Consider the following 54,753-nt stretch of genomic DNA (forward strand, 5'->3'; position numbering starts at 1 on the left):
AAGTTTCTTCCAGCTCAAGGGCTGCCTCCCTCCTGCTCGTGCGGATTTATTTTAATAAGGAACTCTTCCAGGTCATCGGAAGCCTTTCTTACAAACAGTAACCTAAACAAACACTCCCCCAGCTGCTGTCCAACTCTGGCGATTTTCACACCACAAATTCATCTCACCTTCTCCATGCTTCATAATTCTTCATTGGTGGTTTGGGGTTCCCCTTGGTTCTTTTCGGGGTCCTGGCCTCCTCGTCCTCTGGCCAGGAGGTCGGCCCTCAGCCAAGCAGGTTACGCCACAATTGTGCTCCATAATCCTTTCGTGACGCTTTAATCTTGGGTGTTGTCATTCCTAGTGGAATGGAGTTTGTAATGAAACTTCAGGAGGGATGACGACATCCAAGTTCAATCAGACTCAGCTGTCAGTAATTAGCAATTGCTCCTGACATCCATTCCTCTCTCAAAATGCTATGAATCCCTATGAGATCCCATCTCTCCATCTTGCATGTCTCTTGCATCCCACCTCCACCTCATCTCCCTCTGTGCTGCTGCCCCTTGGTCACCCCTCACTCTTCAGGGGGGACCCAGCCTCCTCGTCCTCTGGCCAGGAGGTCAGCCCTCAGCCACGCAGGTTAAGCCACAATTATGCTCCATAATCCTTTCATGACACTTTCATCTTGGGTGTCGTCATTCCTAGTGAATTTCCATTTGGTTACCCGAAGGCGTGAGTGTCCTCAGCTTCCAAGTGCTTCAAGAGAGGTCTTTATCCTAACCATTCAAGGATAGGTAGGAGTTGAAGCATTTTTTATTTTCTATATGTAAATTTCAACTGTTTATGCATTACAAACATTATTTTAATATCATATAAAGTGTAGTACAGGAAGGGTTATTCATACTGTAAGTACTCTTGAGTGATTTCACACGGCCCCAATTTCTTATCGCAAGATGTTATGTTTTTCTAACGTGGACTTTTCTAATGACACAACGTAACCCTGCGTTAGACGGGGGTCAATTGTGTATATTATCTCTACATTGCGATATTTCCAAAAAAATACCTTAGCCATTCATTCCTTGTATTTCAGCTGGAAAAAGTATTTCTTATGTATTTTTTCAAATATTGGTACACACTGACAAAAGCATAACAATTTTAAATATAGATTTATTCTTCTAAACTTTCTGATGTGTAACATTGTATTCCTCAAGGGTGACACACTGGTGAGCATCGCTGCCTCACCCAGGGTCCTGGGCTTGATTTCTGGGCTGCTGTCTGTGTGGAGTTTGTATGTTCTCCCTGTGTTTGCATAGGTTTCCTCTGGGTGCTTTCCTCCCATAGACCAAACATATACTGGTGGGGTAATTGGTTTATGGGAAAACTGGCCCTGGTGTGTGTGTGTGTGTTTTCCCTGTGGTGGGCTGGCTTCCTGTCGAGAGTTGTACCCTTGCTCTGGCTCTGGCTATGACCCTGAACTGGAAGAAGCAGTTAGGGTAGTGGATGGATGTATTCAACAAGCACTTTTGATATTTTGTTAACTGTTAATTGATCCCAGGATCTCATCCAGCCGTTTCTCAGAACAGGTCAGGGTATCGTCTTCCGCAGATGACTGAGTAGCTTGTTCCACACTCCCACAACCCTTTGTGTAGAGAAGTGCCTCCTGTTCTCACTTTTAAATGTACTTCCACTGAAGTTCCATCCGTTACACGCTACCTGCACCCAGTGTTAAGTGTCTATTTCTTGGTCTGAATTAATTTACTCACAATTACAGATGCAGATACTTTATTTTGCTCAGTGACACACTGCAGCAGGAATTTGCCTTGATGTTGCACACATGAACTCGTTTATGTTCAAGCTTAACATTTTACTGCGCAATCTGAAAACACTGACAGGATGGGATGCGAATCACAAAACAAATAAAAACTTGTTTCTGCATTGACCAGTTTTCACCACGTTCTGAAGATGAGGCACATCAATCCGTGACACAGAGACTGAAGTGATTTCTCTCAGCTGTATTTGTCACTGTGTGATTATCAAACCAGGTTACAGTACATCACAGGCAGGCTCTCACCACCAGATATAATGAACAAGAAGTCTGAACATTAGGGTGGAGCAGTTTTAGAGCTCTGGACTCCTGAGAGATTCACATCCCAGCTATGCACACAGCTCCCTGAGCATGTTTCTTTACTGCATTGGTCCAGATTGTCAGAAAGTCATTATAAGATCAAAGCATCCACCGAACTGAGAGTAATAGGAAGACTGGTTAGCTTTTCGAAGCTTTTCGCCCTTTCACATATCTCAGCAGATGGAGCACTGCCTCTTTTTTTCAAGGTAATACCATAGCGAGTCACCATAATGTGTTCAGAGTGACAGACGCTAGGTGGCAGCGTGAGACGAGAAATCGCAAAGGGGAAAAGACTCCAGAGAGAGGCTGCTTTTCTTCTGACGCTGTTCAGCGCAACAGACGCTAGATGGCAGCATCCGACAAGAAATGCCAGAGGGAACGATCCAGACTCGGTCCGTTCAGAGTGCGGAGGCTTTTCTTCAGCTCCCGGAAGAAACTCGTTTTTTTGGATAAGATCACCTTATTGGCCATATACAATTTCTTGCGTTAGGAATTTCTTTTCGCATACCCCAGCTTGCTCTCCATGAGACACACAGACAGGGAGAGAAGCTGGGAGTCAGAGCGGAGGGTCAGCCATTTATACGGCGCCCCTGGCGCAGTTGGGTCTAAGGGCCTTGCTCGGGGGCCCAGTGGAGTAGGATTCCTCTGCCGGCCACAGGATACGAACAGGCAAGCTTCCAGCCACAGGCGCAGATCCTTAGCTACAGAGTAATAGCTGGACAATTAACAGAAAGCTGAAACTTGTTTATGCCTTTTTACAGCTTTCTTACTGAGATAAGAATAAAGTCTTATCTTAAAATGTGTGATAGAAGTAATTAGAAATGATTAGGGATAAGTACAAAAATTTAGTCTCTTTCAAAGTATTCAAGAAAGTGATCTCTGATCTTATGGGATCTCTCCAGAGTGCCTGTCATACAGAAACTAATTCTCTGCATTACAGTGGAGGAGATCATCTCATGCAGCCAGCCCTTGAAACAAACAAAGACAAAATTCTGCTCTTTAAGAATATTTTCAAAATTTTGCCTAACTCTGAGACCTTTACGCAGCAGATATGTTTAAATATTAACTTTGAGTTCTTTGACTAAACTCAGATATGTGAAGTGATCTTGTACAACCCTGAAAGGTAGTTCTTTGAAACAGATTTCTCCAGCAATCTATATGTGCTGAGAAAGGCAAGAAGGTATTTTTTCTGATTAATAGTACAAAAAAGTCACCTATTTTAAATTCATAATTATAAGGGGACCCACATCTGTTCAGTGGGTTTTGTAGGCCTTTCTAAATTTCCATCTTATTGAGAAAAACACTTCAACTTGTCCAATCTGGTAATTAAGGGCTCAGGTGGAAGGGAGAGCAGAGGCTCTCTGGCCCCCAGAACAGGAGTTGTGCCCTCTCCTCCTGAATTAATAGTTAATAAAAACAAGAGGTCCTGTCTCCCGTGTTGGTCAAGTCACTTACTGCAACATGAAGTGACTGGAGTGAAGCAGAAGCCCAGGCAGGACAGACTGTGTTTCCTGATGTCAAGTGTAAAGTTCGGTTCATGTAATCTTTAATGCAGCAGTTCCTGAACCTACTTCTAAAGGACTCCATCTTCTGGTATGTACTGTATGACCCCAGGAAGAGCCCACTCAGTCAGCAGGTCCTCAAGCTCACTGCCCTCAGTCACACCGACACCAGTCAGCTTCAGGAATTTGCCTTGATGTTGCACACATAAACCCATTTATGTCCAAGTTTAACATTTTACTGCACTGTCTGCAAATGCTGACATGGTGAAATAGGAATCACAGGAAGATAAAAACTTGTTTCTGAATTGACAAGTGTTCCACACGAGTCGAAGATCAGGCATATCAATAGGAGAGACTGTTTCCCTGCAGAGACTGGGGAGCTTTCTCTCAGCAGTGTTTATCACTGTGTGATGCGTTATCAAACCGAGTTGCATCAGTGGAACAAGCATGCTGTCAACACCAGCTGTAATGGAAAAGTAGCCTGGGCATCAAAAGGGAGCTGCTTTTGATGAGAGGGAAAAAAAAATAAAGAAGCAATCTTTTCATTCGAAGAACGGCTGGTTTTCCTCTGACGCTGTTCAGCGCAACAGACGTTAAAGGGAAGCATAAGAATGTGGGGGCAAACACTACCGAGAGAATCTCTTCACCCAGAAAAGGGCCGCTTTTCTTCAGACGCTATTCAGCGCAGCAGACGCTAGATGGCAGCATTAGGAAGGAAATGACAGAAGAAACAATCCAGTCGATCTTCTGCCCAGAGAGGGGAGATTTTCCCTCAGCTTCCTGAAGAAACTCATTTATTTTAAATGAATAATTACAAGGCTGCCCAAACCCACTGTCTGGTACTGTAGGTCTCACAGGCCTTTCTGAATATTGAGAACAAAGAAATGCTTCAGCTTTTTCAGTTATGCAAAAAATTAGTTGAAACTGACGATTAAGGGCTTAGTTGGGAGGAAAAGCAGAAACTCTTTGCCCCCCGGGACTGTAATTGTGCCCCTTCCCCCTGAATTAATGGTTAGGAGCATTTCATAGATGTCATGTGCCCCTGTGTTGGTGAAACCGTTTACTGTAACAGCAAGGTTGAGCTGAGCTCTTCGTTACTGAAACGGATTGATCTGTTTTTGTAATTAGTATCAATCAAGAACCAGTTTCTGGGTTTGTCACCTCCTCCTCATTCAGTGTAGGATGCTAGTAACTGGGAGTGTCTGGTCATTATAAATTCTCCACTAATTAGGAGTTGTTTGACGAAAACAGGTGACAGATATTCCCAGTGAAGTAACAACATCCAAGAATTAAGTGTTTTTTATTAAATTTAGTCGTACCGGCTTGGCTGAGGACTGTCCTCCCGGCCAGAGGACGAGGAGGCTGGGACCCCCTGCAGAGAGAGGAGTGACCGAGGGGCAGCTGAAGAGGGGGAGATGGGGTGGAGGAGGGATGGAAAAAGAGAAGGGGATTATACAGTATTTATAATGCTTAGAGTGAGGAAATGATGTCAGGATTGATTAAACCCCATCTAATAAGTACACTGAGGAGAGAATGATTAGCCCAAGCCCTTTAGGGTCCATATTGCACAGCTGAGCTAAGAGCTGAGCCCAGAGGAGAGCCATCTCAGCCAGCTGGTCCAGAAGCTCAGTGTCCTGAGCTGCACCAACACCAGCCAGCCTTAGGACAGCACTGCTAAAACAGCACAAAGTCAATCAAATCAGAACACTAGCCAATGGACACTACCTCACACACTGGGAGATACACAAACAGCACAAACTGAAATGCTACCAGGCTGAAAAGACATTAAACAGTGGCTGGGTAGCTGAGGAGTGAGAGACCGCAAGTAGAAACAGACCCTGATGAAGTACACCCTTAGTGACCCCAGCCTGGCGTAGAAACTTGAGCAACATAGGAAGACCTGACTATAGACACTGGACACAGGCAGACCCGACAGTCCAGAGAGGGCAAGCTCAGTGACCACAGCTTGACCATAGAAACTGGGCATAGACAGACCTGACTGTCCAGAGAACACAGGTTCAGTGACCACATCCTGGCCGTAGAAACTGGACACAGGTAGAACTGACTGTCCAGAAAGGACAGGCTCAGTGACCACAGCCTGGCCATAGAAGCTGGACACAGGTAGAACTGACTGTCCAGAAAGGACAGGCTCAGTGACCACAGCCTGGCCATAGAAGCTGGACACAGGTAGACCTGACTGTCGAGAGAGGACAAGCTGTGTACACTGCCAGTACAACAGAGACAAAGATGCACTTTCCACTACACTGTGAGAAATAGTCTTGTATTAGAAAAACATTCTACCCTAAAATAACAAATTAAATACCCGAATTCCAACACCTGCCAGAAATGATAATAATTTTGTTGTTCTGAAGGTTTTTAAATGTATTGCCAATTGTTTTTGCTTTGGTAACAATGTAATTCATTGCTCATGCAAATGCTTCTCTTTGAATTTGAGCAAAGTGGAGTCCTTTCTGTTAAATTTCTTTGCAGCAGCACACCAGAAGTAGAATATTCTTGGAGTCAGAGACTGAATGCACAGAAAACGGCAGTTCAAAAAGGTCAAACTGAGTAAGAAGCTCAATTCAAGGCATCGGTTATGCTCAATCAAAACAAAAACCTGAAGACGTGGGTTCCTCCAGGGGCTGGGTTAAGGACTGCTGCTTTAAGACACGTGCAGCCTTTTCTTCTGCCAGCGCTCTGCGGACTCTTTCTCAGGACTCGTCAAGGTTAATGATTTATAGGATTATGTCTTCCTGTCACTCTGCTAGGTGGGTCGTGAGAGACTGGCCCAGCCGGATGGGTTTTAACCTTCGTCAAAAGCTCAGAGCCTCACCCCTGTTTCTGTCTGAAGACGTGCCCGAAGGCTGGTGTGACCAGGCATGTACATCTGAAGCATTACGTATTGGGATCTGGGCTCCAGGAGCAAGCTTCGGTGCCGAGAGGTCTGCTGAGGACAGTCACATCGGAGAGGGCTCCAAGCAGCTGGGCCTGATTACTGCAGACAGACCTCTCCCCTCGGTGATTAGGCAGAGTGCGTTAGAGAATGAAAACTGTGGCCAGAGCTGCTTAAAATTTAACTTTGAAACACGAACATGCTGGGAAGAATTATGAGTTAGAATTAAATTAAGGCTGTGCTCCTAAAACGTGAAGAGTTCAGTGGGGCAAAAACACAACCCGAAATTCAGCCGTTGGTCTGTCTTCCCCCTCTGGTTGTGTCATTACGGGCCTTATGCATGTTTAAACAGTAGCAGACGCAGTGAACAGTGTGGCTTTTATCTTGTCTGTTTTGTGTTTTTCAAGCATCTTCTGGCACTCAGGAGCCTTGGCCTGGCCTCACCAGTGCCTCCACATCCCTGCAGGGATCAGTGTTGCCCAGGGAGCAACACAACAAAAGAGCTAATAGTGGACTTACAGAGATACAGGCCGCACACTCACAGCCCACTCAGTATTGATGGAACGGAAGTGGAAACAGTCACCAGCTTAAGGTTTTTGGGAATTCACATTTATAATGATCTAGCCTGGACTGTGAACACTGACTCTTATCTTGAAGAAGGCTCAACAGCGCCTCTATTTCCTGAGGTGCCTCAAGTGATGGGAGATGCCAGTACCTGTGTTGGTGAACTTCTACCGCTGCACCATCGAGAGCGTCCTCACCAAAGGGATCACCGTGTGCTACGGCAACACCTCTTCTCGAGAGAGAAAGGCACTGCAGAGAATGTTCAATATGGCCCAGAGGATCATCGGCTGTGGTCTCACAGAGATTGAACAGCTCTATGAGGACTGCTGTCGTGGTAGACTTCTGGGCATCTCAGAGGACAGTCACCACCCCGGGCATGAGCTCTTCACCCCACTGCCCTCAGGCAAGAGATACAAGAGCATACGGACACTTACCACCAGATTCCTCAATAGCTTCTACAAACAAGCAGGGTGATTGGCAAACACATCTGGCCATGCCCCTGGGACCACACCTACACCATCTACCTCATTATAATTTTATTTATTGTGCATCTGCAGTCATTGTTTACATGTCTGCATTGCTTACATTCAAACTGTTTACTTGTTTACTTGTACATTGTCTACTATTTGTTTGTATATTGTCTTGATGCACTGTCTGCACTTTGTGTTTTTACACTTTTTTAACAATCGAGAGACTTTCTGTAAGTAAGAATTCCATTGCACCAGTACATGTACCGGTTACATATGGCAATAAAGATCAAGTTCAAGGAGCCCGTCGGCAACCCTGGCTGACTAATCCCAGCTCTGCTGTGGCTTGTACCTGTACAGCCCTGCAGGGGTCAGTGTTGCACAAGGCACCCAGCAGCGCCCTGTCTGACTAATCGCAGCTCTGACCTCAACAGCGCCGAGTTAACTGTGCGCCACTGCATGGGCTGCTCCAGCCACAGCTGGCTAGTGACCCACAGCAGGCGAGGGCCACTCAACACCGACTCCGTCATTAGTGGGACAGCATGGGGTGGAGCGGTGGTTCTGTGGCTCAGGATCTGCACCTGTGGCTGGAAGGTTGCCGGTTCAGATCCTGCGGCCGGCAGAGGAATCCTACTCTGTTGGGCCCTTGAGCAAGGCCCTTAACCCCAAGTGCTCCAGAGGTGCCGTAAAAATGGCTGACCCTGCCCTCTGACCCCAAGCTTCTCTCCCTGTCTGTGTGTCTCATGGAGAGCAAGCTGGGGTATGCGAAAAGACAAATTCCTAATGCAAGAAATTGTATAAGGCCAATAAGTGATCTTATCTTATGTTAGTAATAATACAGTAGTATGTGGGCAGTCAGAGTGCATATAAGCACATGAGAACAAAAGAAAGTTCATAACAGGAGGTTGCTTGGCCCGTCTATCCATTAGTTAGCTAATTGATTAGTTAGTAGCTAATTGAGCTGAGTATCTCATCTTCATCTTAAATGAAGCCAAAATACCATCTTCAACTACATGATGGTCACTTTGTTTCACAGTCCTACAGCCATTAGTGTAAGGAAGTGCCTCTTGTTCTCAGTTTTCTAGGTATTTTCTACTTGTGTCCTCTGGTTTGTGTTTCTTACCACACCACAACACCACCACATCAGCACAGCAGCACAGCAGCGAGAGGCCAGAGCAGCTCAGACAGACTGGCGGGAATAGGACTCTGCTGCCTGGGTCTCTGGGGAGGAAGAGGTCCGCTCCAGCTTACGCCAAGACGTCCACCAGCGTCACAGCTGGAGTTTACCTGCGCAAGGGCTCAGTGCAAAACCAACAAACACACCGGCCGACACAGAGGAAGAAATTACAAATAAACCCCCCCCCAACACACTCAACCGACACCACTCCTGCATGCGCGAGGCGCTGACGTAACTCGTCAGAAAAAAAATACGCACACAAAAATAGCCCAACAAGGCCAGTAATTAGTATAATTAGAGCCCGGCAGAGGCAGGGAGGAAAGGGGATGGACTGCTTCCTCAGGAAAAAGCATCATCTCGTGCTTCAAAACGCCAGGGCCAGGAAGCAGTGAGGCCCCAGAGTTCAGCAGACCTGGTTCAGAGGAGTCGCAGCCTCTGCCACCGCGACCGCACGGCAACCGCAGAGGCAGAGACAGAGGCGCGCGGCAGGAATGCTACATCCGTGAGCCGGCCTGGGACCTTTCAGTTCACACCAGGTAAGGGCTGTTGTTCACAGCGCTCTGGGAGCAGAATGCTGCTTTGTGTTGTATTATTTTGAATGTGTCAGTCTAATCCCAGCTGTCCCCGATCTCCGAGACCCCCGTTCCTACTCTAGCATTTAGAGGTGTCTGTCTCTCAGAGGCTCTGTACGAAGTGGCTCTTGCCTGTGCAGTTAAGGCAAGATGAAGCCAACAGACAGGCGAATAGATTCTGAAAAGATACATTATGATTGTCTTCTAATGGGCTTTATTTATCGTCGATGATTAGCAATTAAATAACCATTCTTTTAACAGCTTTCTTTCCCATGTTAAGCGTCCCCAGTTAATATGTGGCCAAGCGATACTAATCTTTTTTTTCCCTCTTTTAATAACTAACCCACCTCCACCCCAACTCCCCCAACTTTGGGGGGCTTGTTTTTGTTTAATTGAAGAAGTGATTCTTCAATGGAAACAAATCATTAAGCTAGAATCTGGGAACTAGAAGATGGTTTAAGTTAAGAAAGGGATTTTTTTTCCCTCCGGCGGTAGTTCTGATGTGCTTGTGGATGCGTGCACCAGGAGCTGAGAGTCTGTGTGTCAGCCATGAAGGCGGCCAGAAACTCTTCTCTCTCCCTTATCAGTTCTACAGGCCTCACATCCTCGCTGTTCTGCCTCCAAAGTGACAGCAGCCCTCCCTCTGGGTAGAGCAGAAAGGTAGTCGCAGTGCTGTGAGCAGACGTTGGAGGAGTTAAACAGCGCTTTACCACATTTCCTTCAGCGCATGCCACTTATTCCAGTCTCATACTGCTGTAGGTCTCTGCCTGCCTCAGTCACCTAAATTCTCCTGCCTTCTCGGCGCCGGTTTTGTCAAGTCAGAAAGCCAGCTCAAATTGTTTTCTCTCCCCATCTCCTTGCAAATGAATCATGTTCCAAAGGCTTGAATTTTAGAAGCTCTCTTCTGCGTCCCTCATGTTTGATGTGTAATTTCCACATCACTTTTGGAGGGACTTCCAAAATGACTTAATCGTCATGCATCAGCACTCCTCACTTGAAACAGTTCAGTTGCCCTGATTTTGAAAGCCGACACAGGTTATGGTCAAGTGCTTAGAGATAGTTGGCAGCACAGAAGAGACATAGACAAGTGATTTAGAGTGGATTAAGTACGTGATCAACTAGGCATCAGTTTCCCTTGGTGTGCCTAGGCAGAGCAACGGGCTTTGGAAAATAACACCCCAGGGACTGAGCGTGCTCTCACCAATAATAGTACTCACTTTAAAATTGTATTTAATCTTAATTTTGTTTGTCTGGAAAAAATAGAGTCTTAGTCCCTGAGGTCTCATTCTTCATCAGTATGGCTTGCACGTTTCTCATAAAAGTTTCACTGATCCCTTTAATCAAAGCCTTTTCACATTCTGACGGATTTCCAAGCAGCGATAAATCATTTTGCCCAAGTGAGGGTATTTTTTTAAACCATCCTAAATCCTGACAACATACACTCAGATCACTGGGATCCCTGAATCAAACTGAACTAAAAATAATTTACACCTCTTGGATTTGATCTGTTTTGATGGGTACAGCTGTTTGCTGTTTTTTTTAAACCGGTGACGCACTAATGTCAGGGCTGTGTGCGTCCCAGGCTGAATTAACCCACCCCACGTCATGCGGGCATGTCTCTTCCCAACTCTGTTTAGCCAACAGTGCAGGTCAGAGAGGCACAGCACAGAGAGAGAGACACCGCGACACACCTTTGAGATGAAACAAGCCCAGCTCAGACACACTGAGGCAGATCCAAGGCTGCAGGGAGCTCTTCCTGTGCCCAGGGTACTCAGGATGCAGGTGACCGTGTGGTGTCGGTGCCCCTTGAACAGCTGCAGGGGTCCAGCACTACTGTTCACACTGCCGTTGCGCAACTAACATCCTCCTCTGGAGCAAGTGCCCCCTTGTTATGTAACTGCAGTGTGTCTTTGAACTCGGAGCCTCTGCAGCCTCTGGGCAGGGGCCTGCGAGATTGTTAGCCCCTGTGCTCTTTTCTGCTGGCACACCACAGCTGCTGCACACGGAGGCGACCTTGGAATACAGCCCTTGAAGGTCCTGCCCCAGAACCTTGCAGCAGGTAGAAAGTGCAGCTGTCTTAAAACAAGCAGCCCCAACCACAGAGGGAAAAACCTGCACAGCGCAGCACCTAGTACAAAGAGCAGCAGGCACAGAGCACCTCCATATCTGCTGGGAACAGACATCACACAGGCCCCGAAGCAGACACTCTGCGTGAAGGGTGATATTGATCCAGCAGGCGGCATTGATCTGGGGGTGAGCCTGGGCTGATTTTAATGGGGCTGGGTTAGGGTTTCACCAACACCAAACGTAATGATTGACCTGCAACTCCTGATTCCTGAATTGCTTCCTCAATAAGACCCAAAACAAGAAGGAATGAAATTCCTTAGCTGTCACTCCACATCAAAAATAGAGAACTCCTTTTTAAGCCACAAGCACAGAATCGTGTTGCTTGTCAAGACAGACTGACTGCCTCTGGAGCTGAGAGCTGTGCTAGTGGAGATCACTTGCAGATTGGACGCACAAGGCACAAGGAAGGGTCTTTAAGCACTCATTCACTCCTGTAAACATCAACCCAGGGTGCTGCCCTGCTGATCAAACTCCACTAGGAGGTATTTGTATTTTTCAGATTTATTTCAGAGGAATAATATTAAACTATTGTTTAGTGTGAATGAAAAAACAACAAGTGGAACACCTTGAAGTCCTATTGGTACTGACTGACATCTATGGCTTCAACTTAACAGAAACAGCACACTCATCTTAACATTTTACTACTTTTTTTTCTGTATTTTATTTTGGTTCAGTTTTTCTTGCCTCTCATTTTACAGACAGACTAGGATTCCTTTTTTTGAATTGACAATATCTGAAATATCTGAATATTGTGAATAAATCAATTAGATGTGATTAAGGAAAATAATGTAATGAAGCTTCATTGGTTTTTTATTTTAAAAAAAGAATGAAAGATCCCGGTATTCCTAAAATTCCAGGAATGACACAACCATGAGTCTTGCTGACGGCAAAGATCAGACAAGACAGATAACAGCAGATAAGAAAACGTCACAGGATATTATTTCTGATTCAGTTGGAGTCATGAAAACCTGGCAAACGTTGTTCCTTTTAATAGCAGTTAGCAGTGAAATGCCAGTGGTATATTTTGCTTTCCTCTTGAATCAGATAGTGGAGCCAGTTGGTTTATTTCCTGTCGGTTGGTCGCTGACAATGAGCTGGAATGAGACTGCAGTGTCCTCGCATTGTTTTCCACTGTGCGCCGCACGAACGTGAGCCTGTGACTGATAATCATCACGCTGGGGAAGGCCGGGGGCGGTCTGGGAATTGTACGCGTTGCGTTTGCATCACGGGTCTCGCTGAGTAACCGCAGTGACCAGATTAACAATAGATTCTCATCCACAAAATACAGCTTTGCCTTCTGAACCACAGGCTGTGCCAGTGTGCCTGGAGGACCTTCGTAAGTTTCTCTGATGCAAAAGCAGTTCCTTTCAGTCCAAGTTCTTAACTCTTAGATCCAACCTCGCTCAAAGTACCCAGCGACCAGGTGAGAGCAGGTTCATTTCAAAATCAGGATGCGGAAATTGTCCCAATTACTAGAAACAGAACATTCAAATGTCAATGAAGAAACATGTCAGGGACTAATATTCTGGTTTAATGGGTTTTTCTATATATGCTTGTCGTGCTATGTGTACGCAAATCTTGATGTGTAGTTTACAGAACCTCATAACCTGCATCTGAAGTACATTCATGCTCTGAATGCTAATCAGTCTTTAGTCACTCACATTCAAATAAGTTCAAATTTTAGTAAAATCAGGTCTTCTGACCTGTGTACACTCCTTCCTGTCTCTGCGCTTGCTATAGAGTTCAGTGGCTGAGTGTTTGAAGTCAGGGAGAGCATCGTTTCTTACCTAATTGTTTTCAAAGAGTAAATTGAGAGGGATGGGCGCAAGGGAGGGCTTGATAATCCTCCAGCTACTGAAATAAAAATAAACTTGGTGTGTAATTCATCACTAGCGAATAACAGAGAGTGTCAAGCGAAAGGCTCTTTCATGTCCCTTTTGTACTCATGTTCCAATTCCCAGCAGAGCCCCAGCCCCGTCTCTCAGCCACTCTGACCCCCGGCTGTCCTTGACCGCGAAGAGGAATTTTTAGTGGCTCCAGTTCAGTGTTTTGAACTGCCACAGGCATCCTGACAGAATCACTCTGGCTGTCGTTTGTTTATACACCAGATGTTTACAAAAGCTCTGGTGGGGGGGGGTCGGGGGGGTGGAAAAGACGCTGTGAGCTCCAGGAGGAAGTCAAGACTCTCGGTCTCCTGGCTCTCTGAAGCCTCTCCAGTCTCCGAAGCCGTTGTGTCTGATCGGGAGGTGACGCACTCGGGCCTGCCTGCGTCGCGCTCACAGAGCAGCTGATACGCGGCCCCCCGAGGCCTCGGTCATAGAGGGACAGGGGGCTGAGCGGCAGGGGTAGTGGGGCGATTGCGAGCATTGAGGCACACGCCACGCTTGTGCTTTTGTCATGAGCCAGTAGTGAACATCTGGCCTGCATGTGGTTTAGAGGCTCAGGATTAATGGCTTCAGCGAGTGAGGGTGAGTGGAGAGTGGCACAAGGTTAAGGGTGTTGCATAATCTTCGTGTTAAGGGAAGGAGTGTCCTGTTCAATACCCGAATGGACAGGTCTCGTGAATTTACAACACGCTTCTGAAAGGTTTGGGCGAAGAGAAGGCAACGGCCCTGGTGGGCTGGTGAAAACAGGGCATGTCATGAAGGGTGCTGGACAGCAGTGACAACAGTGGTTTCTGTTGTCCGCCCCGGTGGGGTTTTTACGAACTAAGCACGGTTTTTTTAAAAGGTGGAGGCCTTGATGGCAATCCCTGGTCATTACACCCCCACGAAAGGAACCATGTTTAAAATTGGGGGAAAAAAAGCTTTTGAAGCATGATGACTTCCTTAATCTCACAGCAGCAGTATCCTGGTGACAGACAAACACCAGTGTGTTAAAAAGACTGGGCTAGAATGTAGAGAGGGCCCACAGAACATTCTGGCAGGTGTCAGACCTGGCCTCTCTGGTCACAATGAGCAAGGCGCTCTGTCCACAGGCTAAGGTGTGAGAGACAGAAAGAGTCGGCTGGACATTCAAAATGTTTAGCAAAATGGGCTGAGTGCACGTGCCGTTCTGACTACTGGCTTTGAAGTTTTGGAATTCGAAGTTCATCGGTGCTGCTGAGAGCTATTTCTTTTCAGAATAAGGCATTTCTTGTAAAGCAGGTGCTCCGGTTACCTGCGCCGCAGGGAGTGGCTGTCTGCCTTGCTGAGCCTGAAGTCATGTTACAGCGGCTCCCTTGTGTGAGCTTTGCGGTGCTGAACGGATGACAACTCTTCTGCTGTTGTCGTGGTGTGAGAGCTCTTTGTAGTGGGAATGTCTTTGCTTTGAGAACTGATCTTGTTTGGAAGAACAAAATAAGTCCACTTTACCACCTATCTCAAGGACAATGGCTTCACATTGCTTGATAACGTTTCCTCCACCTCTCGCACAAATGTGCCGTGCTCTCTCCCTGCTTCCCTCCACTGCTGGCACACTTCCTCACGCGGCCAAACTCTAGCAGGGATGTGCAGTGCTGTCCTTGCTCAGACATAATCCCAGGTAGTGCAGTAAAGCCTCAGTGACAGCATTGTGAAGCCATATAAAAGCCCAGTGAGATCAGTGGAAAATTAACCAAGATGCAAATTTAACGTTTTCCGAAGGGGTTGGCACATTTCAGGGAGAGGGGAGGGACAAGACATGCATGCCTGAATTTTTAAAAACCGTTTGCTGTAGCTACAATATCAGCCCTCGCTACATCCGTGTGCTGCAGCCAAGACTGCTCTGAGAGCTCTAGTCTAGGGGAATCCCGAGTTCAGGAAGTAGCGCTAAAGACAGTACCGAGCAGGAGTGCACAGTCCACAGTCTCTGCCGGCTTCTGGATTGATTCTCTTGCAGCTCTCCACTTCAAACTATTTTTCTTGCTTTTTTCCCCCCACTGAGGACTGAAGACTTATTCACCAATCATGCCTGCAGTAAGTAACAATCTGATTCATCACAGTTCTGTCCCTGGTCACCTGTGTGGGTTAGTCAGCCTTGGTTTACCTGTTGCTTTTCTAGAGAGTGTGACCTTTGCATTAGCCTCTGAAGGTTAAAATGCAGCTCTCCCTGTGAATGTCATTTCCTTGTTTGTATATATATTTATCAAGCAGAATAAATCCAACAGATGAAGGTAAAACTTTCTGATCCTTTTCATCAGAAGATTAATGCTTTCTAAATTGTTAGAGCGTTTCTTAAAATAAAGATTATATGTCTCCTAACAAATGCTGGTAAGCGATATGAGCTGCTGTAAATGTGATTGGCTCTTTGACCTTGGTGATAAAATAATTTCTATAAAACTTAAACATAACATGTTAACAGAAACAGCAGCAACAGAATGAATAAGTAATCTAAGCACACATGCCACGCTGTATGATCTGTGTCCTCTGTCCTGCGTTCGTGATCAGCAGTGAGGGAGAATGACAGTGTAATTAATGCTTTTTGTCTGCTACACAGTATTTAGTCATTTAATTGAATGCCGTTTGTTTTAATTCCAAAATGCTGTGTAGGGAGTTTCTAGGTCCCAACTGTGATGCGAAGCTCTTGGTTCGTCCCGAAGGCAGCCTTCTTCATTTTTCACAGATGCTCCCGCAGAATGTGCTGAGCTGTCTGGGACAAGTCATCAAATAGGAACATCTGTCGTGTTATCAGCTGTGTCTTTCTGTAGTCCTTTTCCCCTTTTCTTTTCACGATGAGAAACAGGAAATTGAATGTTGGCCTGCGTGTGCTCGGCTAAGATAATTGTTTTTAGGCAGGCTGGGGTAACAGTTATTGGAGTTTAAAAAAGAAATAAATAAATGCAGCTTTTTCATAGACTGTAGATGTTTTTTAACTCACAACAGGAATCTGTGGACAAAGAGGTTTAAGCCCTGAAGCACAGAGAAGTTGCTGCCTACAGCCACTCTTCCCACAGATGTGGGCTGCTGTGGATCTCTTCTGCTTTCACACTCTCAGAACTCAACTCCAGACGAGCGGGATTCTTATTCCAGCCCACTCAGGCATTCGTTTGCATTTTTTTAAAAGAGCAATTTAGTCTTGCCACAGAGCATTTGGCGTTTAACAGCCCTAGAAATAATAAATGTGTCATGGAAAAAAAACCCAACTAAATTGTGGGTTGACTTTATGACAATACAAACTCCAAGGTCAAGATAGCTAGTTTTTTACTCCCCTGGGCTCCAGTGCTGTACGGCCCTCTTGAAAGTGGTGTGTGATAGTGTCAGCGCCACAGTAGTGTGGCTGTAGTAGCCACCCCGCTGGACTCCAGTCTTTTGGGAATTCTTTGCTGCTGGAGGGAGAGTCACACAGGGCTGAGACTGTGCCTGACAGACTGGAATGGGCTCACCACAACATTTAAGGGAAATGTGACACGTGTGTGTGGCTCGGATATGAGAATGAAACTCCAGAATCCATTGTGCCTTGCTGCTTTGACATTGGCCAAGAGAAGCCATGGCGCTGGTCAGTCAGCAGGCCAGATATAAACGTGCAGATCTGTGTACAGGGCTTTCTAGCGCCATCACCGCACGATCCTTTTATCCCCAGTACGCCATCATGGCCTACCAGAGAAAGATAAGATGTAACTAAGGAAGAAGGAATTGCGTAATAGTATGATTTTGGCTGTGATAACGTCGTCTGAGAAGAGAGACGTTCTAAGAGTGCCTGCAGACAGTGATGTGCTCTGCTGTGTCTTCTGTATTAGATTTGCTGTCTTTGGTTACACAGTTACAGTGTGTTAACGCACTCTCCTCATCCCTCTCCATCAGTGAATAAGTAAGACGGAATGGGGAATAGATCATCTGGGAAGAAGTCACACAAGGCTCCCTGGGAATGGTCCAACATTCCTGAGCTTTATTCAAGCCTCTTGTTCAGAATGGTTTTAACTTGTGGCTGGTGGCCAGGACTTTCCGGAATGCGTCTTTAAGATATTCTGCATCTTGGCTCTCACCCTCTCAACCCAACCCCCTTTCCTGGAAATGCCTGGAGGCAACCAGGGGTAGTTCATGGCACCTCTGTGCTGTATCGCTCCCTGCTCATGCTTTATCAGTCAGGCCTGCTGTTCTAGGTATATTGTCTGCTGGCAGTTGTATTATATAAAGTTAATATTAATTGATGCATGACCTCAGTTTTGCATCAGTTACATCTACTACACCCTGTTAGGCCAGTTACATCCAGGAGATCCACCCAGGCTGTTATTGCCTCCATAACGTACATGTTTCTTCTGTACAGGAATTTCAGCAGTTTGCAGAGCTTTGGCGTTTGGGTGGAGGAATTGTGCACATGTGGAATTGGTATTGCTGATAAATTGGTATGGCGGCAACCGATTATCTTTAGAAAATCTTTTACCAGTCTTGACCCAGTGGGGCCCCTCTTTCTCGCTTTTTATGGAATTGAGCATTTCTGAAAGAAGATTCACTCTCTTCCAATAAGGCCACAGGTCCATTATGGACACATACTAGTGCTTCTCTGATTTCAAGTGCCCCCAATGTATCAGTTGATACATTTGAATCCCTACCTACATATAGACGGCTCTCAAACATGTCACATGCTTGAGCATATAAAGAGTATATAAATATATTATAAGTACTCTCATCTGAAGGACAGAACATGTATACAGTTACAGGAACAACACAAGTGTTTGATGTGCATGCTTGATAATCCGGTTTGGTATGGTGTTCAACCGGTCTGATAAGCTTTTAATACTAATGTAGGGAGAGATGCATGGTCTTAGACAAAAATGAAGGGCTTTCCCTGTTGGAGGTTTAATCTTGACATCGAAAATTCTTTCAATTGCAAGACTGATTTTGAAGAAATGGAAAACAGTTTTGAGCCTGTGGTTACAGTTTCATTATAGTGTTTCTCATTGCATTCCACTGAAAGACCCCGTTTGTGTGGAAGGACTGTACCACAAGAACACCAGGACTGTAAGAGAGATGCCGGGTTAAACACTGGCATTTCCAGGAGTGCTCTGCCCCCTGCAAACCACTATTTCCTGCTTCTTTCATGAATTAATGATTAAGTAAGAGGCCTTTGTCCTCTTACCTCCCCGAAGGAGAGGGGGAAGGCTGGGATGTTCTGGGACTGTGGGATAGCTGCTTGGCCATCTCTGTTACATGCATGTTGATAAATCAAGCAGTGGTCCTCTTCTGTACAAAGAGAGCTTAGCTGCCTGTAATGAGTGAGGGAGGATCAGGGGAGGGGGGGTTCGATTGGCAGGACAGAGTTGCTCTCCCTCCCTCTCCTTACCCCTGCCACATTGAAGTACCCCAACATATTCCTGCCTTCTCTCGACCTCTTAAATCCGTTCTGGTGTCCGCTCCTTCGCCTCTTGTTCTGTCTGCTGTTGTTGGATTTTCCTAGCTCCGTTTTAGAGCTTCTTTTGTCATTTCCAGGCTGTTTGTTGTCTCAAGTATGAGAAGAAAATGGGGGGGCTATCAGAGTTGCCCAGGCCCCGGTGAGAGCAGAGACGGCTTTCTTTATTTAACAGAGACTGACTTTGGTTACTTGGCTTCTGGGAACATTGGCCCTTGTGCGTGTCTGTGTCTGCCCTGCGATGTACTGGCGTTCTATAGAGGGTGTATCCTGCTCCCCCATGACCCTGTATTGGACAAGGCAGTTCGGAAAAGGGTGGATGGATGACTTATTTATCAGAGGGTATGGGTCCTGATGTCATCAACAGTTTCAAAATGTATGTCAATATACTGAAATTATTTGAGATTAACGAAGTTGGCAAAGGACTAGCAGTATAGTGATGCTGAATTATCTTATCAGTCTGTTGCTGACTGTAGGATAAAACACTAGTAGGTATGTTAGCACTGTTAATATTTCACAGTTTATTGATAGTCAGCAGGATTGGCTAAAGGTGTGAGCTAAATAAATGTAGAGGAAGAATAAAAGTCAAGAAGAGAATGGAAATATACACCATCGTGAGGCAGTAACTTATTAAAATATGTTTTCAGACAGCACAGGAACTCTTGATTCTAGAATATAAGACCGACAGGAAGTGGTTTGGAAGATCCAGTAGATATTACAGTAAGAATGTAATAAAGGAGAATGAATGACAGCTGCTGGGATTGTGAGGCTGCTGAAATTTCTGCACTGCTGAGCAACACAAGCACACAACTTCCCTCTCTGCAGTCAGGCTTCCTTTTAACTGAATACTTTTTCCTATCCCGTATTTCAGTTTCACCCGGTTAATAATTACCGCAGGAACTCCATAGTGTCGGGCCTGTGATCCAAAGGACACTTGGCAATGGTAACTGTAGCTGAGTTCTTGGTATTGCACACTTGCCAGCCACATATTGGGACTGTCAGTGGAATGAACTCTCTCAGTGGCAGGCAATGCACAGCCGGGACAGACTTCCATCATCTCCCCTTGCCAGGACGATCCCCAGATCCCAGAGCCATTGAAAGAGCTGGCTAAACGTGCAGTTCACTCCCATCCTCTGTTACTGGGATGAGCGCAGCTCTCCCTGCCCCAGCCGGGATTCGATCTTGGTTGCTCACGAGCTCTGGGCTCTAGACAGAGGATAGCTCCTCCACAGCAGAAGACCAGATCTGCAGAGTTTCACACGGAGCAGGTTTCGGAGCAGGGTGCTGGTGCTTGTGTAGCTTACTCAGAGCACTGAGCCCCGGTTCCTGCACCTCATCCCAGCCTCTTAGAAAGGAGATCCTTCTATAAGGAAAGGGTGAGATTTATCTGCAAACAGATGCCATATACTGCAAAACAGCTCGTAAAGGCCCTCCTGCTACCTGATGCATAGGGATCCAAACCTTCAGTGTGTTACTTTAGAATATGTGTTCTAATTAATCATCATACAACACCAATTCCACACCCTGTGGAATAACACTCACATAGCATCAGCAATGCTGATTTGCTTAATGCTAATTGAGCAACAGCTACAGAGGTATAAACACCAGAAATTATTAACGAGCTGAGAAGGTTTTTCTGAGCTCCTCGAAAATAGACCGAGCTAGAGCTCAACAAGAGTGAACGAGGTTTCAGACTTGGAAAAACTAAAACAGCTCATCATTTTGATAGTGTTGAAAGGTACACTTGTCTAGTAAGCCTATGACTGTAAGTGGTTTCAAGGAAATTAAAAACTCTTATGCTCTAAAAAAGAAGTTTTTATGGGGCTTGTCGTAGCAGCAGCACCAGTAATAATAATGAAGTTTCACTGAGAGGGAAGAAAGCTTACTTACCGGCATAAATGTGTTTCAGTAAAAGACTAAAATTTAGATGGCCAGCTATTCCTCATGGGACATTGAGCTTTCGCAACACCCAGTCTCTTGCCAAAACATGTTCATGTTTATATCTGTTTCCCCCCCATCTGTTTTGTGAAACTGTCCTGATTATGTTACTGCTAACAAGCTTCAGTGAACCGTCCCTTGTGTGCAGGCGAGCTCAGTCCACTCGGGCCCATTCGGAACACATGGACACAAGTAACGGTTCAGACCCGGTCTCTGGAGTGAAGCCCTGAGTCTAACCTTCACACACACGCACACACAAGGATACAGAATACACACGAACACAGAGCCGGAGGAAGCCGCTCAGGGCTGGGCCCCCCAAATAAATTCAGCCAATATGTACTTTTGGATCATGGATGCCACCTGACTGCAAGATGATTTGGTTGCAGCTTAGGCTTCCACAATTTCTCTCCGAATCAGAACTTACTTTTATTTCCCCAGGTTTCTTCTTTTCAGAAAAGCTTGAAATTCTACAACACTTTAAAACCTGTAGGTAGTCCATCCCTTTCCTGTAACCTTACCATGTCCTATTGCGACATGACTGTGAGATGCATTCTGAGATGGTGCACACCCAGAAAAGGCACTATCTATCATCATAATAGGAATCAGGTGATCTTTTTCGAGGATCTGAGCAAATCGTTTGGTGTCATTCGTCTTCCTGCACACCTGCAATGAACACATTCAGCAAAGGTCAAAATTTTGATTTTGAATGGTACAATTCACACAATGAGCAACAAACTCCAGACAGCTCCAGTGCAAAGCTGTTGAACTGCTGTATTCAGATCCGGTGCTACAGTTCTGCCTGTTGATTGTGAGGAGCAATGGACCAGACTTTTGAAAAGTAGTTCTGACACTGGTTTGGGTTGCTGAGGCTGGGCTCCTGGAGGTTTGCCAGAGACAGCAGGTCATATCCCTTAAACATTGGATTATTTACAGATTCAGTCATGCCTGTCCTTACTTTTACAGAAAAAACACTGAACAAATTTTGAAAAGCAGAGAAGCTGAAAAAAGGGAACTTTGAATTAAATCATATCATCAGATGGTGGGAGAAAATTCCCAGTGAATAGTGAGGCCTCAGTTGTTCCTTAGTGGTCACTTGAGTCAGCTTTAGCAGAAATCAGCACATTTTGTCTGCAGAAATCTTCATCAAGAATTGCCCGAGAAAACTGCAGTTCAGGCTGTGCCTGTGACTCTTTTTCTAACGATAAATAACTCCCATTTCAAGAAATGGTGATTGTTTTCCTTTTTTTGTAATGCTACCCAGATGTCTTTCTAAACAAATGTCGAAGTCCTCAGGGTTGAACTCTCTGTACCATCTTACTGTCTGAATTCCACATCAAGACCTTTTCTCTGCTGTGCCTGGTTCTCGTTTTGAGCCTCTTAAAGCCAGACTCCCCACAATAGAAAAATAAAAAAACATAGTCTGGCAATATGTCAAGCAAGGTTCTGGGCCAATTGTGTAAACGAACCACAAGTGACATTAACATTCTCATTACTTTTACTGCCCCTGATGAGTAAGCAAACACAGTTCCCAGGAAAGTCTGCCTTCACCTTTGAACTCTTTGCTTATGTGCTCTCCTCAAGTATGAGGGATTGGCATGGGTTTGATTTAGTCCCTGGAGAAGACGCAATCACAGTGTTTTAGAAGATTTACTTCAGAGTCTCCTAGCAAGGAACAAAATGTCTTATGCACAAAAGACTGGTACAGGTTATTTCATCATGTTCTTTTGTTCAGCTGACCTCAACAGTTCAGCAACGTCTTCCTGAGAGAAGGCATGTAGGTGTCTTTATTCAAGTCTCCTCAGTGCCCGTGACAGAACTGGCCCAGTCATGACTTGAGATGTGGTGATGTTTATAAAGTGGTCACATCTCAGTCGTTGGTTCTGGTTTCTGAAGATGCTCTTGCCTCCAGGATCCTAGCCGCATCGTCAAAAGGGCTGTCAGAAAAGGTGACAGCTTATTCACAGGCCTGTGACCTTAGCAATGAACCAGCGCTCCACCCGCAGCAAAACCCAAGACAAGTTTGCTTAGTGTGAAAGAAACTGGGCTCAGCTGCAGCCTCTATGAGCTACTCAGGCTTCTGAAAGAAATTATTTTGACTTCTTATAGGTGGCTTAGGGGATGCAGAAGCTAAATCAAACATGCTTCGGTTAAAAAAGATTGAATCGTCCTTTTCTTTTTTCCAGAATTTATCCACGTGGGCGAAGGATGCCCGTCCTTAAGAACCTGCCGGGGAGGCTGAAGGGGAGAAAAGGGAGCGGAGAGGTGGCGAAGCTGAGAGGGGAGCTGATCCTGCGCAAGATGAGCCTGAACCCTTTCGAAGAGGTGGACCGGGAGGAGGAGGCCGAGGAGAACGAAAACTCCTCCCTGAGAGGGGGGACGCTGGGGGGGAAGAACCCCTTCGAGGAGGAAGAGGAGGAGAACGAGGTGAACGAGGAGCGGCGCAGCTTGGGGGGCCGAAACAGCCCCCTGCGGGGCACGCTGGAGCGCATGCGCTCCCCGCTCAAGACCCTGGGCAAGCTGGGCAAGGGGTTGCGCATGTCGGGCCGCAGCAGGGGGGAGAACAGCCCGGCGTCCCGGCGCTCCAGCGACGTCACCGCCCACGACAGGGACAAGAGGAAGCACGTGCGCAGGAGCTCGGAGGACATCGTGTCTCTGCTCAGGTATGTGCAGAGGGAATGGGGAGGGGGCCTTGGCCATCAGTCCTCCTGATGCATTCGTCCTGGTACTGAAATGCAATGAGACAGCTCTGTGTGGAGCAGCCGCCGTGAATCAGGAAGTTTGCACTTAATGGAAGCTGTTCTGTTCTGGATGACGTTCGCTTATCATATAGCGCGGGCAATCATGTTGGAAATCTCAGCCTTATGCACACACATCGACATCAGGCCCTGTGCGACACACAAGGCAAGGCTATCAGGCAGTGCCCATCCTGTGCCTGTTACAAGATTACATACTCCCTTTGTGAAGGCCACTCTCTGCAGCCTGTAAGACAAGTAGCCTAAGACACCGTGATGATGATAACGCTCTGCACTCTGCAGGGGAGCGGTAGGGGATGCCTGCTTAGCTGTCGACGTACCGACGGGCCGAGCTTGTGGACTCGAAGTTAAATATAGAGCTTCATGTCTGCATTCAGGTGCTGTTAGTTTTAAAACCAATGTCAGAGTCACTGAGGTACAATATAAGTCAAAGTGAGACAAAGTCCACATCCTATTATTTATTTTCCTCACTGGGCTTCTTCTGGGTTTTTTCTGGAATTTTCCCTGTCATTTGCTCACTCTGTGTAAATGGAAACATCTCGCTTGAATTAATTTTATCCATGCTGGGAACGAAGCGGTTTGTTTCTGTTTTGTCTTGTTCCTAACGAGCTATTTAAAGCTGTCACATTGTTTGGGAGCGAGTCCATTAGGGCTGTGTTGACGCCGTGAAACCTGGAGTGCGGCCCGTGTCATCGTCGCCGCTGATCAGGCTCTGTTTTCATAAGACATAGCTCCTGTCTTTTGGGGAACAGTCACTCAACGCGAGGGGCTGCATTGTTTCGTCCAGGAAAGCAAAGTGGGGTGGGGGGCTCCAGCGTTCGATCGCTGCCCCTTTCTAGAGCACACAAGCAGATGGTGGGTAGCAGAAACGGGCCCAACCTAGTCCGCACCTTTTCCTGCCTTCCTGACTCGGACTCAACACCCTGTCCAGCCTCCTTGCACCCGAATCTGTGCCAGTTACGCCACGAGACTCCAACAATAATAGCTACAAGCAAGAGGAGCCACTTGGCCCCCTGGTTAATTGATCCAAGGGTCTCATGCTGCCATTTCTTAAACAAAGCCAGGGTTTTGGCTTCAACAGCACGGCTGGGTAGCCTGTTCCAGACTCCCACCACCCTTTGGGTAAAGACATGCTTACAGCTACTGTATGAGTTTTAAATGAACTTTCACATTCTCTCCAAGTGCACTCAGGCACTAAAGCTATAATTTCGCTTCACCTCCCTCGTCTGAGATCTCTCTAGGCCTGAAAACGATACGCTGGAAGGAGTACTGTGGTTGCCGGGATGCGAGACTGTGATTGGCGCGCAAGTCGTAGCATAGCCCCTTATTAACGCACTGACCAGGAGGAGAAGGAGATACTGGGCCGCCCCAGTCATGTGTCTCACTGAGCAGCGAGCGCGCGGCAGCCCGTGTTTATCGCCTCTCCTGCTGTGTGAATGTTGTTTCAGCGGAGGGTCAGGCGTCTCAGGTCCCGGCAGAAAGTGAACGGCGGGGTGCCGCGCCCCCCCCTCTCTGTTTCCGTATGCAGGCTGCCTGGAAAGCGCAAGGAGAGCCTGCTTAACGGGGACCCCCTGAGCCCGGGGGAGAAGGAGGAGACGGAAAAGAGGCGCACGTCCTTTCTCAAGATGGTGAGGGGCGGGAAGACCAAAAACCCTTCCGAGAAAGGGTCGCCCGAGCCCGAGGAGGAGAAGGTGGTCGAGCAGCCTGAAGTGAAACCCAAGGAGCCGCTATCTGGTAAGGGACACTTTTAGGGTACATTCATGGACTGGTTCTCATGCCGTCCGCATTCGCAGGCGTCTGCAGACTGAGTCCCGTTATGTGCAAATCTCTTCTAGAATAAAACGAGCCGCTTCGGCAAAGAATACAGTACACATCATGGAGAACTGAGACACAACACCAAGCATGCAAGTGAGAAGACACAAACACAAGGGTAGATTGGCCTCGCGAAATATGCAAGGCCCGGATAAGATGCTCATGCAGAAGGTTGATCTTCTGTTTCAGGGGAATCTTACTGTTTCAGAAATGCTCATTTTAATATGAATGGACTCTGCATCTTTATTTCCTTCCTGATGCTGTAGGGTAGAGCCCTCAAACAAAAACAAACAGAAAATGGCACGACCAGTGAGAGTTTGTAAGGGCTTCAGGGTTTTTTAGTGTTCACTTGAAACTTTGGCAATTCTTTTTAAACTAAAAGTTAAAATATGGGTCTTTTAAACCATCCTTATGTCTCTGCTAGAATTGTTTCTAAATACATCAGAAACAGTAGGAGAGAAATATGATCATGGCAGCCAAGGAAATATGGATCCATCAGGCCCATCATGTCCCCAGCACTGAGATTCCTCTGTCCTTCCTTAGAGTGAGTGACCTTCTTGGGGCACCGTCAGTGTGCTGTGCTGAGTCAGTGTGTTCTGTGAGAAGCAGGCAGACAACGCTGACTGCTGCAGCTTTTCCACTTGTTTGCCGAGTGATGATCGCGAACTCAGGAGGAAGAACGAGCCCAGCTTTGGCCTGAGTTGATTCACATTGTGACACGTGACACCATCAGGGCCAGGAAAGGCCAGGTTTCTGGAAATAGGGGAAAAACTGCTGCTTTTATATTTTGGGATAGAGCAGATCCTTATGAATGTCCTTGCATGCTCAGTGGCCAAGCCGCATGGTGTTTTGACGTATTGTGATGTTAGTTTGGTTGACCGTAAAACTGCGGGGTGTGGTTTTAATTAAAATGTTTCCAAAAAAGTACAAATCATCATGAAAAAAATAGTGAATAAAGCCCTTCAGGTCTTTACAGAAACTTTGCGATTAAAATGCCCAGGTAAACACATTAGAACACAGAGAGATATACAGGATGGATACAGGCTGGGTTGATAAATGCCTAAAACGTTTTTCTAGATTTTTTGCAAGATCTAAAACAAATGACCAGAGCAGATGAAACAGAACATGCTTAAGTCCTTGAGGAGCACTGTCACCAGTACATTGGAGTGTCTCCCACCCCTGTCTAGTAAATGTGAGCTAATAGTGAAATTCAAAGAGATGACAGCTGCTAGATTGTGGTAAAAAAAACTATAATGGTAGCAGCAGCAACCTAGATGTAGCCTGGAGTGTTTAGTATACAACAGTAGAGGTCGAATCAAAGCATACCTGCATGGAAGGAACATGCTGCATCTGTGAAGCATAGTTTACCATAGACACAGACAAAACACACACCCTTCTTGTGATCAACTCAGCTCTCCACTCAGCTGCAGACTGGTGACTTTAGCTAGCCATCAACGCCCCGTCAAATACAAAATGCAAATGGCATAAATACAACCACTTCACTTCAGACACCGGCTTGGTTATTCTAGGAATTCAGGGACTAGCCCCTGCAGTGGCTTAGAATACAGAACAAATGATTTTTTGCATGAAGTACAAGCACTGGAGTTTGCAAAGCTATCCAATTAGCATGCAAGGGGGACGGTCTCCTGCAGAGATTCCCACATTTTATTCCTGTCTTACTTTCCGGATCCCTGGAATGTTTTATTCAGGAATCCATACCGCCAGACTGGCTGTACAATCTCCAGTCACACAAGGGGCAGCCAGCCTGTACGTTCTCTTTGCTGGCACTTTCATTAGGCTTTCATATTGTTTGCATTAGACTTTTCATACAGGTGAACCTTCAAGTTACTATCTGCTGACAGAATGAATCTGTACATAAAGGAAGGGTAATTAAATCCTTGATTAGCCATTTTTTATTAAACATCATGTATGAAAAATAAATAATTGGGGACTTGGAACACTTTAAAAGACTTTTAAATACTAGGCTTTTCATATTTATTATTAATAAGGGCTGTCAATAACCCAGAAAACCCCCAGTTCTCACAGCTGAGACAGCAAAGCCAAAAGTCTTGTCCTGTTCAGTTATTTTTTTTGGTAGCAGCTGAAGCTCCTGCAGCTCTTTTACCTTGACAGTCTGGTCAGCGGTTCTGCAGACACGCTTGTTCGGTGAGGTGGGGTGTGTGTGTATGTGGGTGTGGGTGTGGGGGGTCTTTTCTTTCCCACTGACAGCTGATTTAAAAAAATACTTGCTAAACCAGCACTTCCTTCAGGAACATCGGAGCGCGGCTCAAACGGAGAACGGAATGACAATATTTAAGGCATTCCGCATTTAGGGGCGCTCATCACACCTGGCAGAACTCAGCGTCTGGAGTTAGAGTTTCATGAAGAAAATATCATGTCAAAAACATTACTCACTCTGGAAATGGAGCAGCAACAAGCTTAAGAGCATTTGCCAGAATGAAGATTGCTCTTTTCTTCTAAGTTTGGAATGAAAAATCCTTTAGTTCAAGATCAAAGCTTCATGCTACAAAGTCAAATTCAGAGCCTTGGGGATCTCCAGGCATGTCACCAATACCACAGATCATGAACTACAATTCTTAATAAATAGTATATGGACACACTATATGCTACAGGATACAATAGGGACCTAAATTAAGACATAATTACTGGATTTTGGCAGTATCGTGTTCTAATTTTCAGCCACGCAGAATCTGCAGGCCCTGGCTGTCGGGAGATTGGATGCTGGGAAGGTGAAATGTGTTTCTTCAATTCACATTGTTTGGTTCTGTTCTTTCTCACAAAATCAGACTTAAAGAACACAAGCTTGCGTCAGAACACAGACTCAAATAAAGTCAGCCTTAAAAAGAGGGTGTTATGTTTTAATTTCTGAATTTATTCACTTCTCCTTCCTAGTGTTTTGAGGCTAACTCTAATTCTGTACATGTGTAGTTTCTCTGATGGCAAAAATCAATTTGGAAAAGACGGTAAAAAAGTACTTTGTTTGAGTAGCAGGGCGCAGGGTCTTTATTTTGACAAGCGTGCCTCCAAGGTGCTAAAAAAGCACATTAGCGAGAGGAAACGAAGCAGTCAGTCCGTGTTTTCAGACCTTAGTATTGTGTCATTCATTACACCAGAAAAACAAATATGACTGCAAAAATCCCATTAAGATTGTGAAAGGGAAGGCGCTGTTGTCCAAACTCAGGAAATTCCCGAGTGTGCAGAAGTGGTTCATTTTTATAAATGACCAGAGTTCAAATGTCCTGAACAAAAGGAGAGCTAATGGGGAACACAAAAGTGAAATTCCTGTTCTTTTTTTAAAAAAGAGCAACAATAGCAAGAAATCAAAACACGACAAGATGCTGTTCTGCCAATAAGCTGACGCAGAGCTCTGAAAAACATGCATCATAAGAAACTACAGCTTGCCAACGCATGTACTGTAAATACTAGCTTGCTTTCAACCAAAGTGAATTACATTTGCACCCATTTATACAGCTGGGAACTCTACAAGGTAAAGGCACGTTGTTTAAGGGCTCAACAGCGGCTGACCCCCTACCAGTTTAAAGGTCAGAACCCTCACCACTGCCCAACTCATGCCACCTGAACAGACAGTGCATCAGAAGGTGAGCTGGAAAGTTTTGTAGGAAGACTCATCAAGGCATAAGGGAATTTGGATTATCCATGTTTTTTTAAACAAAGCGTTTTTTCAAGGCTGCCTGTTTACTTTGTCTTATGGTCCTTTTGTGAAAGAGCTGTACACCCTCAAGCGTTTATCTTCAGAGCTCAGGGAGAGGTCAGGCTCTGAGGTGGCATGACTGCAGTCCATCAGCTCACTCACAACAGGGGTGTGTCAGTGATTGCCAGACCAGCCAGGGGGTTCAAGAGTTCACAGCCATTAAATCTTCTCCACAGCTAGCTGACCTTCTGGTTTCGCAGTCCTTGCTATGACGACCATGATCATCGGGAAGTCAGAGCAAACGAGCCCACCAAGCTGTGTCAAGCGAGTGAATTGGTCTTGATATTCAGAGTAGCACAGCAGCAATTACATTGTGCTAAATGAGCCATTTCTTAAGATTAAAGACCTAGGCTTGTGTCTGATCATAGAAATAACTGCATTCGTGTCAGTTAAGAGGTTTGCATTGTATTTTAGTTTTAAAATCGCAACATTTTTTTTATATATGATCTCTCATACTGTTTTTTAGAAGAAGGGATCTGTCTTTTTTTAAAGCCGAAAAAAGGGAAAGGACAAGGGGGAAGTATCTGATTTACATAGGTTTTGCTGCTCCTGCAGAAAAAAAAAATAATTCTGAACCTGCAAAAAAAAAATAAAATACGAAGTCAACTGCTTCGTAAATATGAGCCGGAATGGGCGAAGGGAAGGTGAGGGGCTCTGCAATTCCAACCCTGCTTTTCCTTGCTCGTTTCCAGTCAGGATTTGAGCGGTATCCAGAAAAAAAAAAAGTTGATATTGCACAATTCTGCCGAAATAAAAAGTTTATGAATTCTCACACATCGCGCAGTGGGGCCTTTTTTAAACTTTCTGCAAAGCTGTCTTGACGATATGAGGCATGGATTATGCAGGAAAGGAATGTAGCCCGGGTTATCCGAGGACCAGCCTCGCTGTGCTTTGTAGTGCATCCAGTAGATCAAACAAAAGAGGGTGACTGGGGGGGGGGGCAATGGCTCTGAAACAGATCTGGTGAGGCCAGGCCAAAGCGGAGGCCAGCAGGTAGCCCAGCTGCAGCGGCAGGGGGAGCAGGCCCTCTCCTGCTCGGTTAACATTTCAGTTTTGCATGAAAATATTTACCCACTCGGGGCCCGCCGCTGCGCTGGTGGAGCGGGGCGGGAGAGCGCTCTGGAAGCTGGCGGCTCGCTTGCGAGGGCGAGAGGAGCCGCGGAGAAGGGTCGCCCTGGCAGAAGCGGCAGCGCTCGGCCCCCCGGGGCTGGAAAAACATTCCGGGGCCGCACGGCAGCTCTGCCGGGGCGGGGGGGGAGCCGAGCCCGGCCCGGCCCAGCCCAGCCCGGCTCGCCGCCGCCTTGCGTTCAGCGCAAAGGCAGCTCCGTGGCAGTAACGCGGTGAGAACTCACAGGCAGTTTCAGAGAAGCCCACCGGCAGGACTGTGAGACAGAGTCATGCTTATTCCCCGGGTTTCCCAGCACAGGACTTGCTGAGTCATGCGTTCACTGCCTGTCTCTTGACAGAATTACACAGGCTTTTATTTCCTGTCTCAAGGTAAGGAAACCGAAGTGAGTCTCGCTCAGTGCCAGGCTGTCCAGCTAGGGAATGAACCGCTTCCCTTTCTGTGATTTACATCACAAGATGGGAGGCAGGTTGCATTTCTATATATATTTATTTTCTGAAACAGCACAGATGTCCCTTCTAAAGAAAGAGTTGGTGTTTTTAAACTGTCCAACTAAGCTAACGTTCTGGGCCGCTCCTATTTCCTAATCATCCTTCGTCCCTTTTTATACAAACATGAAAAGCTCCGATCTTTAAAAAGTTTCATTGAAATGTTGTCGGCCAGGGTTCTCACAAGATGAAAAATAGTTCTACAAACACAGCAATGATCAAAGTACTAAATAAGTTTAGAAAATGTACTTTTCCTTTCTGATTCACTTGTATTTAACGTGCTGTTGCTTTTGCGTGTTTTGAAAGGGGGGTGTTTTTTTGTTTATCTGGTGGCCGTTATTGTGAAATATTTATAAAACAAAGTCAGTGGTCAGACCTGTTGTGCCGTTTTTAAACCGGCGCAGGGAAGCTGCTTCAGCCGAGACACCCCAGGCACCAGCCGTGACCTCAAGACTGGCTGAGTAGTGGTTTCCGTTACCCTTCCTTGCTGAAGGAGAGCCATTTTCCACATCCCCAAACGTCAAGCAGGGCCACCGTGATTGCCGCGATCCGAGGTGTGGCATTGTGTTTTATATTTAGATGTCCTCCCTCTGTACTGGCAAGGCTGGTGATAACGGGGGGGGTGTGGTGAGCTGCACGTCAGTTTTATGCTTCCTATCCAGGAGTCACAAACAGACGAGACAGGGCTACCAGCCTCTCCCAGCTCTTTCCCTGAAGAGCCCCCGATTGCCAGGAGAGCTCTTAAGGGGGAAACGGGGGCGACTCTGCAGCGCAGGTCCTACAGTACATCTGCTCTCTTCCCTGGCTCGTGTGAAGATTGTTCCGGATCTTTGCGACCCCGTCTGGCACCGAGGCACATCACCAGCCATCTGTACCTCTGTCACTGTCCATCTGTGCTCAGCTGAGAACAGGAACAGGAAAAAGCCGTGTGTCTTATGTGCTCCCCTGTGCTGAAGCGCCAGCGATCCTGAAAGTCCCAAACAAGAACTCGTTCAGTAGCTCTGTTGACATTGCGAAGGGAAATGAAATTGTTTCCTCTTGTGTTGGCTTCTTTTTTCTATGCTGAATGACTTTCCCCCCATCCTTTGTTGATCGTGTAACTGGTTGTCCCAGCAGAGCATACAGAGTGATGCCTGCCGTCCTGGGCTGTCACCTGGGATACATGGTGAACCCAAGAATGAACTCACGTCAGGGAATCACGTCTTAAATCTGCTGCTCCTTGTGTGACGTTGGAACTGCTGCATCCTGTACGGACAGCAGCTTACCTCTATGTTAAATAGGAGAACGTTTTTTTTTTCAAGATAACACAGATGTCACGCTTGAAGAAAACTCCTGTCTGTAAGGCAAATTAGAAAGAGAGACATTTCTGTGCATAAAGTTCTTTTTTTAATTTTCCAAAAATGCATAGAAATATCCAAGCATTTCACTATGAAACTAAAAGCCAAAACATTTGCTTAAATATGAAGTCTGATTAATGAGGGAAATGCAGATTTTCTACGTCATACAGTAGCCCATAACTGAGCACACTGCTTTTAATCGAGCTGGTAAAGCTTTGAAGAGCTAGCTGTAAAGGTAATGCTTGCTGTAAAGATCAGGACATCCCAGCAGTCGTCTCCAACCCCTTGTGCCAGGGAGCCCCGATCCACTCTGGCTTATACAGTAGGTAGCCTGTTTTTAAAGACTGGCAACACTGTTCACTTAAGCTCCATAAGATCTCAAACTACTTCATTTAACAATTCACGTGTTCAGTTGATGACAGTGGATGTGTAACAGACCTGTAGAAATTGGTGATTTACAGTAATGGTTTTTAATTGGCTTACAGAGCCTGCTGGACTGGGGCTCCCCAGGGTCACAATTAGAAAACCCTTGCACAGCATATCGGATTATCAGGTACTGGCACCTTGAGAGTATTTAAAAGCCCTTTGAATGCCAATGGACGCTTCGCTCCGCATAATAAGAAAACCCAAAGGATTTCATTTTGAACTAACTGGCTGGTGGAACACAGACACACCTGTCACCATAAACCACCAGTCAGGAACCGACAGTCCAACCAGTTCACTAACCTTTAGTTCTTTAACAATTGAGATATCCTTCACAAACCGGTTAATAAGTTACAGCTGATAAGTAACGAGCTGCATGGTGAATGATGGAGACTGCAATGTCTAACATGGCAATTGCTCCGAGCAGCAGTTTAACTTCAGGCCCATGACTATTCCCTAGTGGGACTGCCTTTGACTGACTCACACCCATGGACTCTCTGCACCAGAAATACTGCTCGGTGAGCTGCATTTTCAGGGCTGAATCTGGGGTGCACTTTGCCCACTTATAAACAAGCCTTCAACCACACATTTGATGGACACCAAGTTCCTGCCAGAAAATGAATCACATTGCTATTCCCACCTTTTTTAGGAATGACTGGATTAGCAGCCAGCAGATGTTTAATGACTTGGACGAACAGTGAACATATTAAATAACAGAATGCAAAGTAGCCTGTACTGCTGTTTCAGCTCGGTTTGCCTGAGTCTTGGTAAGACTGCTTTGTGATTGCAAAACCTTGTATACTGCAGCTTAGATGCGTTTGTTTTAGGATTTCATGGAAAGGTCGTTTGCAGTCAAATTCATTCAGAAAACGTCATTTCCAAAAATATGGATTATAACCCTTTTCTTCTTTTTTTTTTAAAAAAATGATCACTCTACTTTTGAATCCTAGAAGCCCTTTGTTTTGTTTCCACCCTGAAGAACATTTGAGTAAATCCCTGTCTTGCATTTTAAAGATCTCAATGAAGTCACTGCCAAGTGAGCTTTGATCTAGAGTATTACATTAAAATCCGCTCTGACATTGAAATATATATTTGTGCCGTCTTTGAATTTTTTTTTAGATTGTCATACTTGACTTGAGGAACAGAGTGAGCTAATGGGGAGTGTTCACTGACCTCAGTGGGAAATGTTTATTTCATCTGGGCTTTCAGCAAACAATAAATCTTAATAAGACTTTTAAATCAGGGGTAAGGTGAAGTTAATGAGCAGAGCTCTGTCATGTTAAAAAGAGAACCTCCTAAATCAGACAGGGGCTGTATATATTTCCCACAGTTCCCCTGCAGTTGTGATATACTGTACTCTACATAACAGCCTTGTGCATTCTGGATTAGGCTTTGCATGATAGACTTAAGAAAGACTATTGAGTCCATCTAACTAGATTTGCTCTTTGATGCTGATTGATAGAAGTCTTCAACAACATACCTGGGTAGCTTGTTGCAGGCACCTACAACTCCTTGTGTAAAGAAATGCCTCCTTTTCTCAAGTTTGAATACACATCTCCTTAGCTCTCACAGGTCCCCTGACCCGTATTTCAGTCTGCTCCATCAGATCCTTTGTGTCCTGTCTTCTATATATTATTTCTGTGTCGTGCTTTATGAATTTCAGAAAGAAACAGGACAAAAGATAATTGTGAACTGTGCAAAGGATGCCATATACTGTATTGTGACACTGTTTGGCTTACATGTATTTTACTAGCACTTTCCTCCTAGAACTGTTCCAGTCAATCAGAGTCAGATATGTGCTTCTGAGTGATATCAAAGAGTCATCTTTCCTTCACTTTTTGAGAAAAATGAACAGTTGTCATTACAAAATGACACTTATTGGCACGTTAGGGTCAATTGTAAAGGTTCTTAAAGTTCGCCAACGCAAGTACACTTGTGTATGAAGGCATCTATGTGTACAGTGTTCCCAGGGAAATCCTCATTAATATCACGAATCCTTACGAATCAAGCATGAGCCACAAAGTTAACGTGTACAATCCACAGTAACAGTTTTCATAAAAATGGCGTTTTGAAGACATGGTCTACATTTATCAGTCGACAAAGATTAAACAAGATCAATAGCAAGGGTTGTTCTCTCGAAATCGATGTGTACACACTGCTGAGTGGGTCCACACGTCCTCTTGAATGAACCGGAGAACGCATGCTGTGCACGAAAGCACTGTTGGCTTTCAAACTTAGGAATCCCGTTCTGGGTTCGTGGGAATTAAGAACTTCTGGCTCTGTTCGTTTCCCACTGAGGTGAATTTCAAGTAAACTTTTCAAAGGCACTTCAAATCTGCACCCCTCCAGAGTATTGCCTAACAGAATCAGATTTCGCACGGAGAGAAATACGATCGACCAGTAACTTTTTCTCTCAGATGTAGATGGAGCTACAAAAACAGATGCAGCACCAATATCACCAGTAGAGAAATGAGGTCCATTCGGAGGGTATCAGAGATACGAGAAACCTTTCAAGTTTTCTTCATAAGTTATAAGTAAACTGTTTGCAAATAGAAATACGACCGGTCTACTGCCATTGCAAAAACACCACGATGAGCACATAGCAGGCGGGAAGCTACATTCTGAAACCTGCTGTGAACATTGATTGGATTCATTGCATTTATTTTTTTATTTTATTACCCGGGGGACAGTCAAATTGATTTGAGTGGTTTTGATCCTTAAATGTCCTCACAGTGACAAATCAGCATAAATCAACATTCAAAGACAAGAAAATGGTAAGAAAAAACAGGTACAAAGGTAAGAAAGGTGCATAAGATGTCATCACAAGACATTTACCACAGTATACCATGGTAAAAACTTGAGAGGTATGTGATAAAGCACAGCACAAACTCCGATGCCTGGTATAAGCACAGTACGATCATGGGAAACTGCAAAATGTCATAAGGGGGGAGAGGGCTGTGTGTTCGAAGAGCAGCTGCTTTACAGAAAATAATCAGAAAAGTGTTTATCTGTTATCTAAATTCATTCCCCGATCCTCAGAGGAGCTTGAGTTAAACAATTCAATCCCGATTCCTTATTGACCTCGTGCCTGCGAGCAGCTCTGATGGTGAACGGCTGGGGAACGCGAAGTGCTGGTCTCCATCTCTCTCTTCTCTCCCTGGCAGTGCTGGAGATCCTGCAGCTGGTGACGAAGAGAGACCTGTTCCTGGCCGACACCCACATCCTGGAGCTGGAGCAGGAGTGCGAGGAGGCCGCGCTCGGGGGACAGGGCACCCCCACGGCGGGCGGCGCCGACGAGGCCGCGAGCCCCACCAAGGATGGGGGCCGGCGCAAGGCCAAGGACGTGGAGCTGCTGTACGAGGCGCTGCAGAAGGAGCTGTGGGACGTGGTGCGCGAGTCCCTGCGCTGCCCCAACCCCGGCTCCACCCTGCGGCTGGTGGTGCAGGTCGTGGAGCAGGAGGAGGCGGCGGATCGGGACTGGGTGCAGAAGGAGGGGGGGCAGCAGGGCCCCCGCCCGCGGCAGCTCAAGCGCAAGTGGAAGGAGGCGGTGGCGGAGGCAGCGAACGGCAGCCTCCCCCAGCACGAGGGGGCCCAGAGTGGGCAGCTGGCCGGCTTCCTGGGGCAGCTGAGGACCCGCGTGGTGGAGGATCTGGGCGCGGCCAGCAGGAACGTGGTGTCCTCCTACCCTGACGACTACAGCGCCTTTAACGTCTACGTGCAGAGCTACCACCAGGCCATCGGCCAGCGCCTGCGGGGCCTCACCAGCTACCCCCTCACCATCTCGGACAACTACGCCCTGCTGGACTGGATTCACAACACATACAACAGGTCGGTGGGCCGGCACAGGGCGTTGGTCTGGGATGCAAAGCCACAGATTAGAGTCTGGGCAGACCTTAAGACAGGTGTGCAACGCAGAAAAATTTGTTCATGTGTTTGTATTGCATTCAAATCAAGATTTTGAAAATGAAGTGGAGCGTGTTTGAAGTTTTCAAGGAGGAAAGTTGGGCCACACCTGACACAAAAGTTGAGAGGCTTTAAAAGTCACCCAGCTTCTTTTGGTTTTCCTGCTCCGATGCCTCAGTTTTTCAGGGCTCCTAGCACCTCTCCTTCTCTGCTGTGTGTTTAGTGCATCTGTACTGAGTTTCCACGCTCCACGTCGGAGCGATGAGTTTCAGAGCCTTGTGGAGCTCCCCAGCAGACTCCACTGTGATCGCCTTCGAGGAGATTCTCACTGGAAGCTCTTTCTGGCTGGAAAGTCGAGTTTCAAATATCAGTCAAAGCAGAAACAACAAACAGAAAATCACAAGGGAGACAGATAACTGATGCTTAACGACTTGCAGATGTCAGCACTGTGATAAAATCTTCGAGCAAGGCCAGTGGCTACCAGTGTCAGACGGAGAACGAGCTCCAGTGGACTGCAGAGCCTGTCCTGATGTCTTTCTGTGTTTCCAATAAAATACTGTAACAGGCACAGACTCCTCAACAATCACATCAGGGCTCTGACTCCAAATGGGCTCTAAAATGAGCAAATGAGTTTAGAACTGACCCAGACTGGCTGGAATGGTGGTTAATGCTGCTGCTTCAGAGCTTTTGGGTCCTGGACTCCACGCTGAGAGACGTTCTGTGTGGAGTTTATATGTTCTCTTGTGTATATGCGGGTGTGTTCCTGTTGCTAGGTTAATTGGTGGTTCAGGATAGGCCCTGTAAGAGTGTGTGTGTTCACACTGTGAGGCACCAGTGTCCCATCCAGGGTGTAGGCCTGCTTTGTGCCCATTCTAGTACAGACTTCAGGTGGTCACAACCCATCCAAGGAATAAACCGGTTTCTGATAACAGATTGATGAATATTTGCAAGGGATGATGAGCTCTGCAAGCTGCATTTTTTACACAAATGTCTTCTTCAGAGTTTTAGGCAGGCTGCAGAAATCACAAAGGCAGACAGAGGAAATCAGGGACACACATCCCACATTAGGAGGATACAATGTGGAATTTCATCAGCAGCATGTTGTGTCTTTCAGGGAGGTATTGGCCAACATTAGCCTGACTCGTCCCATCGACCGCACCAGTCTGGGTCCAGTGCTCCCACTGGAGATTGTGGAGAAACTGGAGCAGGACTGTATCAGTTCTGTCAGGGTAAGACTTTCAGCCTTCGCAAATATCCACATACACAAAATACCAAATACACTGCAATGCTTCGAGACTCGCAGAACCCCAAAACCTGACCAGCCCACCAGGTAGTGGTCTATCATTCTCATGCTCTTCCCTCCTGCTATTTCCCACATTCATTTGACCATGTCCCTCTACTCCCTTGAATTCCCTTCTGCAGTTTGTCCTTATCTTTGTTCTTTGTTCAACACCCTCTCAGCTACACACACAAATCAGGACTACTGAGGGCCTAAAGGCTCTGAAACAATAATCTGAAACAGTGGTGAGATGGGTATCCAGAGAATGCATGCGTGATGAAAATGCTTACTTAGCTCTCAAGACATTTCTACTTTCCTGTGTTCCAGGAGAAGGTGACGACAGAACTGTCGCAGGTACTGGATGAGGAGGAGAGGCGATGGACGGGGTCCCGACACATAGAGGAGTATCAGTCCACTCTCGCCAGCACCGTCATCAAGGTCAGGCAGCTCATTCGCACTCCTTTTCATCACCCTGAGCCTCTGACGCTGGACTCAGCCCCAGGCCAACACACAGTTGTTTTTTCAAACGCTCCTAGAAGCTCTTTCTTCTCCCTGAGCGACCATGTAATGATAAATATGGTTCTCCTCTCTTACTCACACACACAACAGGTGGCAACAGTCTGACATCTTAGGGACTGCAAACAGCTAGTCTCTTGATGACCTCATTGGATCAATTATTCACTTAGTCATGCGGCTTTCCAGGAGCCAGTATCATGGAAGTACGTCACAGCTCGCTGTTCCTGGGCTTTGAGTTCTCATTTTTAATCTTTGCCGTCCAGCTTGAGCTTCTGCACAGGGTGTGCTGACACGACCTTCCCCGGGGGAAAGCTGCTTGTCAGCTGAGAAGCAGGGCTTGGGTTTGTTAAGGGGGGAGGGGACTGGAGTGGCACCTGCCTTCTCCTAATCTTGGCTGGCAGAGCAGATGCTACACGGTGCTCACAGCCGTACTAACTGTGGTGATAAAACCATAATTCTGCATGTGGCTCTGCTGATTATGGTATATTTATTAATGCTGAACTGTGCTCCCATGGTAGCAACCAACATTGCTCTGTCGAATCTCTTCTAAAATAACCAAACAGTTTTACGAGTAGAAACTCCTCTCATGTCTTAGATTCTGTATCTTATAAAGCTCGCAGATCTTCAAAATCTGAAAGACAGCTAGATGTCTAATTGGGCTAAGCTTATAATTCTAGCTCAGTGTTTTGTTTATTCAACTTTTTTATTTAAAGCCAAAGAAATCAGTTTATGTTTCTCCTAATCATCAACTTGAAATGTTCAGAACATAGTGGTCAAGCAAGGGTGCTGAACAGTGAAGTATACATATACTTAAACACAGCTTTGCAATTTTGACTGGGCATTATTTGGAGGGGGGGAAAGTGAGTCAAGATTTGTTCTAAAGCTAAAATTTTTTAAAGTTGTGCTGTTCTTTTTCTTGCTCCGATACCGTAACCTCAGATTCCCAGTGGTTTGGGATCTGGCTGTGCTGGTACAGCAGTGAACCCTACTGGCTGTTTCTGGTATAAACACAAGCTTACAGCCATCTTGTCCTTTAAATCATTCCCAGAGCAGGTCTGCATTCACTGAGCCTCATTGAACAGAGTATGTCTTTTGATTACTGCATGATGAAAAGTGCAAAACTCTACAAGTATTTTTAAAATAAAGGTTTAAAGGAGTTTAAAGTTAAATGTTCCATCTTAGCCCTTTTCTAATATTTAAATTTTCACTGTCATTTTTTTTGGGTTGTTCCAATATTATTCCATGGTAATGAAGGTGTGTATGTTGTGTGTGGTTGCTCTGCGCAGACTAGGAATGTGAAGATGCGAGAGGTGGCTTTGTGGGAGGCACTCCCGGGCTGAGTGAAGAGTGGCATTCCACATGAGGGGAGCCCATGGTAGAGTAGGCTCTGTGTGTCAATCCTCTGGGCTTATTGAGAGGTCAATAAGAACAGACAAGGGTGTTTCAAGAACCCCTGAGAAGTACTGAGAGGCAACACAGGTGCTGGGCAAACGGGCTGCATTAGGAAAGGTATTAGCTACCCAGTAAACTAATAAGGGTGAGGGAAGCAGTGTAGGGTCTGTCCACCAGGTATGAAGGTGATGGAAGACTGGCAACTTATGTTCCTAATGTAATAGCTTGTTTGCATGGCTGAATGGGGTTGAAGTCTGCTGGTGAGGAACAGGCCTGGCCAGCTAACTCAGGGCTAACTGGAGACATCAGCACCTGGAGGAGTGGGGCATCGCTTGGACAGGGAGCAGCGTGTCTTCTCCCCGCAGCCCAGAGATGTTTGGATGGCACAGGTGGAGTCCTGAGTCCTGCCTGGCTGTACCATCGGCACACAAGCCGGCTGCAGCTGTTAGAGCTGCAAGTGCAGGTTTCCGAGAGGCATCCCTGGCCAAACAGGATCAGCTGGTACAGTTAGTAAGGAGGGGAGCGAGTTTTGTTCAGGAAGATGGTGAGCTTGAAGACATGGCGAAGAGTTGAAATAATAAGAACAAAGATCTGTGTGAAAAGTGATTAGTGAAGTGAGCATCATGATTAGGTAACTGTGAATCAGGCTGAATACTCCAGTGCCTGATTGGATTAGTGAAGTAAGGTGAGTGATTAAGACATAGTGACTTTGAGTGAAACACTGAATGGAGAGCAACTAAAGCAACAGACAGAGCAGACTTCCCTAAGAGTGCTGAATGCTGTGTAAAAGCTAGGATCCCAGAGGGGGCTGAAGGGATGAATGATAGACAACTTAAAGTAAAAAACTAAGGTGCCATATTGAGTGATGTGATAAAAAAAGAAAGGAACGTGCTTATCAGCTCAAGTGTCTGATGATACTCCGTCTTCATGCAGAGGCTGCAAGTAGACCTGGACAAATCGGCCACCATCACCAGAGACCTGGGCTCTCGTGTGGCACAGTGCTGTCTCACTGGGCTAGCTGACTTCCTGTCCAGGTGAGGAAGATGGGAACTCGCATTAGTGCATCGCAAATCTCTGGTACACTCTTCCACTACATTGCACAGTACTGAAAATCACCCGTGTGGAAAAAAAACACTTAATGGGAACATTTCACAGTGAGCACTTGCTCATGTTGAATTCATGGGGAAAAGGGGGAGGTCAGGAATAGCCCACAGACAATGTTAAAGGTCATTTCATGCTAAATCCATAGAATGACATTGAAAATAGACATAATAGACTGAAGTGTTATCTAGTCAATTAATAGTAAAGATAATGTTATCAGTACTACTGGTACTTTGAGTATGATTCTCCTAGCTGTACAGGTAGGTGTTTCAATGAAATTTTTGTTTCTCACTTCAAAGCATGTTTAACTTTCTGAAAGGCCCTTTCTCTCAAAGTTAATTTTTAACTGTAAAAATGTCACGCGCACTCTGCCCACTCCGCCACGACCTTGGCACGGCTGCCTCTCAGAGCAGCTCGGAGGGTGTCTTGAACGGGAGAGGAGATTTCCCCTGATGCCCCGAAGCCCGAGTGGACAAGCCTTGCTCAAGGCTCGCCATGTGTCTCACACGACCCCAGCCCTCCTCCCACACGACTTCCTGGCGTTCCGCTCCAGCGATCTGGAATGGCAAGCGTCGGAGCAAGTATAAGGCAATAAAAATAGAACCGGGCTCACAGAGGACAAGTACAATAGAACAGTAATTGGAATAAAATGAAACCATAGGAGGGAAGTGCATTACTTAAACCCCACCTTTAATATCAGGTGACTTCCTGGTAAAGACAAATCGACCATTGTATCTGCTGGACTCCAAACCCGGATGTCTGTGGTCTTATAGAGGCCGGAGCATAACCTTAACACTGCATGTTCTCTTCGGAGAGACGTTAGTGATTCGCCTGCGTATTTGGAGCACTGTGTTGCTGTGTCTCAGCCACGCTCACTGTGCTCGTCTCTTGTCATCGTGTCAGGTTCCAGAGGAAGGTCGAGTTCTTCCACGAAACCCAGATGGAGTTTGGCCAGCAGGGTGACGGCTATATCTCGAAGACCATCGCCCTCGTCAACTGCTGCCCCCCTTTCAGGTGTGTGAAAATTCCCCTCTCCGTGGCCACGTCTTGTGCTGTGCCGCTTCACAGCTCGTTCCCCTCCGTAGTAGAGACGGGTCGGCCCGCGGAGTCGCGCGCAGGAGCACGGCTCGGTCAGTTGTGTGAGGAGGTCTGATCTAAGGAACGCCGAAAAACTGTGCCAAAAACAAGCCATTCAGCCCATTGGAGCTCAGGATCCCCCCTCCCTAAGTAGGTGTCTACCTCCCTGCGCCCAGCTGAGATTCCAAAGAACTGTGGAAAGTCTGCTCCCCCTGTGTTTCAGCAATCCCCTGAATGCAGTGATGTACAGTAGTGCCCCTCAGAAGGTTTTCACATTCCCCTTCCTGAACACAACGTGAAATACCTGCGAGTATCATTAATTCTTATCGAAACTCTTCGAGCCTCCTTATTCCCGGAGCTGACCCTGCCTCTTGTGGTTTGGCGGTAGGGCCTTCGTGCGCCGTTGCGCCCAGTGCGAGCCGGCGGAGTGTGAGGAGGCAACGAGGCGGGCGAACGCCTCTCTGGACAAGATCATAAATCAGGGAGTGAAGGTGCTGACGGACAGGCTGTTTGACCACATCAAGGTAAGACCCTCTCGGGGGGGGGGGGCAAAGTCATCAGGTCAGTCTGGGATGGCAGACTGGCTGGGAAGCTTGTTCCATGCTCCTGCATTTCTTCTCGGAAAGCGCTTCCTGGTCTTGGAGTTCAAAGCTTTTCTCTTGTTCCTATATTTAAGGTGTATTGCTTCAGCTCAAAGTCTTTATGAAGTTCTGCGGTCAATCATAGATATTTTGCACTGGAAGCTAAGTGATCATAAAATGTGATACATTTCTCTAAAGGTACTGGAGCCGTAGCTCAATGTATAGTTTCTTGTGTACTTTTATACACTGGACCGGAATTTTTCTAGGCTTCCACAGAAGCTGTGATGTGGTGTTAAAAATCCCAGTAGGGGAAATATGAACTTTCTTCATCTTATAGTAAATTTCAGGAAGGAAGGGGATTATAGGTGTTCCAGCAGAAGGAATGCCAAGGAGTGATTTGTCAAAGATAATGTTAGAGCATTGTGTCCAGATGTTTTCTGCAGTGCAATTATTCAAGTTCATTCTGAAAGTCATCCCCTGCATTTGTACACCCAGTGTAACGTTCTAGCCTAAACCTACAGGAAACACCGTTAAGATTTCATTAGAAGGACAATCCCACCTAAACCACAGTACTGTATAACCCAGTACAAGATAATCAGCGACAGACAAACCTGGTTCTGGAAAACTTCCTGGTTTTGAGTTTTGGAGGAAAATGTTCCCTTTTTCCCCCAGTTGGTATCGCCAAGCAGCGCAGCGCTACTCTTTGGGATTCAAACTGGCCTTAAACTGGTCAGCAAAGGTTTTTCTTCCAGTTTCCACACATAACCAGGGAGCTCTGAGGCCCAGCGGCCCAGGCACGAGCTCTTCCATGGAGCCGCACGCAGCCGGCCGAGGGGCCGAGGGGCCGAGCGGGACTAAGCGCCTGTGCTGCTCTTGTTGTTCCAGCCCTACTTCGACAAGCTGGTGAAGAGGAAGTGGCTGAATAACACAGAGGCCTTCGATACCATCCAGGAGACAATCAAGATCCACTTCAAGAGGTTCCGCCGGATGGACAGCCCCCCCTATCTGGTACAGACACGTTTGTACCCCTGTTTTTCTGGGGACTCAGGTCCCGGTTTTATTTCCTATTCCACCTCTGCACTCAAATTAACTTGAAACGAGGGGGGGGCAGCAGACCCTATAAAAGTTTAATCACTTTTACAGATTTAAATGAAAACATCTTTTGGGTTACAGTCATTTACATTGCAAGGTTTCCCAACATGTGTTTGTCAGGACCTACAAAATTGACCGCAGACTGGTGGTAATCAAAACACGCATATGCACACAGTCAGGCATTCTCAAGCCAGAATACTTGGTACTTTTCCATTTTTAAAACATAACTATGACAAAATTGCTCAGAAATGAATGCAGCCTGCCAGATTCAGTATTTCCAATGGTTACTGCAACATCTAGTGCAGTGTACAATTGTACATGTATTTTTCCTTTTAATAATAATAATAATAATAATAATAACTTTGGTAAAACGTGAAGAAACATCATGTTTTCCCCCATTTGAATGATGCAAAAAACATATAGTTTGTATTATATGTGTACTATTATAGGGAACAGTCTTAGAACTTAAGATAAAATTTTAAACTGAAGTTCAAGCCACTATAGGCCTGATTAAGACTGAGTCACTGAGACTAATGGAGAAAGGTTCCATCCTCAAGCTGTCATCAGGTTGTCGGTGGGTAAAAGGTCACTTGAGCCAATGCTGTGCTAATGGACCAGAAAGGAGACGTTCCAGTTGCCTTTCCCTGCCCTGGACTCCAGTTCTTGATGGGCCCTTGTGTGTCCACTCTCTGCTGCCAGACCCTGGTGAATGACATCCACAGGCGGGTCCTCACCGAGTACCTGCGGGCCATCATGAGAGGCAGGATCATCTGCACGTCTCTGAAGATGCGGAAGAGGATGGCCAGCCGCCTGCGGGAGGAGGCCGGGCAGCTGAAAGCGCTCTTCAAAGACCTGGTGAGCTGAGTGCCACGCGCGGACAGAGGCTTCCAGAGGATGGCAAGACCGCTCACTGTCTTGCGGTCCTCGGTTGCTTGCTGAGCCTAGGGTGTCTCCTAATGGAGACTGTCATGAAAGCTCAGGGGGGTGAGAACAACCAAGGTCACTCTCACCTCGGCTGCCTTCACTTGCTATCATTCACTTGCATCATCAAAGCTGGAGATAACGTAGGTTAGTCTCTTTGTGTTTATACTCCCCTCCTCCACCTTTGCAGCTGCCCCTTGGTTCTCTCACCAGTCTGCATGGGTCCTTTGGCCAGGGGCCTGGCACTTGGCCAAACAGGATAAGCCAAATTTTACCACGACTAGTCATTCAGTGAACATTCCCCAAATCATTTAATTCTCTTGATCTCCTAGTGAGAGATGACTGTGGCAATGTCGGCTGTTTCTCAGAGAAAAGCATTAAAAGCAAATCCCTGAGAAACTAGAGGCCATAGACAGCTTAGATTTAAAAAATAATAATTTCAGTGTCATTTTTAAGGAATTTACCAGAGGTGATTCCATCTGCATCACACCGATGCCTTTGAGAACAATGTCAGAGCTTCTATATACAATTTATGGTTTAATCAAGAACCATTAAAAGGGTAAACTGTAATCCCTTCTAAAGTCACAGTAGCTTTGATTTAACAAATTACTATGTCAGTGTCTGCAAAGTATGCTTGGTTTCAATTGCACACTTTTAAAATTGGGAAACCCCTTTGGAATGCTGAAGAATACCAGACCATAGCCTCAGAATAACATAGAAAATAACAGGAGCACAGAGGCCCAGTGTGCACCATGAGGGAAGGAATTGACCCCAGATCCACAGATCAACAGTACTACAGTTAAAAGGAACATTGACCTTTAGTTCAACAAGAAACATTTTAAATAAGTTGACTTGAAACAGTGCTCCTGTCCTTCATCTATAATTTCTGTTAGTGGTAAAGAGCTGTAATAACACAAACCAGGTTCAAACGTAGGTGACGCACGAGGAACCCGAAAGATGTGTGACTGAAGCAACCCAGTGATGAATATCAAAGGGCAGATTCCAAGCACAGCGTCCGGCTCCCGGCTCCAGTTAAAACATCCGTTTGTCACCTCCACGGACAACAGGAAAGCTTTGTTTAGCAAGGAGCATCCTGTGCTGGGGCTTTGAAGTGGAGCTCCCCCAGCAGGACGCTGGGAGAACTGTACAGCTGTGCAGAACAGCTCCTGAATCGGGAGCAGTGTGCAATCCAGGCACGCTCTCTCCAGACACACATCTAGAGTAGAAGCCCCCAGGCACCAGTTCCGAGTGATTAGGGTTTCAAGTCAGGGGTGGGACACTGTTGCAGCAACAAGGTGCTTCGCTTACAATGCCCAGCTCTTGGAGTCTGCATAAATACACTGTAGATTGCATTGTGTCAAAGCCTGGGCCACGTCAGGCCTAATAAGCTCAGTTGCTGGATGACTTTGGTATTTGCAGCCCGCTGCACCGTTTCCTCTTCCCTGTAACCATCTGGATTGTTGTGGAAGGTTTTTGGTGTGTCACTTGAAATGCAGAATAATAAAAACATATTTTGTAAAAAATGGATATGTAGTTCAATGTAGATTACTGGGACACTTAAGCTGGGATAAAAGGCTTTACGGTATGCACTGCTGTGGAGGCTCATTTTGATATTTACCAGGACTTTTATTTATTCTAACTTCTTGTATCTGATCCCTTTATCTAAAATAACTTTTATTCAAAGCAACCAGTGAACTAGAAGTGGTGGAGCGCATGATGTTCGTGGAATAAACACTAATTCCACTGGGGCCCTTCTGTTTTTCCTTCAGGAATCCGAGGCCTCGTGGCTGGACAATGCCATCCCACTGCTCTCCGAGATCATTGTGCTGGAAGACACCCCCTCGATCCAGATGGAAGTGGGAGTCCTGGTCAGGGAGTACCCAGATATCCGGTAAGTGTCGCTCTTCCAGAACCACCCAGTCCTCTAGAAACTGGTCAGGTTTGCTTGCGCAAAGTGATGTCAAAGGCTTCTTCAGGAGCACGAGTCACAGGACCCACAGCTGCCAGCCCTGGGGGTTGTATTCCCTGCTTTCAGCAGCAGCAGATCAGGTCTGTCAGATCAGGAGAGCGAACTGCAGAGTCACACAGGCTGCAGTCTGGCCCGTATTGCTAGGTGGAGCAGGGGGGAGTCCAGGGCTCATACTGCCCCTGGAATGTATCACCAGAAGGGATCTGAGCCTCCTTGTCCAGGGCTTTGGAATGGACCTTCCTTTCTGAATGCCTGCTGCTGCTACATCCTGATGAGGTATGCGGAATGGAAACGTTAGCCGGTGTAGGGGGTGGGGAGAGTTTCCCATGCCAGAAGCCAGTGCTCCCTTATCGTGGAAATCCTCTTTTTGTTGCCTGTCTGCAAGGCTTTATGAAAAGAGGTAAGGGTGTGTGGGAGTTCTCATTGGGAGTGAGAGGTAGGGTAGTCAGGGATACTGAGGGGCATCGGTCTCACTCCTCAGGCCTGTCACGGTTAATGTGTTTACCTCTAGAGTGTGTCCAGCGAGCGAAATTAATCTTTCTGTTAAATCAGCTGGGTGCGTCAAGCCAACACCATGGGTAGCATAGTTTCAGACCAGCACGGCTGTATCAGACGAAGAAGAGAGTAAAACTGCGCGCCACACAGCCGGACCCCCCCGGGACCAGGCGCTGAAGGGCACTCTGGGAGCAGCGGTGGGCTCGTAAACCCTGGCGAACCCCGCTGCCCTCCCCGCGTCTCCGGGTGGTCTTGTGATGAGGCCCCGTGCCGGCTGGCAGGCTGCCGCGTGGCGACGCCGCGCCGCGGCGGAGAACAGGAAGCCGCACAGGAGCTGTTCCTGCCATCCCACAGGGGACAGCCTGGTGCCGAGCCCCAGAATCAAAGGCTGACCCAGCCCGCGCAACGAGGACAGATGTTTTAGTCGTTCGGTTGTGGGGCTCCTTTTTCTTTTGTGTCTGATCGGGCCCCTCTGCCTGTTTGCTTTAGATCAAAGGGCGACCCTCCGGCAGGTTTACTCTCGGACACTGGAAGAGCTGCGGCTCAGCTTTCCCCTTTTTTTCCCATTGAGGCGGAGCGGCATAGATTTATTCTGATTGCCTCAACCTTTGCTTCAGCTTGTGAAGCCTCAGCTTTTTCACCACAAGCCTGGTCAGTGAGGTGATACCATTGAACACCCTCATCGGTTAAAAAATTAAAAATCACAGCATCCACTTCTCTCTATCCCGGAAAAATGCTGCCTTAATACCAAAATGTTTCTCTCAGGTCCCCCATAGTTGTTACAGCTGCCCAAACCTTAGGGGCTTTTATAGAGCTTTTTGCAGTACTGTCACATTGCATATATATGTACAGTATACATTCTGAAACGTCAAAACTCCAAGTCTAGGATGTCATGCTAAACAGGATAACTGTCCAGTTAAAGATCATCCCTCGGCATGTGCGTCTGTGTCAGGCCCTGCACAGTTGGCAAGACCAAGCTGCCGAGACTGCGGCGTCTGCTCTGATTTTGTGCAGGAAGCTGTCCCCCGAACCCGGTCATCGGGAGCAACGTGACGAGGCTCCACGTGTGTAGAGACTTGCTGGGGAACACCGGCGATGCATAGTTATGTTTTTCTCTCCCTGCTTCAGGAAGAAGCACATTTCCGCCGTCTTGAACATCCGCGGAATGATGCGCCAGGTGGAGCGGCAGGAGATCCTGAACATCGCGAAGGACTTCGAGAACAGCGACAGCCTGACGCAGCTCTCCCGCGACCGGGCCCTGTTCTCCGAGGTACCCGTGACCTCGGAGGTCCACTGCCTGAACCTGGGCCTCAGCCGCCTCGCCCTCACCACCTCCTCCTGCCTCTCCCTCGTCCGGTCCAGCCGGAAGAGCTCACGGAGGCGGGAGGCTCCCGAGGACCAGCTCTAACTCCGGACAACGCTGACTCATGTGTGTGTGTGGGGGGGGGGGGGGGCATTGTCTTTTTTGACGAGTCAGCCCCTCCTTGGAGTTGAATCATCAGATCCTGATCTTGCTAAAAAAAAGTCTCAAGAAAACGAACTGAGGTTCGTCTGCTGGTACCTTTGATCCTAGGGCTTCTCGTTCATCTGAGACTCCTGGCAGCAGAGTGCGGGCTGATTTGTGCCTCTTATCTGCTGTGTCAAAGTCAGCTGGGACTGAAACAGCGCTTATTTGTTCTCTCCTGTCCTGGGTGCAGGGTGCCTTTCTGTGATATGACGCTCTGAATGGACTCACCTTGTGGTATAAAGCTGGTGTGAACGTCTACATCAGGATAATACAAGGTGGTGTGATTTTTCTCTTCTTTGTCATGCGGACCGAGTTGTCTGTGTGTGGAATGTGGAGTTTCTGGGACACTGGCTGCACGTCTGAGCAGAAATCGCAGCTTCATTCGTGCCAAAAAAAAAATAGATGAAAGTCAGTAGACTGCATGAGTGCTCAGGTCACAGTTGGCGATTCATAAGGACAACAGCATTTGTCTCCTTTTACGAGACACAGTAATCCTAAAGGCACATTTCTTTTCTTATTTGCTTTAACATAACCGCATGTCCCTTAACCAGTGCTTGCTGCATTCAATCCAACCACAGACAGAAAACACCAGACAAACAGACAGGACAAGCAGACAGAGACCAAACTGGAAATAAGGCTGGGTGACAGACCTACATTGGAAATCGCTATAACTGCTGTATGTACTGTATCTCTGATACAATGCACTCCAGAATTTGGGGACATTTTTTTTACGTTTAAAAACATCTCGTTCCTGTAAGATTTAGTGTCTGTCAATTTCATTATGGCATGATTTAAGGTACTATATTGCATTATAATTGTGCACACATCTCCCTTTTAACTTTCTACTTAAAAGAATTTAAGAAAACTATTTTTCTATGGGAGTAAATGTGAATGGAACAAGTCATACTTGAAGATCAAATTCAGCTGCGAACATCTCATCTCACCAGGAGAACATTTTCAAATTTCAAGAGGAAATCTATTTGCAGACAGTAAATCTTATTTATTGCAGATGTGTTTCTGTAGGAGTTGTGCTCTGAAGCAAAATCTCAGTCCCACATGCAGTTTTAACAAACTATTGATTTAATCAAATAATGCTAGATGACTGTAAGAAAAACATGTGATTTGAAAAGGAGTTTTAGAATAAATTGTAATAACCACATTTTTAAAAGGTTTCTCAGTTTTTCACTGAGTGGCAGTAACAACTCAGGCTGTTTTTTAGAAGCTGTGTAGAAATTCGTCTGCACAATATGACGTTCTCAGCTGTGGGTCTTGAGGTAGGACGCAGGCAAGTGCAATAACTCATGTCTTGATCCAGGGGTCGCATTCAGGGTCTGTAACAAGGGTCAGATTCGGAGTGCTTAATTATGGCCTTTTATAAAGACGCCTTTTCCCACAAGTAATAATTCATGGCTTGCCTGGCTGCAGGAGAGAGTGCTCCAGGAAATCCTTTGTTTCACACAGCCGTGCGAGGAAAACAGAGCAGGAGGGGATGGTGTTAGGAGAGGGAATGAGACACGGATGCACATGCGATTCACTGGAGTGACTTTCAGGTTTTCACCTCTGTGGATCAGTTCAGATCCCAGCAATCTCTCACTGTGGACATGTTGTCAATATTAGAGGCACACTAAACCTCAACAGTCTTTGCAGTCTCTGGTGATTTGTTTGTGGACCGTGAAGAGAGGTCTTAAGTGGCATTGCTTCTGCAAAGGTTTGTGGAACTGCCCAACGGTGCTGGTGAAGCTGAAAGTCCGGTTTCTTTCAAGAAACTTTGTCGTTTTCATATCCCATAGCTGATCCCATCATTCAAGGGGGGGGCTTGATGGATTAAGTGGTCCACCGACATCAGAGAGAGAGAAATCACTAAGAAAAGCTTTAGTTGTTAAAACCAGCCCTTACAGAAACATGTAGATGACATTTATTCTGCAGCACAACGTCCTGGCAGCTCGTCACCAGGGATTAAACACAACAATTTCCCACATGTGTTCTGTTCATTTTTGGACTATGTCCCTTGTGTTAGAAAACAAATCATGCATACAAGTTATGGATTTGGAAAGGCTAAAAAGGATGTCTTGATCACATTGGTGCAGAAATGAATGGTTGTAAATCATTTATTGAACAGTAACACGATATGTAGTTTCGTTGTGGGGCAGTTCAGCCTCAAAGACACAGGAGAGGAGAAAGGGGGAAGATTATGTTTTATTTTTGCTCTTCTGTCCTCTTGGTCACAGAGATATCTGGTCATTCCAATCACAGTTTCTCCTGCCCTCCTCTTAATACCTTAACACAGCACACATCTGACTCCATGCCTTTCTTTAAACCTTTCTCCTGTCCTTGTCTGTGGTCATTGCCTGTAAGCAGGTGTGCAATCACGTAGGAAAGAATGTCTTCTACCGTGGAGTGTAAATTATGTAATAATCTAATGTAAATAAACCAAACCTGAAAACGATACTCTTAACAGTGTGCTTTTTGGAGCGGGTGCGCACGGTGGTTAAGTCACGAGGTGTTGGCCCTCAATGTGACCTGCAGAGAGCGAGTGGATGTGCGGGGGGGGGGGGCAACGACGGAACCTGTGCTCTTACCGGTGACACGCGCGTGACGGGTCACGTCACGGTGACATGCTTTCAGCCGCCGCTGTCGATATCGTCTTACAAGGTAACTTCAAAAACTGCAAAGGGCTGCAAAGGAACAGGTAGCTGGTTTATTCCTGCTGAAGAGAAAAGAAAGGAAACACTAACGTTTCGGCTGTGGAGCCTTCTTCAGGTGCGAGTGAATTACAAATACAAATGAATTACAAATATCATAGTCATGTTATTAGTCCCACTTTATTCCAGACAAAAAACTCCGGTGGACCTGTTGTTGGTTCTGTACAATTTTCCTACTTCCATCTTTATAGCCCAATGATAACTAAACTTGATCATTTTAAGGATAAAATTACCATTCCTTTAATTATTTTACAGGACTATGATTTAAACATATTTTGGTTTTAAAAAAAGACTGTAACAGGATCTGTGTGCTCCCCAGAGGATGCTGTTTGGCCAATGTATTCCTTTGTGGGTAATTCATCCGATGAGCTCGTCGTTTCTTGTTCCGTGCTCCGACAGCGTGACTGGGCAGCCTGTTCTGCACTCCCTCAACCCACAACCAGGAGCTGCTGGAGAGCAGAGGGCATCAAACTGAGAGCTACCAGACCCCCATGACCAATCACAAACAAGCTTTCAGGACTATGTAACATAGTACATCTTTTTTTGTTGTTGTTGCTGTTGCTGAAGATAGCAACAGACAAAGAAAGCTGACTGAAATTCATGGCGCTTGACATTTAAATTAGAACGATCTGGCCAGGAAACTTGATTTCTTTTTCCAAATCAGTCCAGCACTGTCTGTACCACAGTGTAAAACGAGGTTTTTTAAAGCCCCAGAGCAACAGAATCTAAGGCGGAAAGGTTAACTTAAGACATGTACCGTTTTAGAACTGTGTGTGTGTTATCTTTCCCTGGCCGGAGAGGAAAAGTACATTTGTCAGTTCCTGGAGACCACAGTCCACCCCTGCAGGACTGGCAGTCCTATCAACATCCCAAAACAACTTCGGATTCCCCAGGGAACAGGATCTGCTCCTTGTTACGGTGTCAGATGTAGGACTGTTTGCGCATCTTTGTGTTTCGCAGGCCGCTCGCAGAAAGGAAAAGGCTGTGTGCGTTTTCGTGACGCGGCGTCCTGGCAGCAGCACCGGCGTTCCCGCCGCTGGGACGGGCCCCCGGGAGGAGAGGAGCGCGGCCGCGATGCAGAGGCGCTGGAGGAGACGTCTTCGGCTCTTCGCTGGCTCTCCTGCGGGATGTTTTCCAGTAAACAAAGGCTTCCTGTTGTCCGCCGAGGTGGCAAGCGGATGCTTTTATTGGAGCCAAGTTTACACGGCCTGCTGGGAGGGGACTTCCCTTCGGCATGCCACAGCCCGGGGGTTGGGCAAGGCTGTGCTGTCACTCTCACCCTGCGCCATGGGCTCCAGCGGGGCAGCCAGGGAAGGCGAGAGACCCGAGCCCGATACCGCTGCCGACGAGAGCACTTGAAATGCTGTGTCTCGGGCTCACCAGGAAGCTGTAACGAGCTGTATCGGACACCACGCACCATCATGTGCGAGGAATCACACTCCATCTGATGGCTGAAGCTTGCAAACCAGTGGGCAAACATGTCAAAACGTCCTAAGATCTGTTGTAATGGGAGTTTTTTTGCTTAACTTAAACTGTTTGTGATCTGATAGCTGTTAGTTGGATGAAACATGCAACAATCAAGTTTGAAAATCAAAGCTTGGTTGCTTTAGGGTCTGCATTTTCTCTCAGACCCTCGCCACTTGGCTTTTTCTAGACCGAATAACCATGATGGACCTAAGCACTTACCCCTGATCCTGTAATGCCCCATTCATTTAGCCATGTCAGGCTCTATTTTAAATAACCATATTTATATTAAGCATGTTAGAACTTGGGTTAAAATGAGACGATTAGTAATTCAGTTAGCTGGGTATTTTTCCAAGGTTTTCCTTTACAATAGTATGATTTTATACATGTAACTATTGCAAAAGCAATGGAGGGTTTCTTGCATCACCCTGTGCTGCAGCAATACTTACAGACTAGTTTTATGGTGAACATCATCTCGGAGCCATACAGCCAGGGCACAGCAGTGTAGTGAAACTATACAACTGCACACACGTCTTCATCAGGCCAACACGGCTCAGGGACAGTTTTCCAGACCCCACTGTGATTCAGTGGCTCAAACAAATCAACAAGTCAAGAGTTATGTCATGATGCTTGCAGAAGATTATTGCGGTGAATGTGCACGGTGTTCCTGCAGTTTTCTCTTAGCTTTGTCATGCTGCACTGTATTTATTTGCTCTGCTGTCGTCTGCATGTGCCTGGTGTAGGTGCCTCACAGTGCTTCTGTGCTGCTTGCCCTCCCCAAAGTGGCACTGGCATCGCCCTGGTGCTCGCAGAAGAGGTTTATTAGCGGGGTGCTGAGCAGCAGGGCGAGAGCTGGAAGCATGCGGCCAGCGGCCGCCGGGCTCTTCCCAGGAGAGACAGGAGCCTCCCTGCCGGGCCCGGCAGCTCGTGGGCACTGAGTCACGCTGCAGTCACACCGGGCAGCGCCAGCATCCAAGAGCCTTTTTCCACCCCTCCTGATTAATCCCCAGGCTCCCAACGCCTTTGTGTTCATGGTTTCTTCTGTCTGTTTCCTGTTATTTTATACTGGGCTTCGTTCGCGCTGAACAATATCCTGACGGGCTCTTATTACGACAGAGGCTGCTGGAGGCCGAGTCCAGGCCAGTTTCGGAGCCAGGGACTGACTGGCTGCTGCTGTCCCAGGCGCTCCTCCACACGCCCGAGCCTTTGCAAGCCTGCCGCTCGCCAGACTCCCCTCGGACAAGAGTGGATGCAGGGATCGGGCGAGGGCACTGCGGCACAATCCCGTTACACTGAAGTTCTCTCCAGTCCCGACTGACTGACCAGCATGCTGCAAGTCCACAGGATCGTAAGAACATAAGAGAGATGACAAATGAGGGGCAGCTTCTCAGCTTATCTATCTCCCCATTTGGATGTTTTTAGTTAATTGATCCCAGGATCTCATCCCGCTGTTTTGAGAAGCTACTTTTAGAGGCACTGTGTAAAATTAAGTTGTTTTTTATTATTTTTTTTAATTTTATTATTATTAATTATTATACTTTATAGGATTTTAAATAATAGAATCAGGTTCCCTTGTCGTACTCTTGGTTCCAGACCACAAAGATCATTTCTTTTATCCTCTCCAGTTGATTCCTTTCGGCTCAGGGACGTAGCTGGGTGGTCTCTGAACTGATTCCCAAGCAGCCCCAAGGATCAAAGCTGTGGCAGCACTGCAGTGTCCCTTGTGTAAGTGTAAGAGCCAAGGAGGTGCAAGGGAGGGGAGGGAGGGAGGGAGGGATGCCAAGTGCTGAATGCTGGGAAAGGTGAGCTAGCTTCCTGTATTTCACTCTCAGACCTTCGCCTGTTGAGATCTATTTTACTTTCAAAGCAAGTTACTTTCCCCACCTACACAGCCATGCAGCTCTCCCTAGAGGAACAGAAGGGTTGCACAAAAACTGCGATAAGATCCACATTTCTGCTCAGCAGCGATGTTTACTGCATGGGTTGCAAGTGACTTGTAGTATTACTCTTTCAGGAACCGTCACTTCAGTTGCACCTGTAGATGATACAGGAAATGAAATACCAGCAGGTCAGGCGTATCGGACATTGTCAGAGGGGCTTCACTGTGTGCTGGCCCTCGCTCCACAGGAGCTCTCTGTCACGGAACCTATACGTGGAATAAGAGGATCCTTATGCGTGACCGGAATCCCACAGGACACAGAGTAGCAAAGGGACAATCCAAAAGACAAAATCGAAAGGCTGGGTTGATAAGGGAGGCAGAGGGTCCAGTAACGAGAGATATTCAAAAACAATTCCAAAAGACAAAATCCAGAAGGTGAGGTCAAGAGGCGGAAGCAGAAGATTCGTAACGGGAGATCAGTCGAAAGGTTTGGAAACGCACACTGGAGAATACTATGAAAGGCTTCTCAATAGTGAGGGTGGGAAGGTGTGCGA

General features: G+C 46.6%; 1 protein-coding gene across 2 annotated transcripts; it reads left to right on the forward strand.

Annotated features, from left to right (window-relative positions):
- The first annotated feature begins 9,125 nt into the window (after positions 1–9,125).
- Positions 9,126–50,600, forward strand: exoc3l2b (exocyst complex component 3-like 2b). 2 transcript variants are annotated; one of them, XM_088910917.1, is made up of 13 exons: positions 9,126–9,243; positions 22,833–23,309; positions 24,931–25,136; positions 35,486–36,149; positions 37,339–37,453; positions 37,831–37,941; positions 40,345–40,445; positions 41,416–41,526; positions 41,978–42,113; positions 43,056–43,178; positions 43,962–44,117; positions 45,953–46,074; positions 47,776–50,600. In XM_088910917.1, the coding sequence occupies exons 2-13, from the start codon at positions 22,855–22,857 to the stop codon at positions 48,053–48,055; spliced, it is 2,580 nt and encodes an 859-aa protein (XP_088767043.1). In that variant the 5' UTR covers positions 9,126–9,243; positions 22,833–22,854; the 3' UTR covers positions 48,056–50,600. The 2 variants fall into 2 exon arrangements, with proteins under 2 accessions (XP_088767043.1, XP_088767042.1); XM_088910916.1 differs by lacking the exon at positions 9,126–9,243 and adding an exon at positions 15,104–15,341.
- Positions 50,601–54,753: the final 4,153 nt, after the last annotated feature.

The sequence above is a fragment of the Atractosteus spatula genome, chromosome 3 (genome assembly GCF_055471065.1).
Source record: "Atractosteus spatula isolate fAtrSpa1 chromosome 3, fAtrSpa1.hap1, whole genome shotgun sequence".
Lineage (NCBI taxonomy): Eukaryota > Metazoa > Chordata > Actinopteri > Semionotiformes > Lepisosteidae > Atractosteus > Atractosteus spatula.

What these genes read in the sequence shown, in the direction of transcription:
- exoc3l2b (XM_088910917.1), top strand. Translation starts at nt 22,855, where the DNA reads ATGCCCGTCCTTAAGAACCTGCCGGGGAGGCTGAAGGGGAGAAAAGGG. An exon ending in GGCTGTTTGACCACATCAAG is followed by an intron (nt 42,114 to 43,055) that starts GTAAGACCCTCT and finishes TTGTTGTTCCAG; the next exon opens with CCCTACTTCGACAAGCTGGT. An exon ending in AGGGAGTACCCAGATATCCG is followed by an intron (nt 46,075 to 47,775) that starts GTAAGTGTCGCT and finishes TCCCTGCTTCAG; the next exon opens with GAAGAAGCACATTTCCGCCG.